Genomic DNA, 72089 nt, shown 5'->3' with positions numbered 1-72089 from the left:
TGCTCCTGGACTTGTTGCTTCAGCTATCATCTCAGATAGATGCGACGGCCAGGAGTGCCTGTTACTAGCTTCGGTTGATACGCCAGCTGCAACCCTACCTGGGGCCAGGGGACGAGTACATGCACTGGTAACCTCTCATCTCAATTTCTGCAATGCACTCTACATGGGGCTAGCCTTGTACCAAGTTTGGAAGCTTCAGTTGGTGTAAAATATGGCAGCCAAGTTGGTCACTAGTAAATCCAGGTCAGACCACATAACACCTATGTTAAAATATCTTCACTGGCTGCCAATTAGCTTCCAGGCGTGGTACAATGCTTGTGTCCAGCTTACTTGCAGGAGCACATCCTTCCATACAATCCACCCCACACTCTCAGGTCCTCGGGGAAGAACTTGCTACAGCCAAAGAAGACCAGGTTGACTGCTGTTTCCCAGAGGACCTTTTCATCCGCCACTCCAAAATGGTGGAATGACTTGTTGGACGAGATCCATCAAATTACCACTCTTGATGCCTTCAAGAAAGCAATCAAAGCGGATCTCTTTTGGCAAGCCTTCCTTGACTGACTGACCTCCCAAAATAAAAGACCATCCTGTCTGTCCATAGATATTTTTATCATCTTTTAAAAACTGTTTTAACTAATTTTAACTTGCATTTGTAATTAAGTGTTATATTTTATGTTGGTAGTGGGTTGGGGGATAGTGAAATTTTATGATTTATTGTTTTACGTATTTTACTATCTTTTGTTGTAACCGCCTCGTTCCGCAGGGAGAAGTGGGCTAGAAATAATAATAATAATAATAATAATAATAATAATAATAATAATTGTGATTAGTGACACTGAGTGGCAGTTTGTGTTTGGTTTTACTGATATTGAAATCTAACATAGGAAAGGCCTCCAAGTACCATGGGGAATCTGAATAAAGAAAGCACATCGTAGTGAACCTGAGTAGGTTTACACTTTCAGTCATGTATGTTTGTTTGAACAGAATTCTGAGGCAAATAGATGGTTGGATAATTAAAAGCAAGATGCTAATTTCAATCCTTTGTGTACTAAGACAGAGTCATGAGGTTCTCTAGCATTTCATTTGACACATTACTGTTTTATACGAAAGTTCCTTTCCCTATCAAGTTCCTTCATATTTTTTTTCTTTTTCTAGCCCCTCTACACTAGCAGGCCAAACCCTAAGAATGTTTATGGAAGTAAAACCAATTGAATTTGATTGTGCTAAATTCCAGTTAATTGTGCAAGATCGGTGCCATAATTAGAAATCAGTGCTGACATTTGCTGAAGCTGTGTGCAGAGAACAAGTTAAATGATGAAATAGATTCATGAAAAGTTACTTTTCCTCTCTTTTCTGAAAGTGGGAAGAGCAAAACAGAAGGAAAGCAATACTTTATTTTCTAACATACAAAACTTTATTTCTTTGCAGTTTGTTCCTTTCTTTTTATTATCAGTAACTCTTCCTGTTGCCACCTGCAGAATATTATAGGCTGTATAGATCACTTTCCTCAACTTGCAAGGGCACAGTACGCCATCAGTTGATCGCCAGCATGCTACACACAGACTCAATTATGGAATATCTCCCACAGGAGGCATTAAAAACTAGGGAATCTGGCATATTACTGTACCTGAAGGGTCTACAGCTTGGCTTTGGGGAGAGTATGAAGACTTGGAAAAGATCTGGTGTCCTTTGTGGAAAGAAGAGATTAGTAACTCAGGCTTTATTCTGGCCTGCACTTGTGGCTTCCTGTTGGGAAGTTTTTGAAAACTGATCTCTGATGTAGATGGCCTTTTATGTGATGAATATATTTCATATCTTTCTAGAGATGCAACTGGCTATTGTGTTGAACTCCTAAATGTCAAGAGGTTGTTTCAGATGTCACAAACATAGCTCAAGTGAACAATTTATTCTGTAAACAAGTTGTTCTCAGAGCTAATTTTATTATATAAAATCTAGTTCTTCTGAGTCCTAGATAAATGCACAATGACACAACCAGCCATTGTATAGCTGCTGTTGTTTTCCCTACATGAACTGTGAAATTGTGGTTGATTCTCATTAGTTGAACAGGTAAGTGACTGATTGTTTCTTGGCTGTGTGACTCTAGGGAAAAGTAAAAGATAATTTAAAATGATTTACAAAGCAATCATCCATGTTTATTAAAAAAATAAAGCATACTGAGCTTATTGGACCTTATTGCTGTGGAAAGGAAGCATCCAATAAGACAAAAACACAGAATCGGAGGAAAAGGCCACAACTTTATTAACAAACAGCACAAAGGGTAGGGTTGGCCCAGAGCATAAGGTCTGGATCTGGAAACATCAATCAACACCCTGGTTGATTGATGTAAGATTGCTTGGTCACAACCAAGCATCTGGATAACGTAGGGACAACGGAAACGCCCTCTCGCATATATGCAACCAGTCAATCACATATCCCAATAAGCCCCTAGTCACCGGGAGATGTTCACTCGATGTTGCCTCCGCAATGGCCACATTACCTGCCTTCAGAGCTCCTGGGTCCAATAAACTCCCGATTCAGTGCTACGGAGACCTGGAAACCAAGCCCACCAGATCCAGGACCTATGCTGCTGCCCTAAAACAAAGTTGTGACAAAAACACCCTAGCCAAGGGAGGGAGGGTGGGAGAGCTGAGCTAAAATGGCGCTGGATGGCACGCAAGGCAGCCTTAAATAGGCCCGCCTACTAATAGGGGGCCTGGAAAGAGCAGAAGCACTGCCTCCCAGGCCCTTACCACCAATAGGCTGCGCTTGGGTGTCCAAGCCAGCCAATCATGGCCTCTTCCCTTTTGCAATGCAAGCTGGAACATGTAGTCCCAGCACCTGGTGCAAAAGAGCTGCTCTTTCTGTCCCAGCAGCCAATGGTGGGCCTTCCCGCCAGCCCAAAGGCTGCTGGGGCGAGACAGGCCTCCATAATTGCGGAGACTAGGGCACCTACCACCCCAGCAACAATGCCGGCCAAGTCGAGCAGCATCATTTCTCATTCAAGTTTCTGGTAGGTTTTAATGTTGCAAAATATGATTGTGAATATTCTGTAAAAGCTTTGTCTTCCTCTGATAGCGCTGCCATGTATTGACTCATGGCCACCTAAAAACATGAATAAGTTGCTTTTATGAAGTGGAATTTTTATTTATTTATTTATTTAATAAAATGTTTATGTAAAAAAAATTTTTTTTTAATAAAGGACAGTCAGGGAACTGGCTGGTAGGAAACTGGAATTGGAGCATGCCTGTCCAGAATGATGATATACATTCCCTTGAAGATATATTGTGTGGTTGTCAAATCAGTATTTTTCAGTATACAACAAATGGTTTTCAAACCAGTTGGAAAACATGTTTACAATATTATATATACCATTTTGAAGATTTACTTCTTCTTTAGGGGACTGGTATGCATAATTAATTGTCATTAGTCACCTGTTGGGACTCACCTTTATCCTTTTGGATGCTAGTGAATGACTGCAGTTTTTAGTTATGAGATAACACTGGTAGAGCAAAAAGTTTCACTGGTATGTAGAACCTTGGCTTTAGAAATCGAGAATGGGGAATTAGGCTTACATGCTCTTCTAGATCTTATTCATTCTTCCTCTTGGCATATTATAGCAAAGGAAATCGTTGTGGTAATGGAAATGCAATCGAAATAAACTTAAAGGATTAAAGATGTCTATAAGAGAGCAGCAGAAATATGGTTAAGCAGTTTTCAGTGTCCTGAGCTCTTATCCATCTCCCCTAACCTCACTGAGATGTAAACTGTTAGAAAGAAGTTGTAACATTAGCTTTTTGTAGACTTCGGGGCAAAGGAGACTGCCCCTTTATTTAGATGCCACACACTCTGATGCTGCCCCCACACCACTGGGAAGCCACACTGCTAACCACACATGTGCTGGCTTTATGGTGTTTCAGTGGTGCACTGTTTACATGCACCAAAATGCTGAAAAGCTGGTGGCAGGGCAGAAAGGGTGGCTTTTTTTCACCCCAAATAGGAGCTGACTTTTTCTGCTTCTATTTGGAGCAAAAGCTGGCCAGATTGGGATCACAGTGTGTGGTTGCCACAGCCACAGTCTGGCTCTCTTGGGGATGGCATCACGACGCCCCTTCAGAGGCCGTCTGTTTTGCCCCTTGGTTTACTTCCCCAGATGCAACATGCATTCTCCATTCATCTGAGGAAGTAGACCACATCTACAAAAACCTATACTACAACTGCTTTTGCACAGTGTGTCTCAAATGTGCTACAAGATCCCTTTGCAAACTGATATTCCAGACTAACAGTTATATCACTGAGATGTAAACTGATACTCATAGGAACCTTTCAATCTCTTCTTTTCTTGCCCACTGAACCTTTCACTCTAACAAAAGTGAAACTAGCTCAGTTCAGTGTTAGCTTAGAACCCTTAGGGTGTTTCCCTATTTTACACAATAAACTGTTATAATAAAACTTTAGTTTGTTTCTTTAACTATTTGTGTCTTTACTCCTTAATCAGAATTGTGAACCACTGCACACATGTATCCTCCATCATGGGACACCATGTTTTCGCAAATTAGCAGCCTTAATGCTTGGGGTCTGATGACACAGCTGAGGTGTTCTGGCATCTGTGGAGCCAACTGTCAATTTCCCAACACTTCAACACTAATCACCTAATCAGTGACCATTTGGGCTCATGAGAGTGGCAGGGTTGTGCACAGCATGTAAACCATTTCCCTCTAATGTGAAGTACTTCATGGTCATTATGCCTCAATAAGGCATCTGAACAACAAGGATATAAGCAAGAGTCCATGCATTCCTGCCTGTTCTCAATCCTGCCTCCTCCATGAGATCATTTCTTATCTCCTTTCTACTCACAAGATAGTTGGTCCAATTTATTTTTTATTTATTTATTTAGGTATTTATATCCCACCCTTCAGCCCTAATGGCTCTCAGGGCAGCTTACAATTATTATTTTTAATCAGACAGTTCCCTGCCCTCAGGCTTACAATCTAAAAGACACGAAACAAAAGGAGAAGGGAATGGTGGAGGGAAAGGGGATGAGGTCCAGTGGTTCTTCTCTCCCTCTGAGGCCTGGACCAAGGCAGATGGACTGGAGGGAGGGCTCTTCCTTCTTCCAGGCTAGTTCTGGAATGACTAAGCCAATGAAGCAGGGAGAAGATGATAATGGCTGCTGACATCAACCACCCGTTCTCCCTCTCCTGCTCATAGGATAACAATTCCAACAATAGCTATTTTGGGGGGGATGTCATTGTAACCCCCACCAATATGCTTGCTGACTTGATTTTATAAATGCAGCTGGGACATGGTTAGGAGTTCAAGCCAAAACAAAATATGGTATCAGGATAGTGTTCAGAGAAATTAAGGAAAATCTTGATGGGAAATGTAATAATACAGTGCTTGATTTTTTGCAGATCATTTTCTTTTTTACATCTTCTAAACACAAAGGATGTCTACATCCTACAAGGGAATTTCAGGATAAAAAGATATGTTTGAGGCTCCTCTGATTATATACTGTATATACTCAACTATAAGTCGACTTCATGTATAAGTTGAGGGCAGATTTTGGGACCAAAATTATGGATTTTCATATGACCAATGAGTAAATTGAGGATAAAACGTAGGGGAATGTAGCAAAGGATATAAAGGACAAAGGAAAGGAAAATGATGCCAAAGAACTTGCAAAATAACAGCAGGCATAACAGTTTGTGTTCACCCTAAAGACAGGCATTTTTTAAGTGCTTGCAAGACAGATTAAGCTCTTACTTTTTGCCACTACTAAAAAGGTGGTTCCTTTTTTAATATAAGAGTTAAAATACATAAATTGACCCATGGATAAATCAATACAGGTTTTTGTGGTCAAATTTTTGACTAAAAATAGAATTTTTGTAAGAGATTTATACATGAGTATATACAGCTCTTTTCTCTGTATTGTAAGAATAAACCTTATTGCCACCCTACCTGAAATTTTCCTCAAATGTTAATTGAGGAAAATATGTGCATAAACTCCCAGAACACTGATCTTAAAAAACAAAACAAAACAAAACAAAAAATGCCATCTTATGAAAGATAACGGTTCTTGCAACAGCAATGACTGAAGAGCAACCTCACACTTGCTTATCCCTTGACCTGAGACAAAAGATTTCACAAATTATTCCATAAACATTTACATATCTAAAGAGTTTATGTATTTACATTCTGTAAAGAACAGGGCATCAAAATGTAGAAGTTCAGGCAGATATGATCCTGCTTCCATTCATCTGATATCCTCCAGAGTTCTATCTTTCCAGTGCTCCTATATCTGAGGTTTGAAGAGTGAGGGGGAAGTAGACCTTTTTGATAGTGACCAGCAACAGCATCATGAGAGATCCCCTGCATCTTCCTCAAAAGAAGTAGTTCACTTGTAGAGTGGCCTGGAGGTTCCTGTGTGGCCCCAGACCCATAGCCCCATTTTTTAAAATGCACACTTTTGGCCAAAATTCACATCTGTAGGGCAAGGATTTGCATTTTAATGTTATTTCCCTCAATCTGCCGTGAAACTGGTAAAGGCTATTTAAAATAACCAGAGGTGATCAGAACATCATTTCTATTTCTGCCAAATGGCAGAAGGCCTTTCTTTTGGAGCCTTTCTGTGTCTATCTACCCTTTCTCTAAAGCATGACTTGTATAGTGAGGGTCCAAGTGCTACTCATGCAGATACTGATATGCCACCTAGATATTGACTTTGAGGCTAGGTTCATGCTGCATGTTCCTAGCAAACAGATGAGTTAGTTACACACTGAGAAGTTGATTGAACCATCTAATTGAAATTTTTTTCTACTAATGACAAATATTTGGGGACCCAGTATGAAAATTGCCTACTGGCTACATGGCAAATGTCTACTGCTATTGTAATTCCTTCTGTGTGTTTCCAAAATGACTCTTATATTCAAGTACATCATGAATTCTGAGGCCAGGATTATTCTATAATGGGCTTTCAGCTTAAGCAATCCAGTTTTTGCCTTTGTATGAGACACAGTGGCTGAATTTCACAACTTGCCAATTGCTTAAGAGCACATTATCGTGCACTTGCATTATTCATTTTATGTCACTGTGAAACTGTGAATCCTGAGCTAACCCAGAAAGTGAGTTCTTCAGTGCAGCTGATTTGCAGCCATATTACCAAAGTTAATGTTTAGATTGCTATTATTAGTTTATTAATAGCTTCTTTCAACAAATTATTTACATTTCTTCAATTCATTAACCAAACTTTGAAAATTTCTTTGTAAAGGAAGAGGAAAAAGAGAGAGAGAGATTCTCTTTGCAGAAATTGTTATTTCATTTTACAGGTTGTCAGTTCATATCTCCTTCCAGTTGAAGGACATAGCCGAGGAGGGGAGGGAGCAACTGGCTTTGCATATGGTGCCATCAGGAACAATTTGGCTTCTTGGACCATGGTCTACAGTTTCATCAAGATGGACTTCTCACAAAAGATGGGGGTGTACATCACAGCAGTTGACAGGAACATTTTTGCTAGAGTCTCACAAACCTGATTGGGAAGGCTTTAAGGTAGTGGTTCTCAACTTGTGGGTCGCAACTCCTTTGGGGGTCGAACTACCCTTTCACAGGGGTTGCCTAAGACTATTGGAAACACATATTATGATTCATAACAGTAGCAAAATTACAGTTATGAAGAAGCAATGAAAGCAAAAAATGAAAATAATTTTATAGTCAGGGGTCACCACAACATGAGGAACCATATTAAAGGGTTGCAGCATTAGGAAGGTTGAGAACCACTGCTTCAAGGTCAGTTGTTGTGATGGTGGTGGGGAGGGAGAAGCCAGTATTATTGAAGTCAGAAGTTGAATAAGTACTGGAGATAATAGCCTTATTTCTCTTCCCCCGAGACTGAGAATGTGTGACCTGCCCAAGGTCACCCAGTGGGAATCAATCTGTGGTCTCCAGAGTCATAGTCCAAAACTCAAACACTATGCCACATTTTTGTAATTGCCATGGTGCTCATCTCATTTCATGGCATGTCACTCATGGGATTGTGCTGACAGTCAGTTATACTTACTGGCTGAGTTGCTATTAGTTGATAGTGGAAAGAAAGAAGGAAGCAATATAATGCTGTGCTATTCTGAAGGACTGAAAATTTATTTAAGCTTAAAAACAAAGAAAAATCTACCTGCTACCTTGTATAAAGTTAGGAGATATTCACACCAGCTGCTTCAAAATGAGTAGTATGTAGACTATTCCCCCCATTACTCACTAGGCTAAAAACCATGACAATGTTGTATTTTTCTTTTTAAAAAATTCCATTGACTCTCATAATCTCAATAAGTAACTCACTACATGTAATGATAAATAATGTACTGAATTATTTCTTAGGTCTGGGAAGAAAGAAAGAGAGCAAGGAAGAGCAGAGAAGAACATATGGATTTGAATGAAGAGGTTTTAAAACCATGGAATGCTGGTCTTTCTGCTCATGAAATACAAATAATCTCTAGTTTTCCTACAATGAGCTTTGAGATCTCATCATACTTCAAGAAGAAAAAGTAAAAGGTTTTGAATTTCATGTCAATGACAAGGCTCTCTTATTTCCTACTAGCATTGAATTCTGGTAAGTCAATATATGGCTCTGTTTCAAGCACTCATTTTTGGTAATTAGCAATTTAAGCACAGATAGCCTGCCAAAAATGGGTAATTTCTTTAATACTTATGGGGATGGGGAAGTTGTTGCCCCCAGCTGATCTTTCAGTTAAAGGGAATATTTTGGCATCATGGGAAGATGCCTTTTGATACTGATGCTGGGAAATTCCACTGTGCTTGTTTGCACCATTTTGAGATTAAGAAGAGGGTTTAAGCTTGTAGCAAATATATTGCTTTGAACCTGGCAAATTCAAAATGACTCTATAACAATCAATCAATCAATAAATAAATAAATAAATAAAGTGGCCTCTAGAAGCTTATTGCTCTAAAAATATCAGTAAGATATGACTTGTTAAAGAAACTGGATCATAGGAGCTTTGTTTGACTTTGGTGTAACCTTCAGGTAAACCTGAAAGATTGCAGATTTTCATGAAAAGTAATCTTGTGTTAGTATTTGTCCAGCAGCAGAGTGTAACACAGGACAATCTACCGAGTGAGAAATTAAAAATGGAAGAACACAAGAAGAACACTGTTGGACCAGACCAGAGTCTTATCTTGTCAACCATTCTGTTCACAGAGTGGCCAGCCACCCTCCATAGGCCATGAATTCAATAGCACTTCAGCTTTCATGTTCCTCATCTGCTTGTATTCAGAGACAACTTCCTCTGATACAGAAAGTGGTACATAGCCATCATGACAAATATTTACAAAAAACAGTGACAGTGTTATCTCCCAAAATTTTATTCAGTCTTCCTTTACATTATCACTACATCTTGCCAGAGCAAATTTTATAATTTAAATGCTTTCTGTGTGAATAAATATTTTCATTCTCTGTACTGAATCCCAGACCATGGAAAGATCCTGAAATAAACTCCATCCCACTCACTTTTCCAAGCAATGTGTAATTTTATAAACTCTATCATATATCCTATTAGTCCGTTTTCCCCCTAGATTAAACACCCAACCCACTGTAAACATGCTTCATATGAAAAATGTTCAACTTTTATTGGTTGCCCTTGTCTACATATTCTACATTTTCACCTGCTCTCTGAAAACATAGGATTTTTGCAGATGCCGTGATCAGAATTGTACACTGTAGCCTGTAGATATACATAAGGGGACTATAATATTTATTTCTGCTTCTTTTCCTAACAATCTCCAAAATGGATTTGCATTTTTCATGGCAAAATGGGTCAATGTTTTCATCAAGCTATCTGCCCCAAACCCCAAATCCAAGTCAACACCAGCTTAGTCCTTTTTTCTGGAAATGTTCTAGGGACACCTCACTTTTCCACCTTGAGTCCCTATATTGGGAGAAAGGTGGGATATAAGAAAATAATAATAATAATAATAATAATAATAATAATAATAATATGCCATTGGCAGTTTTTACAAAACATTTTCAGGAAATTTGTCTTTCATAGGCTAATGTCTGTATATATTAAAAAAAACCCGTTGCTCATAGTATGGTCTTTATAGCGTTGGTCTTTATAGTGTTTCTTCACCTTCTTATTTACTGCATTTTAATTGTGCCCTTTCTTATGGGAGCTCAGAGCATTGTCTTCCTCATAAAAGCCCTGTGAAGTAGGTTAAACTCATCTCTGGTAACTATTTCAAGGAGACTTGCTGCTGGCAGTGTGGCAGACAATGGTTTCGAAGTCCATGGGAGATTCCCCTCTGGGTTTTAAACAAGACAAAGAGATTTAGTAATTTGGCTAGCATTTTGAAAGTTCACACTAAAACTCAGAGTGGATTGACAGAATAGATTGACATTCACAATCCTACTAGTCTTGGTCAATCTAGTTCTAATCCAAAACTTTACCACATGGATGCTTTTAATCCCATATAAAACAGTGGTATGTTGCCACTTTTAATTTGTGAACATGCCCCCTCCCACATTTGTAAGTATACCAGAGCACTTACACCATCAAAACAACCTCAATTCATTAAACATCTCTGCCCATTTCATCCCCCCCACACACTAGTACTCTTCCTCTTTTATTGCTTTAAACACTCCCTCCTTTCCCATTTCATTTCTAAATTGAATTTTCAGTCTTGCATACATAAACACTGTTGATAAGAACAGTGCAAGTGTTCTTCCCTTTATAAGAGGACATCAAAGGAGGGAGGAGGGATTTCAGTGACATTGGTTTATGTCAAACTGATGTTACGAGAGAGCTGGCTTCTTGATGCATATAGTTTTTTATACACATAATGAGACTTAATAGTCTAAGAGAGTCAGCTCTGTACTTTTTCATTAGTGCACAGCATTGGTTTATTTCATTTACATCCGCACTGTTGGGAGGCAGCAGGGCTTCAAGGAGGCAGTAGGTTTTCAAAACCTTCGGTCTGTAACTCTTTCATCATATCATTACAATGGTATTGGGTGAAGCATGGGCCACACGGGAAAAATACTGATAAAAGATTCATTCTAATTTCCTTTTTTCACACTGTTTTATTGAGTCATCATCCTTTGAGCTGTTCACTATTTATGATATGCACAAAATACATAATTAATTGTCCAATTCAACACCACTAGCACTGTGGCCTCTGACAGACTTCCATTTATTTAAATTGTGGATTTCCCCCCTCTTTCTTTCTTTGGATTTATGCTGTTGCTTAAGAAATTAATTTGGTGAAATTCCCCCAGAGGTTGAGGAAGGCAAACCATTCTTTCATTGCATTGAAGCCATTGTTATTGGATTTGAAAATTTCCTTTTAAATAAAGAATTCATTTGCATTAATTAGCAGTTAGCAAGTTCTAAAGCAAAGAGCTTATAAAAATGCATCAAGACACATTTCTGAAATTAAAGCTCACATATTTCTTTGGTGTGCTTCATCTCATGCAATGGAAACCTTTACCTGATCACCTGTTTTTAATGTCAAAAATGTAATCAAGAAATGGTTAGATGAAGTTATTATGTATCCCCCCCTCCCCCCAAGTATAGCTTGTTATCAGGACATCTGTCACAAAATAGAAGACTGAGAGATGGTACAAACATTTGAGAGAGAATACAGATTTGCTGACCTACTCTGGAAGTAAGACGAATAGACACTATGTTAAACAGAGCCAAATATCAGCTGTTTAAATCTTTTTGAAGTGAACTGCAATGGGGACAGGTACTCAGTGTGGTCTTCCACTGAGGTAGAGTGTCTTTTCTCAACCTCTTCCTCAAGCAAACATGGGTGAGACACCTAACCTTGGGAAACAAGCCTGGGTGACTTGTTCACTCTCCAGCCTACCCTCTTGATGGAAGGCCTCCCCAAAGAACCCATATCTGAGCCCTGTCCAGGCAGTGAGGATTCCTTTCTCCACGCTAGGCCCAGCATGACATTTTAACTGATGACAAAATTTTTATCCTAGGCTTTCCGACTTCTAAAAAAGTGCTGGTGGAGTGTGGCTGGGACCTGGACTGATGGCAGCTTGTGGTTCAGTGGTGATATGCGATAATCCCCTCCTCCATCCCATGCCCCTGCTCCAGCCCAGTTTAAAATGCTGAGTGATAAGCTTGTAAATCAAGAAATAAAGTGACATGTGAAAGGATAGAGCACCTTGATTCAGTCTAGGTAAAACTTGGATTTTTAGAAGTTCATGAAAACTGTAATGATTACAAACATAATAAAACAAAAGCAGAGACTAAAACTGATAATGATAAACAGGGCTGCATCTGCACTGCAGAAATAATTTAGTTTGGCACCAGTTTAACTGTCATGGATCAATTCTATGGAATTCTGGAAACTGTAGTTTTTTGAGACATTTAGCCATCTCTGTCAGAAAGCTCTGGTGCCACAACAAACTACATTTCCCAGAATTCCCTAGCATTGATCTATGACAGTTAAAGTGATGTCAAACAGGAGTATTTATGCAGTGCAGATACAGATACGGAAGATGAATCTGATTAAATTTCTTGCCTATTCATTGCTCCTTCCTTCCACATCCCCCCCCCCAATTCTTATTATGGGAATGGGTACTTTATGTCTATTTGGTACTGTGGAGAGGAAATATAAATATTTTTTCTTTGTTACTAATGTTGATAGTTTCTTCTGTTTTTTCTTTAATTTTTTTTGCTTGCTTCACATAAACTAGCAAAATCAGAGTTTTCTGAACATCCAGTTTAAAAGTTTGTTCCTCAATTTGCTACAAATAAAAATTAAAAAATATAAATAAATAAATTCAGTTTGTAATAATTTAATATACCAATTGGGATAATTTTATGCCAAATGAAATTGTATTTAGAATTTCATCACACAGAGAAAATCAGGGGTTTAAAGAGTCAATATTTCGGGGAAATTGTGTGATCATGGTGAAGATTTTCAGACGATGTCACAATTAAAGAGCACTTATCTTGGGAATAATCAGGGAATAACAGAATTTCCCAGTGAATGATTTGTTGCTGCTTATTCCCTGCTTATTCCCAAAATAAGTGCTCTTTAATCACAATGTGTGTGAAAATCTTCACTGCAATCCTGTGATTTTCCCAACATATTGACTCTTTAAACACCTGATTTTCCCTCAGTTTCACCCTGAGTGATAAAGTCCATAGTCATATGTAACAGAGTAACTTTCAATCTGTAAAAAAGTGCTAATGTTGCATTTTTAAATTTTTTCCCAAAATGTCCATTTTTTTCCTGAAAATCCCTGAAAAAACAAACAAACAGTTTTCCCCCATGACTTCAAAATTTCTGGAAATCTTACATCTTTAGTCCCATCCACCCTTCTCAGCCCATGCAGTGATGAATGCTCACCACCAGGCTGCATGGCTCTGAAAAGGGAGGTCTGAAAATGCATGGCGCAATCATGCTGCATGCCACTGCATAAGTACCAGTCCAGCCCATCCCAGTTGAGGTGAAAAAACTACACAATCAAGCCACAAGGTCTCAAGGCCACAGGCCATATCAACCTGGCCTGTTGCAATCACCACAAGTGCTTGTTCCCTGCTTCCCCAGAATCATCACTGGGAAAAATGCTGGTTGATTTTCCTCTTAGTTTAATCCCAGGTTTTTCAACCATCAAAAATAATTTGTCTGGCAGATTATGATATTGTTTTTTGTGTGTTCTTTTCATAAGTATCCTGTAAGCTGCTCTGAGAGCCTCTAGGGCTGAAGAGCAGGGTATAAAAACTGTAAATAAATAAATGAATGAATAAATTAAGAAAATATCCTTGGGCCCATTCACACTACACAACTATGGTACTGTGATTCTGCTTTAACTCTCTTGGTTCCATCCTATGGAATACTGTGGTTTTATGTTGGCTGAGGACCTATGATTCCAAATCTTAATTGTTGTTGTGCCTTCTGATTGATTTTTGACTAATGGCATCCCTATCATAAAGTTTTCTTGGCAGAATTTCTTCAGAGGAAGTTTTCCCTTGACTTTCTTTGAGGCTGAAAGAATGTGACTTGGCAATGGCCACCCAGGAGTTTTCCCATTTCAAATAAGGATTTGAACCCTGGTCTTCTACTATCTTAGTCCAACACTTAAACCACTACACGACACTGTGTCTCAATGCCCTTCCCTATTCTGCCAGTCCCAGAGAAGACCTTCATGTATCATGGCAGCCCCAAGTAAACACAACAAACATGATTGAATACAAGATGATTCAATGCAAGACAGAAGTACTCAAGTGCTTTGCCTGGGTGAGCAAATCTTCCAGTTTTGCTTTCTTCCATTTTTCTTTTTTAAAATACCCTTGTCCTTCCTGTTGAAATTATGAAGAAATATGAGAATCTGAAAAATTTTTATCAAAAGCCAAAATGAACAACATTTTCACTCATCCTCATTTGGGATCAGTCTGACTTGAATTTAAAATTACATCTCGAAAAACAGCAAACATGCCAATGAAATATCAAATAAAGAAAAGAATGCTGTCCAAGCAGAATCAGATCTGGTTGTTGAGATCCTATGAGGAGAAGGGATATAGAACTGAAGGAATGTCTTTTTGGAAATTTGAAGCAAGGCTAGGACATGGGGGGGCGGGGGAAAGAAAGAAAGAAGCTGAAGGTAGGCTAGACAAGCTGCTGGAACAGAGAGAACATAACTGGTGGCAGCAGCTCTATTCTATATCAGGAGGTGGAATCTGCTCTGGAGTTTGGTCTAAAAAAGAGCAACAGTATACAGGGTACTGAACCTAATTTGGAGACAAGATTCAAAAGTTTAACATTTTGATTATAATCTGGAGCATGTTGTTGTGGAATATTACCAGACACCATTTCAGATACCAAGAAGCCAATTATAAGATTAGACAAGAGGAGACCTAGGAAACCCTATCTTCACAGCAGCAGCAGCAGTATGTCTAGTATTTTTCTTACATATGGAATGCAGTCAAGGGAATGAAGTTGCTACAGAAGGCAGGAGTCCATTTTGCATGTGAATAATTTCAAGAAAACAAGAATGGATGAATAATACACTTAAGAGTCTACTAATTTAGATTGACTGACCAAAAAAAAAAAATAAAAAATTGAAAAACTATTCATAAATATCGCATTGATGTTTGTGTTGTAAAAGTTTGAGAAATGTGTCATATGAACAATGGGAAATGATTTGAAATATGTCAGTTGCCATTCAGTCTACTGTTTTCCATTTAATAAAGAGACTATATGGAACCTGAACTAAAAAGAGAGATTGCTATGAAATGGAACATGTTGAACATTTAATATATTATTATGGATACAGTGAACTATTAGGTTGAATAAAAAAATAAGAAAAAGGGATTCTTTTGTGAAGTGCCACAGGAACTGGATTAGGCTGCAAAATAGCTGAATTTTGAAGGCGAAAAGCTTAGTGATCATAATATATTATAAACTGAGATTTTTTTCAGTAATCATTAACATGCATTTAATTAGCATAATACCTAGTCAAACAGATGAAAAGTAAGATGACAACAAGTATTATATTTTTATAAAGGTTAGACAATATAGAAAATTTTGACTTTGGCTTTGTTCTGTGCTCCACATAAAAATGTAAGTTTTCTCCAACCATTTTATTTTTGGCAATAAGTTAGCTTTTTTTAAAGGTTGGATGTTTTATCTGCATCATAACTATGGCATCTAGGATGCAGCTGCATCCTAGTGGCAAAGCCAGAACATTATAGAAATAGTATGTACATTTCTATACCGCTTATTGGTGACCTCCGCACTCTCTCAGCAGTTTACAGTTTAAGCCAATTGCCCCCAACAAGCTGGGTACTCATTTTACTGACCTATGAAATGATAGAAGGCTGAGTCATCCTTGGAGCCCCTTGGGATTGACTGACAACCTTGTGGCTGCAGTACCAGCATTTAACCACTGTGCCACCAGGGATTCCTGAATTACCCCCAAAATAAAGATTCTGCTCCCCAATAAAATTATTTGAGCCCCAGAGAAATGAAAAGAAACTACTATAAGGGAATAAAAGTAGAAACAAAAATATTGGAGAGCAAAAGTCATTACCAACTGCAAGTAGGGGCCCGTAAAGACAGGTCAAAATAAAGCTGCTTCGAGTCACTTTGGATGTTTCAATGATGCATGCATCCTAAGAGGTGAGAAGCCATGCCAAACCCATGCTTCTCGCCTCTTAGGATGCATGCATCATTGAAACATCATACCTCCAAAGTGACCCGAAGCAGCTTTATTTTGGCCTGTCTTTACGGGCCCTAGGTAAAATTAGGTAAACAAAACAAAGGAGTAAGAGACCATCTAGATTACTGCAGTGCACTCTTATAGTACTGCTATTCCACTTTAACTGCTTTGGATGCCTCCTGTTGCATGCTAGGATTTGCAGTTGAGGGAGGGGCATTTAGAATTCTCTGACAGAGAGCTCTTGGGCCTCAATGAAATACAAATCCCAGAATGCAACAGGAGGAAGCCAGAAGAGTTGAAGTGGGAATAGCTGCACTATAAGAGTGTAGTAATGTAATGTGGTAAATAACGATGGTATGAATAAATATAAAAATTGAGCAGGTTAAATTGTAAAAGGATATGGAAAAGGAAAAAAGAAGACAAGATGACAAGAATGAAAACCCCACAACAACAACAGAGAAATAAATGAAACAAAGAGGAAGGAAATGAAATCTACTATGTAATAATATGTACAATAACATGATATGTAAAAATTTGTGGATAAAATCTGTTGAACAAATTTTTGTGCTATGGCTATGAATAATTTTTTTAAAAAATCTTTCAGTCCCCAAATGTTTATATTTTCAGTAATGTAAACCTTCAATGGCACATTTAAAATATTATTTAGGCATCTCAAAAAACAAAAACAAACAAGCAAACAAACCAGTTACCAAGGAAATGTGAACACTGCAAATACAAGAGTTCTAGGTATTAGTAGTTGTCAGTCTTTCTCTCTTTTCAGTGCTAGAAACCTGGGGAATTAAAGGAAGATTCCATTGGGGACAGAATTCCTATAAGTAAGGTAAATGATCTCATTTTGTCCCACTCACCCTAGCTACTACACTTCAGTATATAGGCATCTGGCTACTTGGGCTATGATAAGGATCTGAAATACCTAGAAGACAGAAGTTAATATTGGAACATCTTCATTAGATTTAATGACAAAGAGCCATGTAGCACTTTAAGACTTATGTTTCCACCAGTTTCCATCAGGTACACTGTTTCCAAGTTCAAACCACTGTGGCAAAGGAAGACAAGCAAAAGCTCTATTTTTCCAATGGAAAGGATCCCCCCTTTCCACCTTCATGACTGCTATGATGGCACAAATTTTTACTTTGGAAGGCATCATCAATATCACAGTGCACCATCAGGAGTCCAACTTTTGCCTTATTGCAGGAACTTATACTGGTGAGGTGGGGGAGAGGGAAAGATAGAAGCAGTGAGGTCAAAAGGCTCAAAGTTTATAACCTGATAGTAACACTATTTTATATGTACATTTTATATGTAGTATATGTACATTGTGCAATGAGAAACTGGAATTCTGAGCATGGAAGCACTGAAACTCTCAAAACAGTTGTGTTATGGTGCATTGCACGAGTGGTTTGGCCCAGTAGGATCCTGACTATTTATTCTATGCATCATTCTAGAACTAGCATATACTAGGAACCTTTGTTGACTAAATCTTGCACTTAGCTTTTTCTGGCATGTAGTATCAGAGAATTTTAATTTTTTTAAAATTTTTTAACAACAGGTTGTACTTTTCAGTTTTATTAAAAATGAAGGTAATAGTTTGCCTTTTTCAGATAAAATGATACAAAATTTGTTAGCTTGGCCATGTTTTTTGGCCATAGCACAAAAGTAGAAATGTTCTGGACCTCCTGCAAGTTTTGAATAGACATGAAATGTCTTGAAAAACATAACTATGCATAAACTGTCAAACATGTTAGGAGGTAACAGGGTAAACAAACAAAACAAAACAAACAAACAAAACCAGGAAGAATAGCCATCTTTATTATGTTCCTGGAGAAGGAACATTAAAGTGGATAATTTTAATAAATGCAGAGACACAGATATGCAATTATTTATTATTTCTCTTCAGCAAAGCAATATTTTGTAATGGATGCAAAGGGGCAGCGTTTTGTTTTGTAATGCTTGTTTATATTCTACTTTATTTAAAAAAAATGCTGTTGGTATACTTTGAAAAAAATCAAGAGATGAAATTACTTACTTATTTGTTTGTTTGTTTGTTTATTTAATATCCTGCCTTTTTCCTAGAATCTCTGGTGTTCTATTAGTTCTATTAGTGAGTTATGACAGCATGAGTCCAGCTAAAACTACTTTTAACTACTAACATTTCCATGTTGTTGCTAGAATCATTACAGATGCATCCAACTATTTTCCTATAAGTGGTTGCACTTCAAGGATGTTATCTGCAAGGACTTCCTTAGGACACCTGGAGATCCCTGTAGATACTTGTTGCAATGTGTCCAGCTGCAAGAAACCACTTGGAGATTGGAGATTTTGCAAGAGCACAGAACTCTTGCAAGAAGTTTTCCACTCATGAGACTTGCCTTATATGATACTCAGTTGCCTGTAGGGCTGAGAACAGGAAGAGCAGAGACCAGCTGCCATCACAACCATATGAATGTGAAGGATTTAGTATGTAGCAAAATGGTGTCTGATGATTGTTCACCTACTGTGAATATGGCTAGAGAACAATCTTCCTGATCTCAGCTCTGCAGATGACTGAGAGAGTGGCACATGAGATATGATTTGGGACTGTCCTACATCACTGGACCAAGAGAAAGAGAAAGAGTGACATTAGACCAGTAACAATCCCAACAAGCAAACTTCCAATGTAATATGGTCTCTAATCCCAACAAGCAAACTTCCAGTGTAATATGGAGCCTATACAGACAGGCCAAAATAAGTCAGGACACTTTTGAGGTATGCTGTTTAAATGATGCATGCATCCTAAGAGGCTAGAAACCATGGCAAAGCCATGCTCCAGTCCTAAGGACTGGAGTGTAGCTTTGGTACAGCTTCTGTCCTGTTAAGATGCATGTGTGATTTAAACAGCATACCTCCAAATTTACCCGAAGCAGCTTTATTTTGGCCTGTTTGTATGGGCCCATGGTCTCTGTTGCACACCCCAAACAACAGTATTTGCTATATTTTGTAGCTTCAAAATACTTTTCAAGGGCAGACCCAGGTAAAGGACATTTTAGTAGTCTAATGTAAATGGAAGTAAGACATGGACCATTCCAGATAGTTCTGCCCTACCTGGGGAGCCAGATTCAGATACTTAGGCTTCTCTACATTGCAGAATCGATGTAGTTTGACACTGCTTTAACAGCCATGTCTCAATGCTATAGAATTTTATGATTTGTACTTTTATAAGATATTTAGCCTTCTCGGGCAGAGAGCTCTGGTTTCACAGCAGCTGCAGATTCCAGGACTCCACAGGAAAGAGCCACAGCAGTTAAAGCAGTATTAAGCTGCATGAATTCTGCAATGTGGCAACAGCCCCAGAGACTTACTTTTTTTGCTAGAGAGCTATAGTGCACTCTCCTGAAGTAAAACCTTTGAAGTACTTTGTCACTATGCAAACCCAGATTTTCTTAAATTGGAGTCAAACTAAAACAACTGAGGTAATGAACATACAGTGGTACCCCGGGATACGAATGCGCCGCCTTACGAAATTTCCGGGTTACGAAAAAAATCCTTTCAATTAAAGAGTTCCGGGTTACGAAGGTTATTCCGGGTTACGAAGAAAATTTTTGGTGCTTTTCGGCGCGATTTCGCACGAAATCGCGGCTTTCGCTATTAAAGCCTATGGGCTTTTCGGCTAGCGAAAGTTTCCGGGTTACGAAAGCGGCGGCGAAACGAATTAATTTCGTAACCCGGGGTACCACTGTATATTCTTAAAGTAACAAGTCAACTGACACATGGTATTTAATTGACATGTCATTTCTAAGGAATGGAGAAATGAACAAAAGGAAAGCAGACTATAAAGAATAGGCATAAGAAAATACGGAGTGGCCATGTGAAATAGAAAGAGCTGCGAATAGCTGGAATTTTTTGGAAACAGGAACACTGCCTATGTGTCTATCATAAACCAGTCTACCCCGGTTTAATGTTCTCCAGATATGCCAGGCTAAAACTCCTGTCACTACCAGGTGATGGCAGTTGTCATCCAACAGCTCAGGAGTGTACCTGATTGTGGTAAGTGGCAATATGTTTTCATTTTCATTTTTAAAAAACTGCTCAAAGACACCAAAAGATTCCAGAGCATTTTTCCTTTTAGAGAAAGTGATCTTGAAAATGCAGCTCTGAACTCTGCTGCTTGAATAGGAAGTAGTAAACCCATCTTTTACAGCACCACCATTATGTTTGTTTTGGGCAGCTATTTGGGACTGAGATAAAACTCTGGGATGCCTTTTGCTTTTAAGGGAAACTGCCCCCCTGCTTTGGTTTTTTTTTTTTTTTTTTTTAACTGCTTCTGTCACTGTGGATTTAGAGCATTCTTTCTGACTGACCACAGAAAGGTGCTTCTCAAGCTTTGCTCCAACTCCTAGGCGACTGACTGATCTACTATCAGAGAACAATCAAGGAAAAGTTTCCCATGAGAAGAGGAACACAGAGACAGTGGATTTTTTTTGTTTCTTTCTTCACTTCTTCAATAAACCTGACAACAGCCCAAGACTTGATAGTTCCTTCCTGAATAATTATTCTTCACTTACAGAACAGTATAGTGTCCTATTTTTTTCCTCTTACTGTCACTGACAGTGGTTTTTGGAGAAATTCACAAGTTGGAATTTTGCATTGCCCTAAAATCTGAAAGCATCACTGTGGGCGTAATTCAATCTCCAGTTTAGGTATGGGGAGAATATTCACAAATATCCAAGTAACTGTCAAAAAATGTATTTCTTCAGTGTTGAAAAAAATGTGCCACAAATAATCCTGAACTGATCAGAATCTTCACAGTTTGTGGCCTATTCCATGTAGTTTGAATATTATTGTTTTGCACAAAAAATGCTGTGCAGAAATGTCACATGTAATTTTTTTGCAGAATAATACTCTTCTCCTGAAATCTTAGGCCTATCACCAAGTATAACAACTCTCTATTTCACACTATCTCTTTTTAAATTCAGTTTCAAACATCATTCTTTCTGACTGCATCTGCACTGCTGAAATAATCCAGGTTGACACAACTTTAATTGCCATGGCTCAGTGATATGGAATCCTGGGAATTGTACTTTTGTGAGACATTTAGCCTTTTCTGTCACAGAGCTCTAGTGCCACAGCAAACTATGGTTCCCAATATTCCATGTAATTGAGCCATAGAAGTTAAAGTGGGACCAACCTGAATTATTTCTGCAGTGCAGATACAGCCCACAATAAGTATTTCCTGTTATTGTAAAACTTTCTTTAAAATGTTCATTCCTCCTTTTTATGTCCACAACTTCAGTCCTTTGAGCAGCAAATATGCTTCAGCAAGGCCATATACATAGCTTTGTAATTGTCCCTTTTGATGCATAACTCATTTTTCCCCACAGATTTTTTTCTGAATTCGGGAGGATCTTTCAGGGACCATAAAAATATTTTATACTCTCAAGTACTGATGAGATTCCTCTAAGAGTATGTACCTTTTTGACATATTTCATACAACAAATGATATCTTGTCTACTAGCATTGCTCCATATATCCCTGTTGTGAGTTTTCAAGAATAGAGTAGGTTCATCTGAATAAATACTGTTAATAATAAGTCTGACTACAGAACTGAGCAGTGAAATGAAAATGGAGGAGAAAACCCCAAGGCTAACTTAACAACCCAGGCAAAGCAAAGACCACAGTGGTCTGGATATGGCAAAGAAAAGGTGAGAAAAATGTATAGAGGGGATATGGTGAGTGCAACAAGCCACCAAGATGACTAAATCAGTCAAGAACAGAGTCTGAGAACCCAAGGTCAGAAAGTATATTAAGTAGAAGAGAGTGATCAACGGTGTCAAAGGCTGCAGACAGATCAAGAAGGATGAGAACAGAGTAAAGGCCATTAGCCTTGGCCTGTAAAAGGTCATTCGAGATCTTAGTCAGAGCTGTCTCAGTAGAATGCCTTGGGTGGAAACCAGACTGAAAGGGATCGAGGATGGAGTTGGCTTCAAGAAACTCAAGACAGTGAGAATAAACAACCCGTTCCAAAACCTTAGAAAGAAAAGGAAGAAGAGAAATTGGACGATAGCTAGACAGAGAGGAGGGGTCAAGAGAAGGTTTTTTTCAGAATTGGGGAAATGAGAACATGTTTGAAGTCCGAAGGGAAGGAGCCTGTAGAGAGAGCGAGATTGAAGATATGGAGAAGCGAGGGAAGAAAGGAGGGAGCTATAGAGATTAGAAGACGAGTAGGAATTGGATCAAGAGAACAGGTTGCAGGTTTGGAAGAGTTCAGAAGTGTAGAGAGTTCATCCAAAGAGGCAGGAGGAAACACAGAAAATTTGTTAGGCGAGGGCGATAGAAGTTTAAGAGCAGAAGAAGAATCGGGGGGGGGGGGGACTATCTCAGAGCAAATAGTGGAAATCTTAGAGATGAAATAATTAGCAAAGTCATTAGGAGAGAATGATGTGTATGTGTGTATGTGTGTGTGTGTTTTAAAAAACCGTAAACCTTGAAATTAAGCTGGACATTTGCATGAGTTCCTGGAACAATTTCAGCCAATGATTTAGCTAGAGCAGAATATGACAGTAGATCAGGCAGGCTAAGGACTGATCCCCAAAATATATTAAAATACAAGATACCAATTAAATTGAGCAATTTCATATTTAAAGTAACAAAAATAATCTTCAAGGGCATAGTGGGATTTTCTGCCCTAACATTCTGACCTTCTGATGTACATTATAGTAATGATCTTCTTGGCATCATTACAAAACAAGAACATACTGTCTAGGGTACTCTCTTCTGGTAATGTATACCTGGCCCCTATTAGAATTTAATAACTGTAGTGTTTCTAAGAGCCTCAGAATATTACATTATATTGAACATGCACAATATTTGTCAGGTAAAACCCTGTGATGTCCTTGGATATTTTGATATGTAGGTGCTCATCATGAGAATTGGGAGACCCAGAATCTTCATTGCTCAGACAATCAAGGATACATATCTAAACTATGAATTTTAAATTGATTTATTTTTAATTTTATATCTTTAAATCTCTATGATTTTAAAATGCAATGTTTGTTTTAATCCTATGTTTATGTGTTTTAACCTATGTGTTTAAATGGTTTTATGTGTTAAATTATATACTTTTAATTTATGTAGTACCCTTCCTCAAGTCATCATTGGCGTCATCGGTGTCATCATCATCATCATCTCAACAAAACAGTTCTAGTATTATTTTCTGGAAAATGTGAGATATACAATGCGGCTGTGTCATACGCAGGTGTACCATATGCAACTTCCAGCATATGCTGAAAGCCACACCGGAAAAAAGCCTCCCGAGCCCCGGAAGGAGTAATGGGGCATGCCGCGAGCACGAGCCCCATTACGTCTTATGGGGCTTGACCTTACATGTTTTTTCTATTATGCAGGGTGGTCTGGAATGGATCCCCCATGTAAGAGAAGGGCCCACTGTAGTAGTAGACACTCTTCTGTCAAGAAGAATGATCATCTGTCAGAACAGAAACTGAACAATAAATGGATTCATGCCCAACCCAACTTCAAGGATCTGACAGAGAAAGAAATACACTTTTTTCTCTTCTTTGTAAGATATGTAAAAGTACCTTTAGTTACAATAACATTTGCATAATCAGACACATGGTCTAATGGAGAAAAGAGAGGGAAGAGAAAATTGGCTGCAGGTTAGAGTGATGCAGGAAAAGAGAGGGTAAAGAGAAAAACAAATAAGAACTCAACATAAATTCAGTCCACCCTTTATATCCACAGAGGATCTGTTCCAGACACACAGACCCCTGCAGATCAGGAAAAATGTGGTACCTTGAGTCTCATTGTTCTCCATGGTGGGTGCAACATGCGTGTGGCCACTAATGTGGCTATGTGCACACTACCCCATTGAAAGCAATGGGGCTTGCCATCTGTGGATGCCTAGATCCACGAATATCAAAAGTCTACTGTATGTGTGGTACTTAAATTCCTATAAACTAGAAATTGTTGTTGTTGTTCATGCCATTTTGAACTTATGGTGACCCTAAGGTAAACTTATCACAGGATTTCTTTGAAAGTTTTTTCGGAGTAGCTTTGCCATTGCTCCCCAGAGGCTACTGCACTACACTCTTATAGTGCTGCTGTTCCATTTTTACTGCTCTAGCTGCTGCCTCTTGCATTCTGAGATTTGTAGTTCATTGAGGCTTAAGAGCTCTCTGGCTGAGAATTCTAAATTCCCCTCTCTCAACTGAAAATCCCAGAATACAACAGGAGGCAGCCAGAGCAGATAAAGTGGAATAGCAGCATTTTAAGAAGGTACTGCAGTAATCTCCTAACAGAGTGTGATCTGTCCAAATAGGTTTCCATGGCCAAGTAAGGATATGAACCCTGATCTCCTAGTACAACACTTTCAAAACACTATACCCCCTGGCTCTAATTAGTAAGTATAAGTATGTAAAGGCTGCTGACTCTAATAATTTTCATTTCCAACAGTAGTATATAGTTTGTTAAGCTGATCAATCTTAATTACTTGTTCAAGACCAAGCTCTCACAACCAAATATTTTGATTACAAAATAATTCACAACAATATATAGTTATCAGTGAAATCAGTTTCTGTGCAACTTAATGTGATGGCTGCAGCTAGGCTAAGGTGGAAGAGAGAAATCTAAAGGGGGTGGTAGATGATTTCATCAACTCTGCTATGCAAATGGTCATGGTGCGCTGATTCTATAGACTCTGGTTCCACTCCACCAATGATAATGTCTACACCAAACTCCTCCAGAAAGCCTTTAGCTTAATCGTTACCCCAAGATGTGTTATGCCCAGATTTTAAGGGCAACCTGTTCAACCTGAGAGCGTGTAGTGGAAATCTCGCTCCCAGTAAACTTATCCACAGCAGGGCTGACACAGACAAAGAGACACCAAATTTGGTTTTAGACAGTATGTATGTAACATTTATTGAAATACACAGACATAGACAGATAGAAGTACCAAGAGAGCTCTCACACACACCATTCACACAATACTCACACACACAGAAGGCACTTCACTGAAGCCGTTGATCAGTCGTCTTCATGAAGGCATGGGAGCTCTGTTGCTGCGGGTCCAGAGCACACCTTTGATTTGGAAAAGTCTCTCTTTTAAGGCTTTACCACGTCCTCCGTCCTGCTGGCTTTGCATGAGGACCTCTTCCTTTGACGCTGACCAACACTTCAGATCGAACAGTTCTTTGCAGTCTCTTCCTTATCAGTCTTTGTTTCTATCCAGGCTGTTCGTACAGTCCTGGATATCTTCTTCTTTATGGATAAGCAGCTACATCCAAGGTTTTGGACACGCCATCTATCGCCACATCAGCAGTTCTCAAAAAATCCTCGCCTCGCTTGCCAGACAGCTTTCCCCATCATGCATTGTGCATTCTCCATTTCGTTTGCTCCAGTAGTGCCTTTCATACACATTCATACATTTCCTTACAGATGAAAGAACATTAACTGCATTTGCACAAATTTACCTGTTCTAAGGATGTAAATCTTCCAATTTCATTCTCTCAGGCAAGAATGAATTATTTAACTTTTGGTTTTTTGTGGGTTTTTTGGGCTATGTGGCCATGTTTTAGAGGAGTTTATTCCTGACATTTCACCAGCATCTGTGGCTGGCATCTTCAGAGAATGATTTAACTGTTATTTTTGCCCTTGCTGTAAGAAAGTCTCTGAAAACAAAAAAACAACAAAGAAGCAAAAAAAAAATGCAGTTCAGGATTTAATGTATGCTAAAAGCATGTAGGTGGTTTCTTTAAACTGAAAACATTATTTTTCCATGCAGAAAACAAGTTTCCTATACAAAACCCAGCATTTACTGCATAGAGAAGAAGTCTTCTTCACAGAAACCCTAATTTGCTGTTCAGCAATGCTATTTTCAGTGCAAAAATTTCTTGTAGTTGCACAAAATCCCTACATGATTTTTTTTATGCATAATATGTCTTGGACTGCATTTTTGCCATTGTGGGATTCTTCTCATCAAGGTTTCCTGAGACCTAAGAAACTAGGGTGGGTTACAAACCACCGAAAAGTGGTGCTCTGCTGCCATCGGCGGTTGCTGCACCCGGGAACCGCAGCAGCCAAACCGCGCGGTTCCCGGATGCAGCAAAGAAGAAGCACCAAAATGGCGCTTTTTCTTGCGCCCTGGATGGGACGCCACGAGGTGCTACTTGAGCACTCACGGCATCACATCCGGGGCACGACGTGCGGATGCTAAGCATCCAGCACGTAAAGATGGCGGTACCCGTGTGTATAGGGCGCCGCCATCTTTACGCCCTCATCACATGCTAGGGGTGAGGCTGGTATGGATGCTAGGTCCTCAGCCAACCCCTAGCACGTGGCGAGGGCACCGCAAAGGCCCGTTTGTAACAGGCCTAGGATATGGACATGTCCCAAATATTTATGAATATTTCTCCATCTGTAATCTGCTGTCTTTCTCATTTCTTAGTATGTATATAAGGTGTTTGTATTTTTACATATTACATGTTGTATACTTTCTCTTAGAAAGCTTTTTGCATCAGCTGACAGTGGCTGCATCAGAATGTATACTCACCAGAAAAACACCAGTTACAATGTTCTATATTACCAGGTATACACTCCATGTATGGTGAGGTGTGGTTCTGAAAAAAACACTCCTTTCCTACTCATGGTGAACAAGATGGAACACATTTTTTCTTGATGTCAGCAACCACATCCATGGGCAAAAACAGAAAAACCATTGCCCACCATTTTAGCTTTCTATTTTGCTTCAGTCTTATGCACTAAAAGTGAACAGTGCTGAAGATGTAAAAAATGATGGTTGCTTAAATAAAGTTCTGGAGAAATTATATTACTACTTGTTCATAACCTTCTTAATGGTTCTCTTTCTATCTAATTTGCACATATAGCTAGCAATCAAAACTGGAAAAATCACTTTGAGATAATGAAATAAAAACTAATAAGAACATTTGGAGTTTTAAGTGGAAAAAACCTGTCCCCTAATTAATGATGTGAGCTGATAGCAAACTGAAAGTGGGAAGATTTGTTTGAACCAGATGTTTATTCTAAATCCATTCAGCCATTATATAACAGATGCCTTTTGCATACTTATCCAATATTAAAACAGTAGTATTTTAATAAAAAAAACTTTTCATTCTGGTCCTTTCCCACATGTCTCAAGTCTGTAATGACTTTCTACCAAGGTGCTTTCTCTGTTCTAATTAATCATTAGTTCTTATCTTTTTAGCAGAACAAAATGTAAACTATCTGTGCCACCAGCTGCTTGTTCCGTCTTTAAGAATGAAAATATAAGCCAATTTCTTTTTTTTAATGCCATACCAGGTAGTCAAGGTAAGGTTTGATTATATTTTTCCTTGTTTCCAGCCAGCAATCTTTCCTCTAGGAATATATATATATCTGTAGTATTCATATTCAGAGCTGATTTTCTTTTTATGGTCAGGCTATCTACTTTTGTTTCCACCAGTGAACCAGTGTGGATATTAAACACTCTAAGAGGCCAGCTGTAATTCTTTTAGAATCGCTTTTACACTAAATAATTACAGAAATACATTTTTAACTTGAAGTATAGATATGCATGCCTATATACATGCTTTTGCTAAGGAGCCAGACGAAATGTGCCAAACAACTATTGCAGTCATGAAAACAGAAGTCTAAGACTTGGGCAAGATCTTGAAGTGCTGAGATATATAAATTAATGCTGAAGTTAAAACTGTCCATGTCATCATATTTCCAGTTTCTGCATATGGTTGTGAAAACTGGATAATGAAATTAATTGGCTACATAATTCAGGTGATAGGTGTATATGGCTGCATCTGCACTGCAGAAATAATCCAGTTTTGCACCATTTTAATTGCCATGGCTCAATGCTATAGAATTTTGGGAATTGTAGTTTATTGTAGCACCAAAGCTTTCTGACAAATTTCTCACAAAACTACAATTTCCCAGAATTCCATAGCATTGAGCCTTGGCAGTCAAACTGGATTAATTCTGCTGTGTTGATACAGCCTATGATGCTGTAACTCTGGTTCATCTCTGGATCTGATACCTTAAAACCCACCAGTGAGGTGATGAGCTCAGTGGTAGTATGGGGCTGGATGCATCATCCTTCAATGCTCCACTTGTCAGTGCCATGCAGCTCATTCAGTTGAATGCCTCTCTCCAAAATGAGCCCATTCACCAATTTAATATGTCTGCTAACATACCATTCTTGCTGAGATAGCCTAACAGGTAATTATCTGTATTAAAAAGGTCCTCCTCTACATATCCATCAGACTTATTTCAGCACTAGAAGGGAACATGGAGCAAAGGAGCTTCAGATCTCAAAGAAAAGAAGGAGATGCGTGGTGAAGTAGTCATTTGAGTGCTTTCCAATAATACTTGTAAGGAAATAATGAACATCTGTAATATTGATGAGAGGCAAGAAATGAACTGCTTATATGTGTTAAATCAGTCAGAAGGGAGCCATACTACATGAAGAGTGTCACAAGCTTTCCCATCATTGGGAAACAAATGAGGTTCCCAACTTGATCATACTGAATGAGCTGTGTGATGTTCCATATTAATGATTAAAGTGTTTTTCAAAAAGCATTTGCAGTAGCTTCTATTGTTCAAATTAACATTTTTCTGCTCTTTACAATGACTACCTTGAAAGGTAAGATGAAGAATCTACCACAGAACAAAATTCTCTCATGCAAGCCCATGAATATTAGACTCTCAAGTGCATATAGTTTTTAGCTTGGTGTAATCGAGATAGATTTTATTTTGAATGCAAGTTCATGTCCCATTATGCAAGTAAACAGAAGGAGTAATCTTAAAATGGTGCCTTGGGTACACATTTGAAAGTCAAACACATCTCTTATTGTTCTCAGTGTTATGCACTGCTGCCAGTCTTTGGGTGCTTCAGTAATATTTTTTTTCCCTTTGCCTGTTTAATGAAAAAAAAGTAGAAAGTTTTATCTTCTGGTTTCAACTTTAAGAGAACAAAATAGGAAACTACAGTTATCATTGCCACTGGGTTTGTTATATTGTCACAATGAGCTGTGCCCTTATATGAAAACAGTAGTTGATGGTTGCCATATTGACAACAACAGGCAGGACAGGTCAGCATGATCCTGCTAATGTTACACTTGTGCTTTCAATAAGATAGGGAAATATTGTCAATCCTTTCCCATTATTCATTCCAGAAATGTGAACTCTGCCCAGTTTTGAGTTCCAGAAATACAACATTTATTTTAAGAAGCACCGGTTGAGTTTCTCTTGTCCCAAATGCTAGGGACCAGAAATGTTTAGGATGTTGGAATTATTATTATTATCATTATCATTATCATTATTATTGAATATTTGTGTATACATAATATGATATCTTGGAGATGGAACCCAAGTCTTAACATGTTTTGTATACACCTTATATACATTTCCTGAAAATAATTTTATATACAACATTTTAAAAATCATTTTGGGCACAAAACAAAGTTTGTGTACACTGGACCATCAGAAAGCAAAGCTGTCTCTATCTCAACAACCCATTTGGACAAGTTTGGATTTTGATATATTTTGGAATTCTGGATAAGGAAGACTCAAACACTATCATATTAAGTCCTCTATGAGTATGCAAAATCCTACTTTTGTATTTATGGTGAACAGACTTAAGTTGTTCTTGTATAGATGATGTATATGTGAAAACGTCTAGCCAAAAATTTTCTGTAGAACCTTTTTTCCCATATGTGAAAGAAAGCTGAACTAATAGGCATTCAATTGGTTAAACTGATAATAAATAAATACAGAGATCTGACTGGCCACCAAAGGCTCCCATGGCAGCAACCAGTGAGAAGGCCCTCTCCTATGTCCTTTCCAAACATACCTGTGATGGTGGTGGGATGGAAAAAACACTCTCCTCTGAAGACTTTAAAAGTTGGTAGTACTAGTAAATCACTTATAATTAGTTAAACAGGGCAACTGATCACATAAAAGGACTTCAGTGCAATTCACACTTCATTGAACATAAAGACAAAAACACCCTTTGAATATATTGCTCTCTTGGGCAGTAGAGATATAAAGAAATCTTTCTGCAATTTGTGCAAAGAGTACCTGGGGGAAAAATATCATTGCAGTTTCTCAAGTAAAGCATACACATGTACAGAGGCTGGCTGATGATTGATCCCAAAGACACAAACAATCCATCTCATACCTTTAATTATTAAAAGTCTATGCAACAAGGCAGCAATTGTCACAGTATAGCTATGCAATTTGCACTATTGATGCAAAAATCACTTTTACAAATGCAAAATAAATAAATAAATATTTAAGACTGGCATAAATACTTCAGATTTTCACAGGCAAGGCATAAAACAGTCTTGCACCTGAGAATGAAACAAGTGAGAATTTACGTTTCAAGTTGTTTGGACATGAAGTGAATGCTTTTAGAATCAGGGTGAAGTCTAGACTACTCCTTGCACACTAATTGGCCACTTACTGAGGTGGCAAGAATGAGTTACTTGCCACATAAGTGCTTAGTAAATTACTGGATTTTAACTGACCAACATTTTTTCCACATGAGTACAATTGTAAGATTCTGTAAGTATTGCTCAGTGTGAGCAAAGACTGAGGGAAGAAAATAAATTCTTAAAAACTCCAGAATTTAGTGAAGAGGGTGAACATAAAAGCTGTACTCAGTTGGAATCACAGCCTCAATTAATGGGCCAAATAGTACTAACTGCTAGAAAACAATTTTATATTTATGGTACAATCGTTGAAAAGGAAGTAGTAAAATCTTATTTTCTCACAGCTGCAGGCATACAAAAAGATGAGTCTGTCTGTTTAATGTATGCATAATCAACATAAACTAGCATATTCAGAAAGCTGTTCTCTTAATTTGTGTTCTCATAGCTGGCACATGTGAAACAATTTTAAAGAGAATTTCACACTTTATACGGAATAAACCCCAGGTTTCAACCCAATCAGATAAATATTCTAGGCTTAGAGAAAACTGTACGTAATGTATCCATTCAGTAATATGTGGAAATTACAATTTATGAGTAATATTAGTACAGAGAACATGACTAAGAATTCTGTAAAGTGTGGTATGGTAGGAGGTCAGATTATAGGATGTTCACAGTAGTTGGATGGATTAGTCATTGGAATGTTTGTTGCTAACCTTATACATTGCTGTAGTTAGGTGCCTTTGAGTTGATCTTGACTTGGAAACCCTTTTAATGAGACATCTCCAAGACACTCTCTTCTCCAATGCTCTGCTTAGGTCTTGTAGGTTCAGGCCCATGAACTCCCTAACAGAGTCTATCAATATGGTGTGTCATCTTCCCTTTTTCTACTGTCTTCCACCTTGACAAACATCATTGTCTTTTCTAATGAGTTGTGCCTTCTCATGATGTTGCCAAACTATGACATAGTCAATTATCTTGGCTTCCAGGGAGATTCCAGCCTTGATCTGTTCAAGGACCCATTTGTTTGCCTTTTGTGTCTCAACATTCTTCTCCAGTACCACATCTCAAATGATTTGATTTTCTTTTTGCTGGCTTTTTTCACTCTTCAGCTTTCCCATTCATCCATGGTGATGGGAAATACAATAGACTGGACAATACTAACTTTAGTGGTCAGCTGTACATCTTTACTCTTTAAGATCTTGTCTAGTGCTTTCATTTCTGCCCTTCCCATTCCTAGTCTCTTACTTATTTCTTGACTATAGTATCCAAGATACAACCCTTTAAGTAATTTACTGCTCCATGTCTTAATTCTAGGCTGAGGTAGTGAAGAGATGGTCTATTTTATGTATCCCCTGATTCTATGACCTTGTACATTTCTTTCTTTTCTCTTTTAATTGTCTAATTATCCTTAAGACAGAACAGGACTGTCATGTCTTTGACTTAATTGTGGAGAATGTGAGCTGTTCTGTTCTAAATTTAAAGAGGCTCATGATGAGAAAACTCAGAAAATCCAGAAAAGAACTTTATTTCTTTTCATCTATAGTCATATGATCACTGAACTGTGCTCATCCATTATTGCAGTGTCTGCTACTGGAAGGAATGCATTCTTTTTGTCTTTTTGTCATAGTCAGTATTCTAAGACATAAAATTTGTTTGTTGTTGCAAATTTGATTTGCAAGAGTATGAAGGAAAGAGTCAGAATTCCAGTGAGCAGCTAAAACAATCATTTTCTTTGGAAGAAGCAGCCACAAACATGCTGATAAAACCTTGTCGTGGTACCAGACTAGCTATATGGCTGCTTGTAAGAGTTAAGAACCCAAATATGCCTTCCAAGCAATGACAAGCTGGTAACAGAACCTTCTTATCTGTAAACTTATTTTTCAGCCATTGGAGAGAAGGATAGCATTCAAAGGGTATATAGAATGGAGGTATAGACTTGTTTCAACATCAAAAAGTAAAATCATTTCAGCAGCATTTTTCTCTATAGGTCTTTTTTGGGGGGGCATGTTATATGGAGCACTTTATATGAAGCTTATTTCTCCCAAATTTTAAGTTGCCTTCCTTTTATTTCCTGGCAGGTTGTTCTCTTGGCAGGGTAGGACATCTCTCTCTCTCTCTCTCTCTCTCTCTCTCACCGGTCTATTGGAGTGATACCTTTTTGCAGAGGAAAAGCATTCCTTTTGCAAAGGAAAAGCAAGTGAGTTTCATGGCTGTGCTGGAACTGAACTCTGGTCTCCAGAGATGCAGTCCATCCCTCAGACCACTCTGCCACACTTGCACAAAGAGAGAGAGAGAGAGAGGTGTCTCCAGTCTTGACCCTTTCTGCCAGATCAAGGGTTATACCATAGACTAATTCATATTACTCTTGTTAGGCAGTGGAATGGAGGTTGCATAAATACTGTCTGAGTTTTGCTTCTTTTCTTCAAAGTATGGGGGACAATCATTCCATAATTGATTTTACAAGAGCCCACTTTATGATGTTTTCCCCCCACTGGACTCTCAGGTTGTCCTATTTTGAAACTATTCCAGCTTCTGCTAAAGAAGCAGTTGGTGGTTTCTATCTTCAGCTGCATCTGCATTGCTGATATAATACAAATTCACACTATTTTAACTTTCATGCCTCCATATTATGGAATCTTGTGAACTTTTTGTTGTGGCACTGGAGTTCTCTGAGGAAAAATGCTAAATGTCTCACAAAATTACAATCCCCAGAATTCCATAGCACAGAGCCATGACAATTAATGTGGTGTCACCCTGAATTATTTCCACAGTGCAGATGCAGTCTTAGTAGGGCAGTAAATTTGTTCTGTGTTTTAGCGGGCTTTTAATGGAGCTATCCAAGGAACTAAACCCTATCTTCAGAACAGATTTAGAACCTTGGGCAGCTCCTTTAAAACACAGACTAAACTCTAGAGTCAATTCACAACTCTATGACATAGAAGCCACCACAAGTGAAGAATCCACCTTTTCCAAAGATGAAGCCCCCCTCTCCCAGCATGAATTACTTTCTTTGAAGCAACATATTAACTCTTTAACTTAGAACAACAAAAAATTTCTAATACAAATGCGGGCAGGAGAACCAGATGCTGACTCTTTTGCTGAACATGTTGAATGCATCTTTACACTCTTTTCAAGCAATATTTACAGCAGAAGTTGAGCAACTCTGGTCCATGTAGGTTTTGGATTTTTTGTTTATTTTTTTATTGGTTGGCTTTTGAATGAATGAATGAAATATTTATTTATATCCCGCCTCTTCCATTTTGGGGATCGAGGCAGGTAACAACATTATATAGTACATAAAAATCAAACATTAAAACCCACAAAAACCCTGTCTAACCCTTCCACTCAAATTTAAAATTACACAGTTAAAATATATAACAACACATCACAATTATTGCACAATCCGTGATGAAAGAGGTGTGGAAAAGGTTCAATTGGTTCTGGGCAATTTTCAGTCTGGGTAGGCCTGCCGGAAAAGAAGGGGTTTTGTCACCTTTTTGAAAGCCTCCAGTGAGGATAGTTGGCGAATTTCTTTTCAAGGAAGGCAAGTAGGAGTTTCTCTGCACAATAATAAATTCAAGAAAAAGGGTTCAGGCGTGCCTTACTTGCTAAAAGTAGGAACACCTAAAGCCATCATTTGTATTTATGATCAGATACTTAAAAGCTAAAGATCACTTTTATCCAGTTAGGGTGTTGTTGTTTTTTAACATTCACTGGAAATCTTTAGGGCAAATACTTTCTCAAGAAAAAAAAAAACCCTCATTTCCAGCATATAACAGATCATAAAATAACATCCTACCTAATGGCTGATTTTTTGACTGAAAATTAGATTAAGATTTCCTGTTCTATGGTTTATAGAAATGTTTCTCTTCATCAAATCAGAATACTGGATAAATGGTCAAGAGATTATAAATCTAAAAGGAGAAAGAAAAGAAGGCCATCAGAGCTCTGAAGAATAGAAGAGATTTCTTGGTGGTTTTTTTAACCATATGAGGTTTTTTTTTTTAATACAGAAAGAGGGAACTTTAGGGTTGAATCAGCAAGGGACACTTTCTTCCTTCTCCTGACTGTGCAGTACTGGAAAAATGATGACCAAGATTGTACATTGCCTACTTATCTATAAATGCATATCTAAGTAACATTTCCTGGCTTGGACCCCCCCCCCCCTCAAATGTATCTTAACAGCTGACCTAGTCTAGAAGGACATTACTGGCATTCTGCATGGAGGTGCAGATTTGTAACCTAGATCCATAACTGCTTCAAATTCACTAATATTTCATATTCATGAGTGTGGCACTATTCCCACAGTTATAAATGCTGGGCCTAAACCTTAACAACCAGCAGTGGCACAGAGCAATGGATGACTGGATGAGTGTTCACTGGAAGCCTTTACAGCAAATACTTCCTCAAGGAAAGAAAATTCATTGGAAGCCTTTAGGACATTGCTGGTGATCAGGATGACATTCTAGCCTTTCCCATCAGTAAGCAAGGCTGCAACAAGGCTGCAACAACCAAAAACAGGACCTCTTTTACACTTCCTGATCACAGCCTCACTCCCATTGATCAGTGGCTCCTATATGATTAATAATAATAATAATAATAATAATAATAATAAATAGTTTATTTATTTCCCGCTTTTCCAATTTGTGATTAGGTAGGTTTGGGAAGGCATTTACAGCCGGGGAAATAGTGCCACAATTTTGAATTAGTGAACACATAGTAGTGACAAATATGTAATTCTGCTGTATGTGTGTGTTAACTGCCCTCAAGTCAACCTTGACTTATGGCGACACTATGAATGAGACATCTCCAGGACACCTTGTCCTCAACAGCTTTCCTCAGGTCTTGCAAACTTGAGTCTATCCATCTGTAATGTGGTCTTCCTCTTTTCCTATTGTTTTCTGTCTTGCCTAGTTTTATCATCTTTTCTAATGGGTCATGCCTTGTCATGATCTGGCCAAAGTATAACAGCCTCAATTTACACTTTCTGACTTCTAGGGAGAGATCAGGCTTTTTTGTGGATTTTTCAGGCTATGTAGCTATGTTCTAAAAGAATTTCTTCCTGACCTTTCGCCAGCATCTGTGGCAGGCATCTTTAGAGAATACTTGCCTGGAAAAAGTTAGGTATATATATATACTGTGTGAGCCTGGGAATGCAGGAGTGATTTGCATGTGTATTGTTCTGTTGCTGATGGCTGGCCTCAGGCTGGGACGTTAATGCAAAAGAGGATTAGTGTCTGCTAATTGGTGATCATTATCTGCTTGGGAAACCACTCATTATCTGAGTGGTTTCCCATTTGCATTTGCTGAGTTCTCATGTTGCTATTCTTCAGGACTGGTAGTCAAATTTTGTTCACTTTAAGGGTTTCTTCTTTCCGGTTGAAATTATCCAGATGTTTGTGGATTTCAATGGCTTCCCTGTGCATGGTAGTGGATAGCATGGTCCAGAATTTCAGTGTTTTCAAACAGTATTTTATGCCCAGGATGGTTTGTGGCATGTTCTGTTACTGCTGATTTTTCTGGCTGGCCCAGTCTGCAGTGTCTCTTGTGTTCCTTGATTCTTGTTTGCACACTGCATTTGGTGGTCCCTATGTAGACTTGTCCACAGTTGCATGGGATGCGGTAAACTCCTGCGGCTGTGAGAGGGTCTCTCTGGTCCTTTGCTGGATTTTCTTCATCGGTTTGTAAACCATTTGAAGGTTGTGCTTCCTCAACACTTTGCCTATTCTGTCTGTGACTACTTTGATGTATGGTAAAAATACCTTCCCTTTTTGTGGCTGCTTGTCTTCACTTCTCTGGGTTTTCCTGGGCCTGGCAGCCCTTCTGATGTTTAAACTGGAATAATCATTAGCCTATAGAGACCAGTCCAGGTGCTTCAGTTCATCTTCCAAGAAGTGGGGTTCACAGATGTGTTTTGCCCAGTCTACCAGTGTTTTGATTGTGTTTCTTTTTTGTCCTGGCTGATGGTTGGAGTGCAGGTATCTGTCTATATGTGTGGGTTTTCTCTATATTGTGTGACCCAAATGTTGGTTCAGTTTGCGGATGACTAGGACATCCAAGAATGGCAGTGTTCCTTTTCTTTTTCCATAGTGAATTGGATGTTGGGGTGGATGTTGTTCAGATGGTTCAGGAATACAGCCAGGTCTTCTTCTTCTTCTGGCTTCAAATGGTGAAAGTGTCATCCACATATCGGAACCAAGTTGTGGGCTTTTTCGGTGCTGTTTCCAGGGCTTGCTTTAGAATTTTGATCATAATTTTGCTTGCATGAAGCTAATTCAATGGTCCTAAGGTTACTGCAATCACTAGTGTATAATGGTGAAATGTATAATGAGTGTTTTTATTCTGTGGGCCATTGTTTTGTTTTCCATACTTGCTGACCAGTTTGGATTAGAACTAGAGTTGATTCTGTCTCTGTAGACTGAAGAAATTCTACTGGTACACCATCTGTTCCTGGTGATTTATTCCTCCCAAGTGCTCATTCATTCATTCATTTTATTTGTATGCCACCTTTCTCACAGAAGGTACTGAAGTGCTCTATGTGAAGCTTTCACTTCACTTTCTAATGTCTGAGTTTGTCTTTGTGTGGTTCTTCTTCAAATGAGTCTTACATCCTTTTATCTCTTGTATGTAGACCTTCAATGTTTTGTTTCCATTGTCTTTTTATGTCATCTTGGTTGTGCATTGTGTGCTCCTGCTGGTCATAGGGCACTCTTGGTTTAAATTTCCTTTTGATATCTCAGATCTTGTGGAAGAGGTCCTTTGTTTGATATTAGTAATTCATAGCCTGTGCCATAATTGGCTCTTGGTCTCATAAAAACGTGTTTGCAATCAATATACTGTTGGCCTTGCAAAGTTCTATCAGCCACTCTCCTGCTTAATTTCATGATCCTAGTCCAAATCTTCCTATAATCTTTGATTCTGTTCTGCTTCCTACTTTTGCATTCCAGTTATTAAGAAGAACTGTTTACATTTTGGTCTGATCGATTTTATTCGAACTCCAGCATAGAATCATAATTGAGGAGGAGAAGAAAGAACATCAGAGAGAGTAATTGGAGGAAGGAGGCTGCCTTGCACATCACCAGAGCATCTTATCACGAGGGAGCTAATGCAGAAGGCAAGGTAGAGGCAGCATCTGGCAAAAGAGGCAAGGTGATGTTGTAGGATGCAAGGGGAAGAACTCTACCTTTAAAATCCTTAAATGCATTACAGGATGCCAGCTGATGCCCTTAAAGACTGGGATGTCTATCATTATAACATCTACCCACTGCACCACCATTTATGAAGAACGATTCTTTGTTTCCAAAGGAGAATTGCACTCTAAGTGGTCTATTTAAGGCTAATTGCCAATAATAGTTATCTATTCTTACAAATGCTAGTTTAAATACTAACAAAATAACTCAGTACAATATAAAAATCTGACTTAATGGATTCTGTTCTGTACACATTATGGGACTTTGTTACAAAGTTATGTATGTTATGTATTTTCCAGTCTTCCTCTTTATAAAATGTCTAGGCTATTTTGAATTATTTTTGATGTGTTTTTATGCATTAATGCATGCTATAAATTACTCTAATGCTGCCTCTAAGAATGAAGGTGAAAAGTATTGGTTGCATTCATACACACACACACACACACACACACATACATTGAAATGTTTCCCTAATGGTAAACAGTTTTTACTCTTGCTCCTTTATTTTTCCAATGTTTTCAAATTTTACAATATGCCTAAAGGGGAGAACTGGAGGAGAATGTCATTTATTTTAATCATAGGCTTTTAAATTGCAGCAGAATGCTATAGCATATGTGTTCAAACTGCTTTCAAGATCTTGTCATTCTATGTACAATAATTATGCAATGTTAGGCGTGTTTACTCAGTTATACAGGATAAATCCAAGTTTTTCATATATTCTGACCTTCCTTTTTATATCTGCTAATATTTAAAGGAAATTATTCCTAAAGATAGGCTATTGTAATGACTTGCTGTAATCAGATGTAAGAGAACAATGTAGACTCCCCACACATGACATTTTCAGCCCTGAAGAAAAGCCAAGGGTAGTACCAAAGAATTAGAAAAGTCAGATCTGTGCAGCTGCTAAATTGTTCTTGGCAAACAATGCATCCTGGTCCATTCTATGTAACACAAGAATGACTCTATACATAGATATCACCGGATGGCCAATATAAAAATCAAATAAGACTACACAATTGGAAGCAGAAGATAGAGAAAGTCTATTCTTTCTGCAAAAGCAAGGCCAGGAATGACTGTGGCACAGACCATGAACTACTAATAGGAAAAGTGTCAGAACTCCCTGCATTCATATATTCATTTGTCATTTATATATTCATTTGGGGGTTCTGTCAGAGGGATTATTAGTTTAGGGTTTTGTTTAGATATTAGTTGATTAAGGATATAATGGGTTTGATATATATTGGTTAGTTAGAATGTACTAGAAGGTGATAGATGGCTAGCTTCTGTGCTTGCTTATTAGGATTGGAATGTTACAATGTTAGGGAGTTACCCAGCCAGGCAGAGACTGCTCTTGTGTTGGGAGGGGTGAGTTAAACCTTAGGAGTTAATGCTACTACTTATAGGCTGTTATAGTAATATGTTCATGATGTTAATATATGTTGTTGTTATGCTTTATATGCTGCCATGTATGTTGGGTTGTGGGTTGATGGGATATATAACCATTCTTACATATACTCATAGGTTGTTAAGGTTTTATAATACTTAGTTCAGTAGTGAGAGATGTCGGGGTTTCAAGGTCACAGGTGCAAGGATGAGATAACGCTTGGTGAGAACTTAATTGTTTTGAGAACAGGCCAGAGAGCCCGGACGAGAGGACACTACGTCATCGGGGTGGAGATTCCTCACTGCGCGGGAAGGACTGATCCAATTATTTAACTTTATTGCTTTATGGGGGTGGGTCTGCTCATGGGACTATATAACCCATCTGTAACTATGTATCTTCATTCCTGACAAAGAAGGCACTTCTGTTGCCTATACCTTTACCTTTCAATAAAGCTGTTACTTTTTAGAAGCACAGACTCTTGTTGTTTGGGGGTGGCAATTGGGAGCCTGACAAAAAGTTAGAATGAAGCTAAAGAAGAACAGTGAACCAACCATCATGGCAAAGTACAATCTGGATAACATCACTGAAGAACATAAAGGCAAAGCAAAATACAGATTTGCATTATTAAGCCTAATTGACCAGAACTCTGAATTGAAGCCAGGGACCTTTTTAAAGACAAAAGCAGAAAGACACTATCTGTAGCCAAAAGAAAGAAAAGCCTCAGTGGGTGACAGATGATCCCTACAAGCATTCAAGGACAGAAAAAAAGCAAGACAAGGAGAAAAAAAGGTGACAGAAATAGGATCAAAACTGAATGCAAATGTGCAATGACAACCATGAATCTGGAGGAGCTGAGCTGGGCAGTTGAGAACAGGGTGACTTGGAGGTCTCTCATTCATAGTGCCACCATGGCCAAGGTTGACTTGAAGGCAGAGAACAACAACAAGGGGAGGGAAAGACTGCAAAGATCTATTTTTGAAATCCATCATTTACCATATCTTCCCTCAATGTCTTCCCCTACTATATTTCCTCCATTAGTGGGACATGGGGGAAAGCCCTTCCTGTATACCTCACTCCTCAGGCAAACAAGTATATCACATGCTCAAATCTGATAGCTGTGTAGCACCTGATGTGATCCCATTCTGCCATGTGACCATCCTAACTTAATGGAAAGAAGCTGCAATAAAAATGTTAATAATGAGAATTAGAGCAAAATAAACAGCTGAACTGTCTAAGAGTTTGGGGTAAGAGAATTTCCCACTCCACTCAACTATCTAGTTTCAGACCCAAAATTAAAAGTTGAGAATATTAATGCTTATGTTTTTCCTGGTCCTTAAAACTTATATTCATGATTTCAGCAGTTACTATAATTTTTGGTGCAGCGATAACTTTCTGGGAATAAAACATCTGGCAAAATGAAATATCGAGAAATAATAGTCTTAGCTAAGAAACATATATGATGGAAAACTTTCCCATTTAAATATAAAAGAATAAAGAGGCAACCCAAAGAGAGACTGATATAGCTGATTAAGATCTTATGAAAACCAACATAGACAGTGAGACAAATAATAAAATATTCAAAGGGAAGAAGCTTAAGCAAATGATTTCTATTTATTGCAACAGGAATGTATTATGCTACACAAACTCGGGAGAACTCTGGCATACAGAATGAAGCAATTAGATGCTGACAAATTTATTCTTGCCGTTTGCAAACATAATGGGAAAGTTATTTCTAAAACCAATCTCCTATGTTCCATTTTACTCCTTTCTGAAAAGCAGATCACAAACATCAATTGTATTTGGGGATATTCATCAATATAGCAATGACCTTAAACCCTAAACTGGTAAATTAGGGAACTGATACAATCTAAACCCCATCTCCTTTCACTGTGTAAGGAAAGAAACGGTATTTATTTATTTTTAATTATTTGAGAAGCCTACTTTGTTCCACATTTTCTAAGACAAGAGCAGCTATTAAAACCCCATTTCTTTGGCAAGCATTCTACAGCCATCTACAATCAAGTCCAAATGATGAAATGGTAGAATTACATCTCACAATTCAATGCTTATGCAGTTGCCTTTCTCCTCATGCTTAGGTTTATTTTGCCAGCCTTGGTTAATTTGCTAGTTTGGGCCACCTCTACCAGACCAACAGCAGACTGTCCTCTGGCAGAACAGAACCAGGACTGGGTCACACTGGAAACACAATCTAAGGTAAACATACTCAATCACTTGTTTTCTAGAATGAATTATGAGGCATTCTAGTTTGTTTTGAGATCCATACAGTTCTGTCTAAATTCAGCTTATTATTTACTGTCCCATACCTCTACTCAAGTATATGCTGTCCCATAACCCAAATAACTGAGGCAGAATCTGCACTGCAGAAATAATGCAGTTTGACACCATCTTAACAACCTTTACTTTATACTGTGGAATCCTTGGAATTGTAACTTTTTGACCTATTTAGCCTTCTCTATCATAAAGCTCTTGTGCCACAACAAATTACAAATCCTAGGAGTCCATGGAATGGAGCCATGGCAGTTAAAGCAGTGTCAAACTGCATTATTTCTGCATTACAGATTCAGCCTCAGTCTGACAAACTTCCTCTTTCTTTGCCATCTCTTCTCTTTTTCTAATCTATTGTTCAACAGGTACAGTTACTATTAGAGATAGTAACTTTAGCCTGCCTATGTTGCAAGTTGCATCTCTCTCTAAGAGATGCAATGGCTTAGCGGTTAAGACGCCAATGCTGATGATCAGAAGATTAGAAAGTTGGCAGTTTAAGGGCCATGTGACACATAATGGGGGTAAGCTCCTGTCACTAGTTCCAGCTTCTGCCAACCTAGCAGCTTGAAAGCATGCAAATGCAAGTAGATAAATAGGTACCACTTTGGTGAGAAGGTAACAGCATTTGGTGCAATCATGCTGGCCCCATGACACTAGAGCAGTCCTCAGACAACACTGGCTCTTTGGCTTAGTAACAGAGATGGGGGAGAGGCAAAAATAAATAAATAGAGGAACTATGATGTGTGTATGTATGTATATATATTATTTTTCAGTTTACTTATGAGCAGTTTCGCATAGGAAGGCTATGTATGCTCTGCTCTGCTTAAGTCCTATAAATTCAAACCTGTGACCTTGATTAAGTCTATCTAGTGTGTGATCTTCCCCTCTTTTTTCTACCCTCTGCCTTCCCTGGTATTGTCTTTTCTAGTGAGTCATGACTTTGCATGATGTACACAAAGTATGACAGCCCCAATTAGTCCTTTTGTCTTGTAGGGAGAGATCGGGCTTGATCTGTTCATGGGCAAATGTGTCTTTTTCATAGAATCATAGAGCTGGTAGAGACCATAAGGCCATCCAGTCCAACCCCCTGCCATGCAGGAACTCACAATCAAGACACCTCCAACAGAAAAGGACTTATTGGGGCTGTCACTCCCAACAGATAGCTATCCAACCTCTATTTAAAGACCTCCAAAGAAGGAGATCCCATCACAACCTGAGGCAGCACATTCCACTGCCGAACAGCTCAGTTCCTCCTGAGATTTAGGTGGAATATCTTTTCCTGTAGTTTTAATCCACTGTTCCTTGTCCTGTGGAACTGTGGGAAACAAGCTTGTTCCCTCTTCAATATGATATCCCATATTTAAACATGACTTTTATGTCCTCACTTAACCTTCTGTTCATCAGCCTAAACATTCCCAGTTTCCTAAGCCGCTCTTCATAGGGCATGGCTTCCAGAGTCTTCATCATTTTGGTCGCCCTCCTCTGGATACGGTCCAGTTTGCCAACATCCTTCTTGAACTGGACACAGTATGCCCATTGAGCAGAATACAGTGGTACTATCATTTCCTTTGATCTAGACACTATACTGCTGTTGATGCAACCAAGAATCATGTTGGGTTTCTTGGCTGCTGCATCACACTGCTGATTCAGGTTCAGCTTGTGATCTACTAAAATTCCTAGATCCCTTTCACATAAACTGTCATCTAGCCATGTGTCTCCCATTCCATCCTATATCTATGCATAGTATAGTATAGTATAGTACTTTACATTTCTCCCTGTTGAAAATTTTTGCCTGCCCATGGTATCCTCAGCATACTTCTCCAGCACCACATCTCAAATGAGTTGATTTTCTTCTTATCTAATTACTTCATTGTCCACCTCTCACACCTGTACGTGGTAAGGGGGAATACAATGGCTTGAATGATTCTAACTTTAGTGTCCAGCTGTACACTTTACACTTTAGAATCTTGTCTAGTTCTTTCATAGCTGCCCTTCCCATTAATAGCCTTCTTATTAACAATAAGCCCACTGGTGACCATATGTACCTGAGTTGGAGATGCCACCACCCTAAACAAATTAAAAGAGTTATCTATAACTTCGCTCTGAATACATCTTTAACATCAATGAAAAGAGCAGCAGACCTAAGCAACAGCTGCTTCAAAGGGAATATATCCTTCATATCATTGATTACAACCATCATTTAGAGAGAAAATCTTCTCCACAAAGGAGATGTGGCAAGCAAAAGTCAATAATGCATTCTATTTGTCTACATTTTCATCCAGCATCTCCTAACTACCATAAGGAAATTAAGGAAAGCTATCCATTTTTAGCAAATGGATAGCATGCTGATAGCTAGAGCCTCTTGCTGTAGCTTTCTGCTAGCCACCTATTCTATGAAGATTGCTAGTGAGAACTGTCCTTAAACACAGTTAGAAGTCCTGGATCACACTCTTGTGTATGCAAGAATTATATTACTATATGAATTTTAAGATGACAGTCACTTTTAGGAGCACAGTGACAGGCAAAACCTACTGTATTACATAAACATCAACTGCCAGTCCTGGAATGTAGCTTATGTGGTTGAATTCAAATGTACAGGATACCATCTTCAAAAGGTGGTGAAAATAAACACAGACTTATGTACATGCTTCAGGAATTGCGTGTCTTCAATTTAAGTCACCTAGAGCAACCAGTGGTTAGACAGTTTATTTTCGAACACCACAGCTTCTCTGTTTTGTTTGTGTGTCATCTCTGCCATGTATTTAGATGTAATGGAGACTATCTGGATTCAAAGACTTAAGACTTTAACATTGCACAATATGACATTGCATAACATCATCAACTTAAGAATATTTCCAATGGGGTGTTTTATGCCACCATCTTGTATTCATCTTGCTTTTTGACTTCAGTTATTGAAGAAGGAAGAAGTCAAAATACTTTGCTGATATATTTATCGAGCTTTGTTTTTTTTGTCACTCTAGTATATATCACCTGCTGGTTCTGCAGTCTTATTTATGTGATTTATATATATGGAGAAGAGTGCTGAGGATTCTGTGGACAGACAAAAGGACAAACAAATATGTCCTAGAGCAGATCAACCCAGCAATCTCCTTGGAGGCCAGGATGACAAAACTGAGGCTGTTATATTTTGAACACATCATGAGAAATCATGACTCACTGGAAAATAATGTTAGAAAAAGTAGAGGAAACTAGAAAGAGAGAAAGGCTGCATGCTAGATGAATGGACTCTATTAAAGAGGTTACAGGAATGACTTTGCAGAAACTAAGCAGAACAGTGGAGGATAGGGAGGCTTGGAAATGTCTCATCCACAGGATTGACATGGTTTGGTATCAACTTGATCAAATATGTTTGATCAAGTATTTGATCAAGTCAATGCACTCCTGTATACCAGTTATTTCAAAGGTAAAGTACATGCTTAACTCTCTCTGATAGAAGACACTGGTATTTATTATTATTACTATTATTTATGGTATTTATACCTCGCCCTTTAGCCCTAAAGGCTATCAGAGCGGCTTACAATTATTATTTTTAATTAGACAGTTCTCTGCCCTCAGGCTTACAATCTAAAAGTAGAAGCACATTTAATATTCACTGAATCTCATACCCTAAATATTTTATTCCTTATTTTCCAGCCAAATGCTATAGAGATTTTATTGTATTCCACCACCACCACCACCCCCTTGGTGAATTTCTACACGGAAAATTGCCCCTACATTCTGATACAATTTTTTCTGCATTTGCATTGGCAGAGAAAAGAGGGGAAGTGTCAAGGTAAAACTGATCTGGCAATTTATCACCCCACCCCCTGCCACACACAACTTAGTAGTAGCCAAATAAAAGATTTGCTTTAAAAGGAACAGTATATTTCAAATTTGCTAAATATCAATTGATTTTTTTCAGTACTCCAGATCATGTGAAGCACTTTCATGGATAGAGAAATTGTCCTTCATAGCAGAAGATATGATGGATGGAGACTTGGCAAGAGTATTCCCTTGCCCATTGAATAAATACAGTTGGAATGGCTGGATGGGGCTCTTGTAGAAGTAGGGATTAAAAAAAACGTCTGGGTTTTTTTTTTAAATCCCTACTTCTTTGCAGAGAAACATTGTCACAGGTCCTCTTTGTCCCTGTCATGGAAAGAGGAAGGAAATGTAGCCCCAGAGATGAGAGGTCAGCTGATGTAATTTATCATCTAAATCCCTACAGAAAACTATACTGAGAGCATCTGTAAGTCAGAATATTAGTGTTCCATCATAGAAGTGGCACTGCAGAAGTCAGATGGATTTGTGCAATATATGTGTCCATTAGCAAAGAAGAATAATAGTTGAATAATCTCCCTCAACAAACAAGTTCTACTATGGCATGTGGCAGGATCCAACATCTAGCTTGCAAATTTTTCATGTAACTTTGGATGAATTGTTGGACTTCATCTCTGTGATTTGTTAAAATTTGAATTGACATATTGTCAGTGTAAGTTGGATTTGTTTTATATGGCCACTAAAGTGAAAGGGGGGGCAGCCTTACCTGGTCATGAGTAGTTTTAAAAATAACTAATTCCTCCATGCTTCTGAATCTAAATTTATTGTTTCAGAATCTCCTTTACTTTGGAAACATTTGTGAAGTCCACTGAAAAAGGGAGGGAGGGAGGGAGGGAGGATTATTTATGAACAGGCATTTGCTGTTGTTGTGTGCCTTCAACTCATCTCCGACTTTTGCCAACCTTACTATGAACCTAAGGGGTTTTCCTGACAATATTTATTCTGACAAGGTTTGCTATTGCCTTTACCAGACAATAAATAAATATGGTGAGCTTTAGGAATGAATGGAAAGGAGAAATCCCCGCTCTCTTTTGCTCTCCAACCCCTCTGAAGACCTTAAAACTCCTTCAACATTTGAATGCATAGAATACAGACATCAACTTTGCATGGACTTTGCTACTTTTCTACAAGTGTGTGTATAAATGGTTTCTTAGAGGAGTTTTTTTTAAACTCTGGACACTGTCTTACATTCAATGATGGACACAACAAGGTCTGGAGTCTTCCTATGACCCAGTCTCCGCCTGAGGTCCAACATATTTATAAATCCTTATCTCTTCCTTTTCTTTTTCCCTCTGAAACCTAGTAGGCAGTGGTAGCTGCAGTGGGAAAAGATGCTGCTGCAGCCTTCATCATTCTGGACATTATAAATACAAATAGGAACAGTGGATACCATCAGTGCTATGAATGCTAAGACCTAAAGTTCTGGCTGACTGCTGCAGTACTGTAAGGTTTCATGATTTACTGGTGGGCACAGGAATACACCTAAAATTACTGGGGAAGTTTCAGTGAAAAGGGAAACTTCTAAAGGGGTCAGAGCAGGACAAAATAAATTATGAATCTGAACTTCAGATGGGCTTGAGTTTGGTTTGTCATAAATTTGGAACTTCTTTTCTGATCAGTTTTGGCTAAATCCATTGTTTCTTAGCTGGACCCAAGAGCTAAACTGTACAAATGCTCTACTCCTAGTTTTGTACTGCAAATGAAGTAAAGATGTAGCTAAAATAAGCAGATAATGTTCTTACTTAGTAATTATTTTAAAATGTTTGAGATTGTAGTTTAAAACTGCTAATTGATTCAAACATGGAAGGTGAAATAGAAATAAAACAATCTCCAAAGCTATCCCTTTTTGCAACAATCAGGACACAGAAGGGTTGTTGACTTTAGTGAGATTTGTTGTAATATGGAATACAGGATTATACTCAAGAGCTTTCATCTAAAAATAGTGTGACTTCAGAGAATATATTGCAGCAGTCTAAACTGAGACTCTGTTCTTCACCAGCTTTATTGTCTCTGCAATAATAGTCATTTCAGTGCATTTTAGAAGATATATTTTAGAACATGCACATTTTGAAACAAGTATAGTCTATGGTGTGGTCTAGCAGTGCTGGAGTGGGCTTTGGGAAATTGAATTCAAGTACCCACTGAATCATGTATTGGACTGTATGACCTCGAGGGCAGTCACTCCCTGTTTGACTAAACTGCCTCATAAAGTTGTAAAGATAAACAGGAGAGGAGGAGAACCATACACATCAGAACTATGCACAACTCTCCCCCCCTTGGTTTTGATCCCGGTTAAACCACTTGGTTCTGACACCAATTCTGTCCAGATTTGGGACTGATTCAACTCAATCTTGGCTCAATTCTAAATCAAGATTGAAAAATCTAGATTGACAGTCCTTTTATTAACTTACATTGGAGAATCAAAATAGTTATAACGTGTGATACTTCCCCAAATATTCATAAAATATGTTGGACCCTAAAGTGGAGTGTAATCTTGCCAAATTTTAGTTGGGTAACTTTAGGGGACTTTCTTTTTTTTTTAAACCAGGGATCTGCACATGCCCTTGTTCTTCAAGGAAAAACAACAACACTAAACCAACCCTATAATGGGTGCTGACATGGGAACAGTGTGTGTGCGTGTGTGCATGTGTCTACTTCTCAGACTTGATCTTTCATCCTGCTTTTTTTTCTTTTCTTATAGTGGCTCCCTAGTATCACTGTATTTTCCTAGAATATCCAGACAGTTGTGTTGTGAAGACAAGGTTGGTAGGGTTGAAGTCCTGGGTGTTTTTTGATCAGTAGCAGTTATGATACCATTTTCCATTTCCTTGGAGAAGAAAATATTTTCCCCAATACTTCCTGGAGGGGACCCAGATGTGCCAAGCCTGTATGGAAGGTCAGTGCCAGGGTGGCGTCTCACTCCAAGCAGCCATTGAGTGGGATAAAGTTCCAGGTCTTGCAACTATTGCGGCTCCCAAATGTCTCACCCACCTCTACCTTTGTTCACACTGGTGCTTTTGTCATATTCCCCAGGCTGCAACTAGGCCACCTTCAGAGTCTGGTAGGAAATATTCCCATGGTATTGGAACATGGGGTTTTCACCCTCCCTGGGGGTATGTGGTTTGTTGTTTTGATAGTTAGATTATTAGACAATGGCTCACTATTGGGTATAGTGTTAGGTAAGATGAATGAAGCTTGGTAGCTGTTTCTTGTATTAGCATAGGCAGGTATAAGAGCTATATCACTGCACTTCCAACTTTTATGGCACTTGCTGCATATATCTGGAGAGATATGCCTGATAATCACAATAATTCCATTTGGTGATCTGAGCTGATGTTGGAAACTTGCATTTCAGGTTATTCTGCACTTCTTTTCTGCCCTAGGGAACTTGACCATGCTGAGACTTTTCTATCTGTATCCTGAACATGACTGCTGAGTATTGCCTCTAAAAGTGTTAGGACATTCTTTTGGTGCTATAATGCCCTGGGAATTTACCCATTCTTGTTTGCTCCTTTAACCTAAGGTAGGTAAAAATCCTGGAATCCACCCTCTAAAGAGTTTCTAAAGAAGAAGGAGTTTTATCAAAAGGATACTGACATGGGAGATGTCTGCCTGTTAAGGATGTAATGGGGAACCCCTAATTATCTCCCCAAATTAGAAGTCTAGTTCCCAAGGGCTCAGGAACACTCGTTGGGAAGAGGAGGAAAAAAAACTCCACCCAATTTCCTGCTAAAGGAAGGAAATGGCCATCAGGTCCCCACCCCCATCAACTGTATGAGAGTAGAAAAAAATAGAAGTTAGGAAAGGTACACAAATTAGCTAGCATATTAAAGTCAGAGAACTTTACCGAGGCACACTTTTATTTTGAAGCTGAGTTCCTCCTGAGTGTGTGTGTGTGTGTTGAAGGAGAGAAAGATTCAGTTCCAAAAACCTTAAATTTAACACAGACTGGGGTTAACATCTGGATGTTGTAATTTTCAGGACACTTATTTTGGAGACCTGCATGAAGTGCACTAGTGTAGAGGAGGAGAAGGAAGATAGAAAGAAAATGGGGGATTCGGTTTCAAAGATTTTAGGATCAACACAGTTTGGACATGTTCCTTTCCATCATACAATGTGTTTATTGGATGAAAATGGCTTTCTATCTAGCACATATCTTGTTCAAATCTTGTAAGATTCCACAAGACAAGCTAGCTGTTTTAACACTCCACCAACCAAACTTCCTCTTCCATTTCTTCCAAATTGCCGTCTTCGATTGCCTATTAATTACGGAAATATAGAAACATATTTGGAAAATCATGGATGACAACAAAAGCCATGGACTTCCAGGAGGAGAATGGAGGACTGAGTGAGGGAGGCCCCTTTAATATCCTGCCCCCTCCTCCAGCCCTGGACCAGCTCAGCGTGGGCCCATAAAGCCTTGGCTCCCATTCCCAGCCATGGGCTTCCAGGAAGAGAATGGAGGACTGAGCGAGGAAGGCTCCTTTAACATCCTGCCCTCTCCTCCTGCCCCAGACCAACTCAGTATGGGCCCATAAAGCCTTGGGCTCCCATTCCCAGCCATGGACTTCCAGGAGGAGAATGGAGGATTGAGCGAGGGAGGCCCCTTTAACATCCTGCCTCCTCCTCCAGCCACGGACCAACTCAGCATGGGCATCGGCCATAAAGCCTCAGGCGATACTAAGAACATTATCTTGTTGCTAATTTTTAGTCTCCCTCTTTTTCAGGGTGATAGATTGTTATCTTTTATTATAATTTCTTCACTGTAATGTTGTAACTTGTGCTGCATTTCCTTGATTATTTCATTGTTTATTGGCATCTGTTTTGTTATTTTTTGGAATGAGGGGTTGGAAATGGGGATTTCTTTTTGATCATTGCTAATCTGAATGTAATCTTCTGTGTTAGGCTTTTGCCATTATTGAATTGTTATGATATTATTATTATTATTATTATTATTATTATTATTATTATTATGTTTTTGCAATATATTGCTATGTTACATTTGTTTATTATGTTGTTTATTGCTATTGTTTATTAATATTGCTTTGTATTATCCCTACTGTTGTAAGCCGCCCAGTGATTGGACGGGATATAAATAAATCCTATTATTATTTATTATTATTATAACATCCAGATTTTGGGGTTTCAGTACATAGATTTCTGGCATGGACTACCAAAGAGGAAGGGAGAGATAATGGCCAGAATTCACTAAGGCATTTATGAATGCATATGTACACTAGAGTCACATATACATGACAGATTCATATTCATGATCCCTACATATTCAATAGACTAGAAAATACAGAGGGACTGTGGAAGCCTCCCAAGTTAAAATTGTGAGAATCAAATCAACATCAGTCAGAATTCTGTATCATCTGTAGCTACATAACTACCTGAGTCACATGGATAAGTAGTGTTTCTTGGCCTGACTCTCCCAAACCTCACTTATTGGGCAGTAGCTACTCCTTTTGGAATAGATTGACTGATTTTCTTCCCTCCTCTCGCATGAATAATTTCTGGTGCAAGGGAAATTATGACAAGGACCCTTCTCCTGGTTGTTGGATCAGAGAGCTCTCTCAGGAGGATGTGGGAATGTCAATCAGCTGCTTCTTGATCAACAAGAAAACATTTCCCTGTAGCTCACTGTGATGATGTCTGGTAAGTGAGGACTGGGGGAGTCAGACCAGGACACAATATTTAGCTATGTGACTAAAGTGTTATTCAGGTGGTACAGAATTATGACTGTTATCTTCAACCTTCTGCTACCTATTCTGCAGGGAAAACATTTATATTTCAGAAAACAGCCCAGTGCCTACTTTCCTAAAGATGTACCCACCAAATCCACCGTATTCACTAAATTAATCTGTCATGCAATACTAAATAGGAGAGATGGACTGAGACGCCAAAATTCCACTGCAACGACATTCTACTCCCCATTCTAGGCAAAACCTATACAAGAGACAGGCAAGAAACCAAAAAGATTCCACTGGAACCACCATCTTGTACCTAGAAAACAGACATGATCTCTCACTTTCTAAAACCTCACACTCATCAGATCCACCAGTTATACAAAATTACATGGGAGTAATGGAGCAGACTACAAAAATTCTAGATGAACCACCTTCATGTACCCAGCTCACTAATAGGAGACCTTGCACAAGTCATGCTCTCTGTCTCAGAGGAAGGCAATAGCAAAGCCCCTTTGAACAAACTCTGCCAAGAAAACCCTGTAATACATCTGAATTAGGGTCATCAAAAGTCAGAAATGACTTGAAAGCATGTAATAACAACTGTCAGTTGCAATCTGTCTCCCGCTGTTTAATTGCTCAACTTAGTACGGGGGCAATAAAGCCATCCAGAACATCAAATTTCAAATGGTAATCCCCCCCCCCCCCCATGTGAGAAATGAAATAGTTTAATTTTTTCATCTCAATTCAAACTGATCAATCAGTAGCCTAGGAAGACCTTGGACACCCCTCCTTTTTTTTTTTTTTTACTAAATTATAATGGTATGATTTCACTTTAATTTTCTTAGCAATACCCTGTAGAATCTTGAGATATGCAGTTTTAGGGAGAGTTACTGAGAATGCTTAATTAAAGAACTCCAACATATCACAAACTACAACCCACAAGATTCCCCAGAATTTTGCCATAGCAGTTACAGTGGTATCATGGTGCTAGAACTGTGTAGTGTGAAAGGCACCCTGGTCATATATTCACACCCCTAAGATTCTTGCATTTCTTACATGGCTGTATTTCTGAATACATTTCTGAATTCAGAAGCATTTCTGAAGAGGATGGGTAGGAGATTGGCTCATTAAAGCATCATATTGGTTTTCTGCTACATATTGTCCAGAATGTGAAGTCATAAATCAACTGACAATGCAGGTATATATGTCATGCCTCCAGAGCATCTTTGATGCTCTTGAGACATATATTTAGTTAAGATTATAATAGGTTTTCTATGGCGGGATACATACCACCATTTAGTACGTATAGGATACGTACTAGGGTTAGGAAGGGGCGGTGCTTCCGCACCCCCCTAACCCTAGTACGTATTCAATACGTACAAGATGGCGGCGCCCCTTCTACATGGGCGCCGCCATCTTGACGTATCGGACGCTGAGCGTCCGTACGCGTCGCAGGCGTTGTGACGTAGCGAGTGCGCCCCTGGCGCCTCGCTACGTCACAAACGCGACTCAAGAAGAAGCTCCATTTTGGAGCTTCTTTTTCAGTCTGCAAGGGAGCCGCGCCGTGTGGAGGCTCCGGCTCCCCTGCAGACTAACCGGCGGCGGTGGCAGACCGCCGCAAAGCGGCGGTTTGTATCCCGCCATAGTATTAGTTTAGAAGGGAAAATAGAGACCTACAGCTTTAAGAAAGACCAGGATTGTGGGAAATCCCAGGGTCTTATGCTGTCTCCCTCTAGCTAAGTTTCTATGTGTAGTGAGATTTCAGCCAAGTCAGACCTGGAGAGAGTATTTTCCTTTGACAAAAAGATAAGTCCACAAAGGAAAAAAGATAAGTCCACAAAGGAAAAAAGATAAGTCCACAAAGGAAGAAAGATAGTCCTCAAAGAAAGATAGAGTACATCAAGAAGAGAGCAAGGTATTTAGAAAGGACTATAGTAAGAAAAAGAAGAAATCAGTTTTGTGTTATTTGTGTTATATCCAGTAAAGCTTTTAAAAACTTAAGAAATTTGTGGACAAGTCTTTTGTTCTGGCTGTGTTCCCGAGAGCCAGAGGCCTTACTACACCCAAAGTCCATAGCATCGCTCTTGGGACAAAACAGTCAAAGGAAATCTCTCTCCCGGGTCCAGATAAAGCTCTGCTAACAGAGCCAGCCAAAGGAAAGCTCTTTCCCAGGCCAGATAAAGAAAGCTCTGCTAACAGAGCCAGCTAAGAAAGGGAGTTTTCCTAACCGACCATTGGAAGACTAGATAGCAAAGGCCAGAGCAATTAAAGCCCTTTGCAACCCTTTGTGTGTATGCTAAGCAACCCAGGTCTGTGCAAACTGCAACTAAAGCCGTTTGCAACCCTTCGTGTGCATTCCAAGCAACCCAGGTCTGTGCAAACTGTTGCAATTACAAAGACTTTGCATGCAAAAGGCCTAAGCAGTCTGCATTTGCAGGAGAGCTAAAAAGGGCGGGAAATCCTGGAAGCAATCAGGCAGCCATAGCTCAGTCCTCATTGTGAAGACTGCAGAGCGCCCCCTGCAGGAGAGTCCTAATACTGCAACAGCAGAGCATAGAATCTGAAGAGCTTATTGAAACTGAGATTGCAGATTCAAGAACCAAATCAGTGAGAACTAGGAAACTCACTGCAAAGATGGAACAAAATATAGAAGAAGAGTTAGCTTCTCTTCGGGAAAAGAGAAAAAAGGTCTTGTCAGCTTTGCAAGAAGACATGAAGACAGCCATCATAACAGAGGAAAAACTGTCAACCTCTCCCAAAGGCTCAAAAAAAGAAATAAAGCCTCAAACAAGCAAAGCACCAAGCTTGGCTTCTTCAGAAGTGACTTCATTCCGGCATTCCCACAAGACCAGGAGTTCCAAAACCACTTCCCGTAGTAGTGGCTCCTCATGAAGGTCTGTAGGAGCAGAGCTGGAGATGATAGCTCTCCAAGCAAAGGCTGAGGCAGCAGCAGCTGCAAAACAGGCAGAATTTTCCAAAAAGAAGCAGGAACTCGTAATGGAACAGACCAAAAGAAAGCAAGAACTCATAATGGAACAGACCAAAAGAAAGCAAGAACTCATAATGGAACAGACCAAAAAAACCCAAGAACTCGAAACAGAGCAAGCTAGAATGAAAGCTGAATTGGAAACCTTGGAACAAATAGCAAAGTCAGAACAGCTAAAAGAAAAAGCTCAGATCTTGGCACAAGGTCTCAAAGAAAAATCGCTGGCATCTGACCTGTCTAACCTAGGAGAAGAAGACCCTAGACAGAAGGTGATTTCCTATTTAGCTGGTCAACAACTAGACCTCAAGGCAAAGGAGTTTCAGCCCAAGACACTTCTAACGCCAGCTGCTGCACCCCTTGTTAAGCCAACAGAAGCACCACCTTTAGTGCAGACCTCAGCAGTAACTTCAGTGCCTGCCTCAGTGCCGTACCAGAGCCAGTCCTTCAACAGACAAAGAGAACCCATCACATACCCAGTTAATACCACTGTTCCTACTAACCTGGGTTACCAACAGCAACCAATCCATGCTTCACTCAGCACAAGGCCACATTTGCAAAATGTGCCAGATCCATACTTCACAACTATAACAAGGAACCCAAGGAGAGACTTAACAGACAAAGGTGTTCAAAAATTCTCAGAAAAACCTGAAGACTACATCCTCTGGAAAGCCATCTTCCAAGGAGCCATGGAAGACATGGGATTATCTGTAAAGGAAGAACTGACCTTGCTAATGGCATGGCTCGGCCCTTCATCTTCAGAGCAGGTAAAAAGAGTTTATGCTGCTCACATAGCAGACCCTTCGGCAGCCTTACAAGCTGCATGGGACAGATTGGACCAAAGATATGGAAGTGCAGCTCAGATTGACACCTCTCTTTTATGTAGATTAAAGGACTTCCCTCAGCTCACAATGAGAGACAGCAAGAAGTTGTGGGACCTTTTAGATCTTTTACAAGAGCTACAGAATGCTAAAAATAATCCACAGTTACCTGGTCTCATTTCCTTAGACCAACATATGTCACAAGCAGACATTGTAAGAAAGCTCCCATTCCAACTTAGAGAAAAGTGGGGTCAGGAAGTCTTCGAGTATAAAAGACAACACAGTCAAATATATCCACCTTTCTCACACTTAGTGAACTTTGTTGCCACCATGGCTCATATGAGAAATGACCCTCAGACAGGACTTTTTGATCTTTACCAGGGTTCTGAAAATGAAAAGAGTCCTTCTAAAGCATCTACAGCCAAGCAAACCATCTCAGTCAAGAAAACTGAGACTTCATTCTCCAAGTCTACAGTAGATTCCAAACCAATAACTGAAGCCTTGTGTCCAATACACAAAGCACCGCACCTTATCAGTGACTGTAAAGAATTTCGCAAAAAACCTTATGATGACCGCATTGCCTTGTTAAAGGAACAAGAGATATGCTTCAAATGCTGCACATCTAAAGAGCACAGAGCCAAAGACTGTAATGAAAAGGTAAAATGTCTAGAATGCAACAGTACTAGACACTGCACGGCGTTACATCGAGTCCAACCACCACGAAAGCAAGAAAAAACAACTGCTGAGCCAACAACAACTCAATCAAAGACAGTAACTTCTTCAGAAGTCAAGACAGCAGGTACCAGTTGTACAGCCCTGTGTCAAGAACCAGATAAAGTGCGATCATGCCATCCAATATGCCTGGCCAAGGTGTTCCCAAATGGGCACCCTGAAGCCTCCAGAAAGATGTACATTGTCTTAGACATACAAAGTGATACTTCACTAGCATCTCCAGAATTCTTTGACCTCTTTGATGTCCAGACTCAAGAGATAGAATATGTCATGACAACTTGCACAGGAAACCAAGTTATGGTGGGGAGGAGCACCTCAGGTTTCATAATAGAGACATTACACAATGGCGAAAGATTTGAGCTGCCTATGCTAATGGAGTGTAAGTCCATCCCCAGAAACAAGGACCAGATTCCAACCAAATCGATTGCTCTTCACCATCCTCATTTAAAACAAATAGCCCACAAGATTCCAGAATTAGATCCTGAAGCAGAAATCCTATTACTAATAGGTACAGACTGTCCAGATTTATTGCATATCAAGCGGCAAGTGACAGGCCCAGCGGGAGCACCTTTCGCTCAAGAGATGTCTTTAGGTTGGGCCATCATAGGTCCAGTCTGTTTGAATCGTAAAAGAATACCAACAAGGATGAAGACTTTTGCGACAACACTAGTAGACAGAGGTTGTCCCTCTCAGCTGGAAGAATGTCCCACTCATATCCGTATACACCAACTGGACATCGCTAACTTCGAGCCTGCACTCTTCCGGATCACCTTCCGTGATGAACAACTCGTGCCATCCATTAAAGACAAGCAGTTCCTGAGCATCATGGAACAGCACTGTCAGCAAGACAACAAAGGTAACTGGATTGCTCCATTACCTTTTCGCATACCCACAGACCTCAATCCTGCCGACCAGGGATCCAGAGCCATTCCAGCAGGCAACCTTCAAGATTCAAGCTGGCTACACGGTCCTTCATTTTTGCTAGATCCAGACTAAAAGACATTTGATAGACCAATATCAGACTTGGTTTTTCTTCGTAGTGACAATGTTATTTAGAGACTTGGACTTTAATATGTGTTTATTGAAATATAAAGCATACCAGTGTTAGTATTTAAAGTTAATATAAAGTTATATAGAAAACTCATTAAGAGTTTTGGTGGGGAGTGTCATGCCTCCAGAGCATCTTTGATGCTCTTGAGACATATATTTAGTTAAGATTATAATAGGTTTTCTATGGCCTGTTACAGACAGCCAAAATAAAGCTGCTTCGAGTCACAGTGGAGGTATGGTATTTGAATGATGCATACGTCCTAAGAGTCCAGAAGCCCCACCAAAGCCACGCTCCAGTCCTTAGGGCTGGAGCGTGGCTTTGGTGCGACTTCTGGACTCTTAGGACGCATGCATCATTCAAATACCATACCTCCACTGTGACTCGAAGCAGCTTTATTTTGGCTGTCTGTAACAGGCCAATGTATTAGTTTAGAAGGGAAAATAGAGACCTACAGCTTTAAGAAAGACCAGGATTGTGGGAAATCCCAGGGTCTTATGCTGTCTCCCTCTAGCTAAGTTTCTGTGTGTAGTGAGATTTCAGCCAAGTCAGACCTGGAGAGAGTATTTTCCTTTGACAAAAAGATAAGTCCACAAAGGAAAAAAAATAAGTCCACAAAGGAAGAAAGATAGAGTACATCAAGAAGAGAGCAAGGTATTTAGAAAGGACTATAGTAAGAAAAAGAAGAAATCAGTTTTGTGTTATTTGTGTTATATCCAGTAAAGCTTTTAAAAACTTAAGAAATTTGTGGACAAATCTTTTGTTCTGGCTTTGTTCCCGAGAGCCAGAGGCCTTACTACACCCAAAGTCCATAGCATCACTCTTGGGACAAAACAATATACTTTAAAGGAGACTGTGTTAAAATTTTAGCCACACAGTACATAGTTACATTCACACTATGCATGTAACACACAGAGCAAAATCCTTCTGGTACAACCATCTGCATTAGAAAATTAGATGGATATTCTAATATGAATGAGTACTAGTTAACAGATGTACTGAGAGTGAGGACTTCAGTTTCAACTGTAACAAGAGATTTCATGTGACAGACATCAGGAGGTAATAACACCTGTTCAAACAGAAAAATAATCATACATTTTCAGTAGATCTGAATGCTAAGGTCCCCCCCCCCCCCCGCCAAGGCATGTGTTCACATCATATTCTGCAGCTTGTTTTTGTTTTAAGTCAGCTCTGGTGGATCTGCATCTAAGACTCCCTTAGTAGGTAAATGGAATGAAGTGGGTAATGTAAATTGAGTGAAAGCCTTATGTGTAGTTAATGCAGTGGTAAGAAAAAGAGATCTCTCTTTCTACCAAAAAAAAAGGAGTCTGAAGAAGGAAAAGAGACAACACTGAGGGTGGAAAAGAGAAGGGATGGAGAGTCTGTTCTTTTCTGCTGAAAGAGATAAAACTGAGGGCTAGAATGAAGACAAAGGGAGAAAGAGTAGTGATCAAAGCTTTCAGATAGGTGTGGTGATATAAAGAGTATGCTATAGGGTATGGAGAAAAGGAAATGGAAGAGGATTGACAGAGTGAAATGAATAATAGCACACTTCACCAATCCCAAAGTTAATCAAGTGATATGGAAATGATCTAGAAGTGTAGTGCTAATCAAAAGGTTAAAAGTGTCCTTAGAATGCTTTTAGCTGTGTTTCCCTACACTTTTGCCATGTAGATTTTTTCTTTTTCTTTTATTGAAAAAAATCTGAGTGCCATTTTTAAAAATCAAATATAGGGCCTTATTTGTTAGATGGAATTTAAAAATAAAAGAGAAAAAATAGATTTTCTCCTGTCCTTGGCTGAGCGAAGCATTTGCTGGATTTTCTTTGCTCAGCCAAGGACCAAACAGATGCTCTCACAGCCACAGAGTTTACTGCATACCATGCAGCTGCAGACAAGTCTACATACCACCAAACGCAGTGTGCAAACAAAAAGCAAGGAACATGAGAGACACTGCAGACTGGGCCAGCCAGAAAATCAGCAGTAGCAAAACATGCCACAAACTATCCTGGGCATAAAATACTGTTTGAAAACACTGAAATTCTGGACCATACCAACCACTATCATGTCAGGATGCACAGGGAAGCCATTGAAATGCACAAACACCTGGACAATTTCAACAGCAAAGAGGAAACCCTTAAAGTAAACAAGGTTTGGCTACCAGTCCTAAAAAATAGCAAGATAAAGACTCAACAAGTGCAAATGAAAAATCTCCCAGGGTCAGGGGTTTCTCAGCAGACAATGAGCACTAATAAGCAGACACTAATCCTCTTTTGCAGACCCTCCCACCCTGAGGCCTGTCATTAGCCACAGAACAATACACATGAAAATCACTCCTGCCTTTCCAGGTCACACAATATATATATCTAATTCCTTTCCTGGCCAGCATACTCTGAAGATGTCAGCCACAGATGCCGGTGAACTATCAGGAAGAAACTCTTCTAGAATATGGCCACATAGTCCGAAAAACCCACAAAAAACTATGGATGCTGGCCATGAAAGCCTTCGACTTCACAGAAAAAATAGAGCTAGAGTGAAAATAAAAAATTCATGCTGAATATTTATGCAAGGCACTTTTCAAGCTGAAATACCATCTTTTGGCACTTACTTTTAGATGCAAATAAATGTAGACTGTATTTTTGAAACATTCTTTCTGAACAGCTATGCACACAAATCATCTTTATGGGAGAATAATTGCTTAAAACAACTCTGAAAGCAACTAATGGCCATCATGTTTGGTGCATGATTGTCACAGGCTGTCTTTTTCTGCACTTTCTGAACTCTAATGTGTGATTACATCACACAACTTTTTATATGTGTCTATGCATAAATGTATCTCTTCTTTAATATTACTTATTAAATAGAAAATTGTGATGAAACAACAGCTGTGATTATAGATTGTAAGTAAAATATCTTGCTTATCATCTTTTGAAAGATACATAGCTTGTTATGCTATTCATTGCTTTTTACTGCCTTTTTAATACAAGAGTTAGGATTGATAAGAGAACGGCATAAAACCTGAGGTGGGGAAAATGTTATCTGAATGCTTCTAAACAGTCCCAGGTGTCTTCAAAGGTAGATTTAAAGGTAACTAAAAATGATATTCATCATGTCAATGAAACAACATCATGTCCAATCTGAGCCACTCTGAGAGCCTTTAGGGCTGAAGAGTGCGGTATAAATACCGTAAATAAATAAATAAGTCAAAGCCCCCTCCCAAAAAATAACCCCTATCATGTTCAATCACTATATTAAGTTTGGAATGTATCTTAGTTGAGTGCTAACTCACTAAGATGGTAATTTGTTACAGGTGATTTCATTATTTGTGGCTTATTACTTTCAAGTTCTGGAACTATCACATCAGCCAAGAAGAACAGGTCATTCAAGCAGCTGGTGGCTTCTGCAGGGCTGTGAATCCAACTTGAAGACGATACCCTAAATAGGTTCAACACTCTGGTAGAGTGAAGATGACTAAAATGATGCTATAAAGCTTTGGAAATGTTGGGAAAATGTGTAGCTTATTGGAAAAGATTGCTTGGTAATATGGAAGACAGTAAGAAAAGTGGAGGGTTGTACTACAGGTGGATTGACTCAGTCAAGGACACCATAGCCCCAGGTTTGCAGAAGCTGAACTAGACAAGATAATGGGGGGGGGGGGGACTAGAGCTGAGCCTTATATGAACACAATGCTCTCTTTTTGAACAATCATAATTCCTGAAGCACAATCATATCCATGTGTGAAGACTTATGGGTAGTGGAGTAGAAATTGAATGACTAAGAAGTGCTGGTTTGAAGCAGGGTGACCAAATGTCATAACTGCAAACTGGGTATTTAGGCACAGGAAAGGCACAGCAAAACGTAGGGCCTTACAAAATAAATGATAAAAACATTAATATAAATGTAAATTCATGTTTCTCTATCATGCTCAAAATGGAGGATGTTTTGAAATTCATCCCGGAAGGTTAAAATGTAGGACATGTCCTGCAAAAGGAGGCTGTCTGGTCACCATGGCTTGAGGGCACAGAAAGCTAAAAAGAACCTTTGGACTAGCTTTTTTTGTATGCATTTGCAGTCAGGCATGCAACACACACACACACACACACACAAATGTGCTAATACACATGCTCTTTAGAACTTATAAATAGGGCAGCAAAAGTTGTTCCCTAATCAATAAATCCTACTGAGGAAACATTTAACACTCATCCTTGCCTGCTAAAGCATAATCCGCCTTAAAAAGATAATGATATCCAACAATAGCTGGATGTTTCATTACAGACATTTTTTAATTAAATGTTATTCTCATACACAGATACATGGGGGAGAGGGAGAGAGGGGATGAATACAATAAGCAGATGAATCCTAAACCCACAGGCTCCTGGCTAAACTTGTAATCTAAACATAATTTGTGCCACAAATTATTCCTTTTTAAAGTGAAAAAATTAATCCAGCACCCATTTCTAGGGGTACAGTGCATCCTGTTTACAGTAATGTGAAAAGAGTCCCTTATAGTGAGCCCTGGTGATGCAGTGGTTACATGTCATTACTGCAGCCACAAGGTTGTGAGTTCAATCCCAGGCAGGGCTCCAAGGTCTACTCAGCCTTCCATTCTTTCATAGGTCAGTAAAATAAGTACCCAGCTAGTTGGGGACAATAGGCTTTCACATTGTAAACTACTTAGGAATGCTAGTTCACTGATAAGCAGTATAGAAACGTACTTGCTATTGCTATTGCTATTGCTATTATAATAGCATATGTCAATACAAACAAGTATTTTGAAGCATCTTCCCATGATTAAATATGTCAGTAAAATGCTGGACATAGACATTTGAGGCAGGAGTGTTAATTTTCATATACAATAGTCACATTCAATTTCCCATATTACTTTTCAAATCAAAGACATTATTGGTATGTATTCTAATCCTTGCCAGATTCTGTTATAATTGATACATAACTCAACAACTGCTCAACAACAAAGCAGGTGCTTGCTTATTGTTCTTTTGACAAAAAGGAAGCATCACAGGTAATTATGGTGCGGTATTAGCATTACTTGTTATAGTTAAATGCACTAGATGTTGGTGACATTCAGAGACTATTCTATCAAAAGGACTTGCAGCTGAAATTTGGCTTGTAAATCAGGACAGATTTTATGACGCCAAGGACAACCTGTCAAGGAACATCTTTTGTAATGAGGTGTTTGAATGAGATTAGATAAACTGAGAGAGGAGTATTTTATTTCCTTTCCTTTGATGCCTTTCTGAAGCCAGTAAAGAAAGGCTGAGAAATGTATTTTTCAACCAGATTGTTACCCATGTTCTGAATATACCTTTTATTTATTTTTTATGAAATGAAATGAAATGAAATGAAATTTTATTTATATACCGCCGTTCCTATGATCACGGCGGTTTACAACAAAATAAGATACAGCACAATAATAGTTACAAACATCATAAAAACCATATAATACTATACATCATTAAATCCATTATTATTCAATCAAACAGTAAAACAATCTAAAAATGCAATAAATAGTATACAAGAACAAAGAAAAGTAAAGAAAAGTCAGGACATGTGAAGAAAAGCATTACAATCCATGTCCCAACAGACTCCTAACAAAAAGAAGCTAACTACACCCCTCTCCTCAATCTCTCTCCCTCTAGAGAGTCCCCAACGATGTAATCAGGCAACAGTCCTTGGCGCTCCACCCAGATGGAAAACAGGCGGGCGGGCGGCATCCTCTTCGGGGAGGCCGGCGGGCCGGCTTTGTAGGGGCCGCTCCCACCGGCCCCACCCCCAGGAGAAACGCCACAGCGGCGGCAAGCAGAGTCCTCTGGGCCGCTCCTGCCCAGATGGAAAAGGGCGGGCGGGCGGCGTCCTCTTCGGGGAGGCCGGCGGGCCGGCTTTGTAGGGGCCAATTCACATGGTTTTCTTTTATGTGAAACATGTGTGGCATAATGAACCCACATGTTGGTTATCTAGACATTCATGCATGGATTAAATCATGCACTGTGGTAATGTACAGATGCATCTGCACTGCAGATATAATACAGTTTGACACAACTTTAACTGCCATGGCTCAATGCTATAGAACTCTGAGAATGATAGTTTGTTGTGGCAACAGAGCTATTTTCTAGTGATACAGCAAACTACCATTCCCAGAATTCCATAGCATTGACCTGTGGCAGTTAATGTGGTGTAAAACCAGATTATTTCTGCAGTGCGGATCCAACCCTAGGGGAAAAAACTAGAAAGACAGCATAACAAAATCTCAAAAATTTGAAGAAGACCAGGCTTTCTAATGAGGGCTTTCTGGTAGCTTCCCCACATCCTGGAACTCCCTCCTACATTAGGCTTCAGTGGCCCACTCTGTGTGCGCTATGCTGTATGTCATTACTGTCATGTTTTTAAATTTTGTTGTTGTGTGCTGTCAAGTCATTTCTGACTTATGCCAACCCCATCATAGGGTTTTCTTGGCAAGTTTTGTTCAGAGGGGGTTTGTTCAGATGGGATTCAAACCCAGGTCTCCAAAGTCATAGTGTAATGCTCAAAACACTACATTACACTGACTTTTAAATTATATCATTTAAATTACTGGCAGCTCATACATCAGGAGGCCTGCCAGACCACCCCCCCCCCCCAAAAAAAAAACACCATAGGAGTGAAGACAAACAACCACCCAAAAAGAAAGTGTTTTTACCATATATCAAAGAAGTCACAGACAGAATAGGGAAACTGGTGAGGAAACACAACTTCCAAATGGTCTACAAATCGACCAAGAAAATCCAGCAAATGCTGCACTCAGTGAAGGACAGGAGAGACCTTCTTATGGCCACAGGAGTTTACTGCATACAGTGCAACTGTGGACAAGTCTACATAGGGACCATCAAAAACAGTGTTCAAACACGAATCAAGGAACAAAAGAGTCAGCCAGACTGAGTCAGCCAGAAAAATCTACAGTAGCAAAACACATACAAACCATTCTTGGCATAAAATGCTATTTGAAAACACTGAAATCCTGGACCATGCCAGCAACTGTCAGGTCAGAATGCACAGGGAAGCCATTGAAATCCACAAATATCTAGACAACTTCAACAGGAAAGGAGAAACCATTAATGTAAACAAACTTTGGTTACCAGTCCTGAAAAACACAAAAATCAACGGTGAGGGGGGTTTCCCAGCAGACAATGGATCATTAATTAAATAGACCCCTTGAGGCCTTGCCATTCAACATCAGAAAAGAATGATAGCCCTGTTTAAGTATTTGAAGACCAGCAGGAAAGCACACTCTATAAGCAATGAAAAATAATTTTAAAAAAAGCCATGGGAGCAGTATAATGAAAAACTATATAAAAGAGATGGGAAAATAGCAAAAGGGCTGTACAGATCACCCCTTTGGGGCGGTCTGCAGCCTCCCCTTTTCATCCTGGATGGAGGCTGTGACAACCACATGCTATGGCCTCTGGAAGGAGCAAAAAGCAGCCCCCAAAAGGGGGCTTCTTTTTGCATCTCAGAAGGGACACCATAGGCACTCACACGCCATGATGACGCCCCTGGTGTAGAGCGCTGTTTAGGCGGTACACATGACGAGCATCATCATGGCATGCACCATGTACACAGGTGCGTGTCAAAATAGCACCCGGGTGACACAGTGAGAGCTCAGAGCATCCGGACACTCAGCCCTCACCGCACCTACAGGCCAGCACAAAGTGCTGGTCTGTGGAACCCCAAACTTATCCAAGGAAGAGCCTTTTGGTGATAAATGCACAGTTTTAGAAAGCAAAGTGGAAGTTGCTCTGAAAGTTCTTGGGATAAACATACACCAGCAACACATGGCACACCAAGAGATGGTTCAAGCAATTAACATTGAAATTATAACATAAATATGCCAACAAATATGGAAAATAAAGCAATGGTCCATCAATTAGAAATGTTCAGTGTAGATACTAGTTCCCAAGAAAAGGGGAACTAGCAGTTGCAGTGCCTCCTTCTGTGCAGTACTAACAAGAGCTAGCTAAAGTTCTGATTTGATAGCAGTTAATAACAAAAGTGTGCTTTGCATAACCTAATTGTCTGCAAATATAGAACATCCCTGCTGGTAATGTATAGTGCCCCATATATTCCAAATAAAGACTTGGAAAAACTTCTTTGTATACATGTTTAGACGAAGTATTGTAGTTTCACATCACCTGATGCCCAATGAGACAGCTTCCACTGCCTATTCCAACACAATATTCTTTCATTAGATGTCAGGAATCCATGGTAGATGTGAGCAGTGGCATCCCTAGGGTTGGTGTCACCTGGTGGATCAACTCATTGTGTCACTCCGCCCCCTATGACCTCCTCCCATTTTAAACCATGCAGGATCCTTAATAATGCTTTTTTAGACTAATGTTACTTATGAATCATAATTCCCATATACCACTAAATGTAATGCTAATATAGTTGCAAAATAAACAACTAGAAAAATTAAAATCATACCTTTAAATTACATTATCATATGCTCAACCTAAATGTATTTACATATACATAGTGAAGATTTGGTTAAAATATGATGTATTTAAAGAAAATCTTAAAAGAATACAGTGGACCCTTTTTATCCACTGGGGTTTGGTTCCAGGAACCCCCGTGAATAACAAAGTCCGTGTATGCTCAAGTCCCATTAAATACAATGACACAGCAAAATGGTGTCCCTTATATAAAATGGAAAAATCAAGGTTTCATACTTGAAATGTACATATTTTTAAAAATATTTTCAAGCCGTGGGTGCTTGAATCTGTGTATAAAAAAATCCATGGATAAGGAGGGCCAACTGTATTTTTAAAAATTCAAACTTTCTTTAAAAATTATTTTTTTTAAAAAAAAAATAAAAAATATGCAGCCTCTCCTTTCTCCTCCCATTGAGCACAATCCCATTCCCCCCATCTCTTCAAGCATTTCAAAGGGAATAAGATGAATGCCACAGCCTGTTTCTGCCAAAAGACAGGTGTTTGAGGAGCAGTGATGCCACACAACTGGTGTAGTCCACACACCCTGCACAAACTTAATGATACAATTGGAGTGGGCTCCATTTCAGCACTGTAACAGGTGTGAAATTCTGGATCAGGCAGAATAATATTTTCATGGGATCGACATACTGCCTCTAAGGGGTGGCTTCATGCTGCCCGTTTCCTCACCATATTGGGGTCACAAAACTGCATGCCACAGCCCCAATCTGGTCTTTTTAGGCACAAAAAGAAGCATTAAAAAGCAGCTCCTTTCCATATCATGGAAAGGGTGCCCTAGCCACCATTGTGGCTGCTTTTCGGTGTGCCTTTGGTGCAGTGCTTTCAAACACTGCACAAATGGACCACCATGATGCCCCTCACTGTGTGGTTGGGCACACGGCATGATGCCAGTGTGGGGGTGGTGTGGGGCAGCCAGTGTGCATACACCATGCCCTCCTGGCGCACCCTCCCCCCATCAGCATATAATGCCGGTCTGTACAGGCTCTAAATTGTTCTACATAATGATTTTATTTTTCCTTGGATCATGGAAATTTGGCAGTCAAAGCTATATTTTGCATGATAAAAAGTTACTGAAAAGAAGCTAACCACTTTGTTATTATTTTTAGTAGAGGCAAATAATGTGCAACATATATTTGATTCCAAAGCTGTAAGAGGCCTTATCTGAGATAAAATCATAGCTTTATCATTACTAGCATTTCCCCCCAGCTTGTCCTATATTTCACAACAAACATCTGTTTTTGTCTTATTTGAATATTAGTACACCCATCGGATCAGACAATGGCTTGAATTTAATCGTTAGGAACAAAGAGCTTAGAACATGGAAGAAAAAGAATATTAAAGCTTTCAAGTATAAAATAAATTCATAAAACATTGAATATGCTCTTAATTTAGCTAGGCTTCCCATCATCTGGACTTCTTTGTTCCAAAGCTTTTTATGTATTGTCTGGGAAATAAGAACTTAACAAGACATGAAATCCATGAGGAGGGACTTCTTGCAACAGATGGGTTGCATCTCACGCCAGTTGAAAGAAATGTTTTTGCCAACAGTCTCAAGAACTTGATCAGGAGGGCTTTAAACTGAGTTCCGTGGGGAAGGGAGACAATATTAAGGAAGGTGAAAGGGATGGTGAAAATAGTCAAACTGACATAGAGGAAACAAGAAAAAAAGTGCAAGGACCCAACAGTTGGAGGCAAAAAAACGTGCACAAGCAGCAAGTAAATGGGACCCGTGATCTGCGATGTCTCTACACTAATGCACAGAGCATGGGAAACAAGCAAGATGAACTCGAACTCCTAGTACAACAAAGCAAATATGATATAATAGGCATCACCGAAACCTGGTGGGATGAGTCTTATAATTGGAATGTGGAAATAGAGGGGTATAACCTTTTTAAGAGAAACAGGCCAAACAGGAAAGGAGGAGGAATAGCACTATATGTCAGAGATATTTACACCAGTGAAGAGATCCAGGACATCAGTACTGGCAGCCAGGTGGAGAGCATCTGGATAAAAATTAAAGGGGAGGGAAACAACAAGGATATTATTGTGGGAGTCTACTACAGACCCCCAAGTCAGACTGAGGAATTGGACGATACCTTTCTAGAACAGATGACCACATACTCAGAAAGGAGAGATGTAGTAGTGATGGGCGACTTCAACTATCCTGATATTTGCTGGAAGTCAAACTCAGCAAAATCCTCAAGGTCTAGCAAATTTCTCACTTGCCTGGAAGACAATTTCATTGTCCAAAAGGTGGAAGAGGCAACAAGAGGGTCAGCTATTTTAGATCTGATCCTAACCAACAAGGATGACTTGGTTAATGGGGTGCAAGTGGTGGGATCATTAGGTGGAAGTGACCATGTTCTCCTGGAGTTTGTTATACAATGGAAAGGAGAAGCCAGGCATAGTCAAACACACATTCTAGACTTTAGTAGAGCAAATTTCAGTAAACTTAGAGAAATATTGAGGGCGATTCCATGGTCAGAAGTACTAAAAGATAAAGGAGTTCAGGACGGATGGGATTTTCTCAAAAGGGAGATACTGAAGGCACAGTTTCAAACAGTTCCAGTGAGAAAGAAAAACGGGAGGTGTCTCAAGGAACCAGGATGGATGACTAAGGAACTTTCAACTGAGCTAAGTTTGAAACGGAACATGTATAAGAAATGGAAAAAGGGGGAAATCACGAAAAAGGAATTCAAAGAAATAGCAGGCATGTGTAGGGGTAAAGTCAGAAAAGCTAAAGCTCAGAATGAACTCAGGCTTGCTAAAGAGGTTAAAGACAACAAAAAGGGTTGTTTTGGATATGTCCGCAGCAAAAGTAAGAAGAAGGAAATGGTAGGGCCACTGCATCAAGAGGATGGCAAAATGTTAACAGGGGACAGAGAAAAGGCAGAATTACTCAACACCTTCTTTGCCTCAGTCTTTTCAAAAAAGGCAAAGGGTGCTCAACCTTAGGATAATGGAGCAGAGGACAGAATAGGGGAATTTCAGCACAGAATAAGTAAAGAGATAGTAGAGGAATGCCTTGTTAATCTAAATGAATTTAAGTCTCCAGGACCAGATGAACTCCATCCAAGGATATTAAAAGAACTGGCAAATGTAATATCAGAGCCATTGGCAATAATCTTTGAAAACTCCTGGAAAACAGGAGAGATCCCAGCAGACTGGAGGAAGGCAAATGTTGTCCCCATCTTCAAAAAGGGAAAAAAAGACGATCCCAACAATTATTGTCCAGTTAGTCTGACATCAATCCCAGGAAAGATTCTAGAGCAGATAATTAAACAAAGACTCTGTGAACATCTAGATGGCAATTCCATAATCATAAAAACTCCACATGGGTTTCAGAGAAACAAGTCATGCCAGACAAATCTAATCTCTTTCTTTGATAAAATTACCAGCTTGGTAGATGAAGGGAATGCTGTGGATATAGTATATCTTGATTTCAGTAAGGCCTTTGACAAGGTTTCCCATGACATTCTTGCATACAAGCTTGTAAAATGTGGGCTAGACAAGGCAACTGTTACATGGATTTGTAACTGGTTGACTGGCCGAACCCAAAGGGTGCTCAACAATGGCTCCTTTTCATCCTGGAGGGAAGTGACCAGTGGGGTCCCACAGGGCTCTGTCCTGGGCCCAGTGTTATTCAACATCTTTATCAATGACCTGGATAACAGAATTGGGAGCATACTTATCAAATTTGCAGATGACACCAAATTAGGAGGAATAGCTAATACCCCAGAGGACAGGACCAAGATTCAAAATGACCTGAATAGACTAGAAAGCTGGGCCACAGCTAACAAAATGAAATTCAACACGGAGAAATGTAAAGTATTGCACTTAGGGCGGAAAAATAAAATGCACAAATATAGGATGGGTGACACCTGGCTGAATGAAACTACGTGTGAAAGGGATCTAGGAGTCCAAGTCGACCACAAGTTGAATGAGTCAACAGTGTGATGCGGCAGCTAAAAAGGCCAATGCAATTTTAGGCTGCATTAATAAAAGTATAGTGTCTAGATCAAGAGAAGTAATAGTGCCACTGTATTCTGCTTTGGTCAGGCCCCACCTAGAATATTGTGTCCAGTTCTGGGCGCCACAATTCAGAAAGGACATTGAGAAACTGGAGCGTGTCCAAAGGAGGGCGACAAAAATGGTGAAGGGCCTGGAAACCATGTCCTATGAGGAATGACTTAGGGAGCTGGGGATGTTTAGCCTGGAGAAAAGAAGGTTAAGAGGTGATATGATAGCGCTATTTAAATATTTGAAGGGATGTCATATTGAGGAGGGAACAAGCTTGTTTTCTTCTGCTCCAGAGAACAGAACCCAGAACAATGGATGCAAGCTACAGGAAAAGAGATTCCACCTCAACATTAGGAGGAACTTCCTGACAGTAAGGGCTGTTCGACAGTGGAATGCACTCCCTCGGAGGGTGATAGAATCTCCTTCCTTGGAGGTCTTTAAACAGAGGCTGGATGGCCATCTGTCAGGGATGCTTTGATTTGGATTTCCTGCATGGCAGGGGGTTGGACTGGATGGCCCTAGTGGTCTCTTCCAACTCTATGATTCTATGATTCTATGAAATATCTATAACCTGGCTTGCCTTGCTATTTTCAGGCCATTATTCACTTTGAAAAACAAGGATTTAGTAAACAGTGCATGCAATACTTTCCACTCATATATTTGAACTTTAGTGTAGCACAGGATAGTGGATGTGAACTATAAGACTGTCATATTGATAAAAGTAGGAGACAGTAATGCTTTAGGCCACCACAAATATAATATTGTCTGCCTTCAAACATGGTGAAGAGGTTGAGGTCAACATACTAGACCTCTCTTCCCTCTTAGACACAAGAGGCACATACCATGCCTTAACTACTTAATTAGCTCCCATTTATCCAAAATTTAAGACTGAGCTTCAATGTTCTTTTCAATTTTAGTTACAGTAAATTTAGTGTTAGCTGTGATTTTTTAAAAATGAATTTGCTAATGAAACTTAAGTGCAGAGGAGGAAGTAAGGCCAGGTACAGACTGGCACAGCCGGTCTGGGGCAAAAATTAGGGTTATGTAGGGCTGGGTGTCCACATACACCCAGCCCTACTATCAGCGCGTGGGCACAATCATTCTGTGCACCCATCCAAATGGGGCGTGCAACAATGACGTCCACATGGCATGGCACCCAAACAGCACCACACGGCGTGGTGCCCAAACAGCACCGCACCACACCACAATACACACTCCACCACACATCGTTGCACTCAAGCACATGTCGTAAAAAGAACCCACCGGGAGCGGGTTCTGTTTAGGGCTCCCCCGGTATTTGGCTGCCCGGGCTTCCATCCGGGGGAGAAAGGGACAGTGTCTCACTGCCCCCTTTCTCCCAATCTGTACAGGCCCCAAATTCCCAAGATGAAACTGTACCCTCTTACACCTGGCTTAGACCCAATTCCTTCCTCAATGTTAATAGAAAACCAGAATTAACATCTTGCCTGGTCCTTTGAGCTTAGTTCCAGGTTCTTGAATTAAAAGGACACTTTGCAATATCAGTTGGTGGGGCCATAAGTTCATCTAGGTTCTCTTCTCTGTCAAAATGCTTAATGACACTTAAAGTTTCATAAAACCCAGATTAAATATATGTTGATATTCTGCATAAATATGATATATCATGGAAAGTCTTAATCAGACAGCTCCTCTGGTTTTGTCATGAGTGTTCAGACACACTTCTATTATATTTCTGCTTCTGTTTTCAGAGGTTTTTTTTTTTTATTTTGACCCATGGTAACACCTACTCCTTTTTGTTTCCCCCACTCCCCCACCTTTCAAAGCAGGGTAAGGCACCTTCTGTAGGGCCAGGACCATTTTTGAGGCTGGACAAGTTCTCAAAAGGTACAAGTTCTCAAAAGGTACATGATAAAGGGACATGGCTGAAGAAGGGAGCAGGTGGAGCTTAGCAAAAACAATTATGGAGAAAATGCATGAAACAGAAAAAGACAGACCACTTTTTAATTTAAGTTTTATTTCATTTTTATATTTAATTTTCATTATTAAAAAATACAATTTCCACCACCTATTATTAGCAAAAAAAATCTTCCAGTCATACATGATTAATACTATTTGGAAATTTTAATTTCACTGTTAACAGAGAATTCTCCCCTGTTAATACTTAACTACAATCACCTCACACATATTTGATTATTATTAAATTTATATTTATCAATAAATACACTTTGATACTCTTGCTTTAAAGTCCACTTCCTGTTCTAATCATAAGGTGAAACCAATTAAACTCTTTTTTTAACTCTATGGGATTTAATTTAATCACGACTGCTACAGGTCTCATTGGTTTTGAATATTAAGACTATTAAGATACTCTGAATATTGTTAAATATTAAGATTATTATTATTATTATTATTGTTTTAATGATAGGCTGTACTGATCACTTACTCATACAGTAAATGTAAAGCATACTTATCTTTCTTTTCAGACTATGCAGCCATTTTGCTTTATTGAAAGTGTAATTTTGACACCACATTTGAAGCAACATGTGGAATCTTTTGGCACTGGGGAGAGTCTGATAAAGAAGATGTGATTGTATATAAGATTTGTTAATTAGTGTATTCCCCAAAGCTCTGAGTTTCCAAGTCCTTTATGCTACTTCAAAAATATTTGATTTACATTATTGAACACTGCTAATATACTTGTCTGCTACAATGACAAGGAATCTGTATTGACACTTAATGGTGAACAATTCAGCTGGTCCAGTGGGATCTTGTAGTTTATGGGGTCAAAATGTCTAATTCATCAACAGTATTCAAGAAGGAAGCAAAGATTCCTTAATAACCTCCAAGGGCAACCCAGATTTATCTAAATGGAGTTCTGTGAAGTTTGCACAACATTATATTTCCAATTGAAACATTTACTTCTTGTATAGGCTCATGGGCGCGTTACAGACCACCGAAAAGCGGTGGCCTGCACCCGCCCCTT

This window comes from Sceloporus occidentalis, unplaced genomic scaffold (assembly GCF_023333645.1).
Source record: "Sceloporus occidentalis isolate IW3139 unplaced genomic scaffold, rSceOcc1.0.p SCAF_2, whole genome shotgun sequence".
NCBI classification, from domain to species: Eukaryota; Metazoa; Chordata; class Lepidosauria; order Squamata; family Phrynosomatidae; genus Sceloporus; species Sceloporus occidentalis.
Note: the sequence above shows the minus strand (reverse complement) of the source record.